Here is a 72,089-nt window from a genome sequence, read left to right on the forward strand (position 1 = left end):
AATGCCTTTATTTATATCTAGAAACAAAATCATCTTCAGTTCTATCCATTTTGTCCTGAAAGACACAATACCATCTTTTTGATTGCTGAGTAGTATTCCACTGAATATATATCCCATAACTTCTTTAGCCAGTCTTCTGATGATGGGCATTTAGGCTGCTTCCACTCTTTCACTATTGTGAATAATGCAGCTATGAACATTAGAGTGTCTATGTCCCTTCACATTAGTGTTTGAGTGTACTTTGGATACATGCCTGTATGGAGTTATGGGATACATGTATTGCATGGAATATTACTGTGCATTCAACAATATGATTACATACAAAACTTTTAGACAATTTGTTCAATTTTCTTGAAATATGCCACTGAGTCTTGATAGGGGTTGCATTGTAATTGTAGATTAGTTTTGGTAGAAAGACCATTTAATATTGTTTATTCTTCCAATCCAGGGACAAGGAATGTTTTTCAATTCTTGTGTGTCTTTCTCTATTTCTTTTAACAGTGCCCTATAGTTTTCCTTTATGTGTTTGTGTGGTTTATTTTTTTAACCTCCTTTGTGAGACCATCTCAAGGAATTTTATGTTTTTGGTTTTGATTGTAAATGTACTTGAGTCTTTTATTTTACTCTCTTCTAACTTTTTTGTATACAGAAATGCCACAGACTTATGAGTATTGACTTTATATCCTGTTACTTTATGAAATTTATTAAATACTTCAGTAGTTTGTCCGTAGAGCCTTGAGGTTCTCCAGATATGTTATCAGTCATTAGCAAATAGTGCTAGTTTGATTTTTCTTTCTAATTTGCATATATTTGATATTTCTTTCTTATCTGGTTGCAGTGATGAGGACCTCAGTGACTGTAGTGAATAACAGTGGAGGTAGTGGACATCCTTATATGGTTTTCCCCATTGAGAATGATGTTAACTGTGGGTTTGTCTTAATGGTGTTTACTAGGTTGAGTAAATGTCCTTCTTTTCTCAATTTCTGGAGTGTCTTTATTATAAATGGCTAATGGGTCATGTCAAATTATTTTTCACCATTAGTTGATATGACAGTGTGATTTTTTTCTTTTCCTTCTCTCTTCTCTCTCTCTCTTTCTGGTATGATAGATTTTATTGATTGGCTTTCAGATATTGTTCCATTCCTGTTTCTCAGGGATGAATCCCACTTGTACTTGGTGAATTATTTTCTTGACATGTTAGACTCGTTTTTCAGTGTTTTTTTAAAAAACAAATTGATTGTAATTTCTTTTTTATTATTATTTCAATGCATTTATTTATAAAATCGAAACACTGTTACAAACACTGGTATATTTATGGAATGGAGGAAATGATTTTCTAAGGAGAATAAAAAAGAACTGCACCAGGAAAGGCAAAATTACCGAGTAACACATCAAATTCATGCATTTCCTTTTAAGTTGCACATCACCTGTTGCCTATTTGGCTGTTGGCCAAGACTAAGGTTGTTCAGTTTAGGAATTTTTTCCCCCCATTGCTAAGAGAGGAGCTGCCGCTGGAGGGCACTTAGCACTTTTTAAATTGTTTGACCATTAAAAAAATACCAGAGCCTAGTTTCCTTGCCTTTCTTTTAGAGAGAAGACTTTTTCCTCCTCCAGGGTTATTGCTGGGCTCAGTGCCTGCACCATGAATCCAACGCTCCTGGAGGCCATTTTTTCCCCCTATAGGCTTCCCACACCTTGGAACACCCTTCAAAGAGCAGGGAAAGATTTTGTCAGAACAGAGGAGGTAAAAATGAACTCCCAGCCTCCACACCTGCAGAAAGTCAGGAAGCCCTGACCCATGACACCCAGATGCGAAACTGGTCAGAGTTACCAAGCACCCAATCTGAAAGTATGGGGCGTATTGGGGAGTAAAAGAGATAAAACCCTGTCCTGGAAAACTAAACAGAGGAGGAAGAATTGATTCAAAGGTATTTAAAGATAGAGCATGAGAGAAGTGTGTACATGCAAGAACTGGTCCTCAAGAAAAGGAGGTGGCTCAGTGATAGAGCACAGGACTTGCCTGGGTAAAGTCCAGAGTTTGATCCTTAAATCTGTCATATAACTGAGTAATTATTTTTAAAGTCCAGGTGGTGGAGCACATGTTATAATTCACAAGGACCCAGGTTCAAGCCCCCAGTCTCCACCTGCAGAGGGGAAGTTGCATGAGCATTGAAGTAGGTGTGCAGGTATCTTCTGTCTCTCTCCTTCTCTGTCTCCCCACTACCTCCCCAATTTTCTTTTTTTTTTCTCACCTGACCGCACCTGGCCTGGCAGCCCCGCGCAGGGCCACGACAACCTGTCCAGGTCCCCCCGCCACAGCGCCCCTTCCCCGGGAGCCGGTGCCACCCATCGCAGCCTGGCCAGCGCGGCTGCCGCCCCCACGCCCCACCCTGGTGCCTCAGGCCCGCTCACCTCGACCCGGCCCTACCTCCCCATTTTTCTTTGTCCTGTCAAAAAAATAAATGAAATCAAAACCCAAAAACGAAATCTTAAAAAAAAGTACAAATAAGCCTTTAAAGCAGGAGGAGGAGAAGGAGAAGGAGAAGAAAAGAACTGTGGGGCCCTGGAAGTGGCACAGTGGCTAGTAAGGTGCTAGGCTCTGAATCAGGAGATCCCAGGCTCGGTCTCCAACATTGCTTGTGAGAGAGTGATGTTCTGGCTCTCTCTGCCCCATCCCTCTCATTAATAAATAAATGTTTAAAAAGAATAAAAGCAAGAACTGGGCCTGAGCTCACTTCTGCTGACAAAACAGAGGGTGGGGGATTTTTTTAAATTTCTTAATTGGGTGATTAATTTTTACATTCAACAGAACAAAACGATAAGGGGATTCAATTTGGGGCTAAAAGGAGGTCCTTAGTCATCTGTGCTTGCTCATGAGCTTTACCTAAAGGCAATGGGCCCATTCTTATATCTTTGAGACAGGAGGCAATTTCTTATATCTTTGAGACAGTTTAGGGGAAGGGGCCCACAGCTGTAGGCTCCCTCCTTCCTGGGGAGACTGCAAGATAGGGTTGCTGTCTCTTCTGATGCTTACATTTAAAAGTGGTCCTTGTGTAAGATGTTTCCTGGGTTGTAAGCTGACAAGAGAATTTAATTCTGTAAATGCTTGTGTGTTTGTGTGTGTGGGTGTGTGTGTGAGAGAGAGAGACAGAGAGAGAGAGAGAGAGAGAAAGAGCGAGAGAGAGAGATACAGCAAAGCACCACTGTAGCCTTTGTGATGCTTGAGATCAAACTCGGGCAGGACCCCATGCTTGAGAGTCAGCTCTCTACCCACTGAATCACATCCCTAGCCAAAAATAATAAGAAATCTTTTAAAAAATAAAGAAAACTGGGGTTACAGTAAAATACTTTCTGCAAAATACTTTCATGCCAGAAACTCTGAGGTATTATGCTTAATCCCCAGCACCATTATCAGACAGAGCTGAGTAGTGCTCTGTTCTATATGTGTATATCATTCTGCATCTCTCTCATTAAAATAAATAAAATATCTTAGAAAGAAAGAGGAAAAAGAAAGTAGAATTTCCCTTTTGTAGAATTGCCCTTGTTGTTTATCATTGTTATAATTGTTGTTGTCAGTGCTGTCATTGTTGTTGTTGGATAGGACAGAGAAATCTTGAGAGTAGGGGAAGACAGAGAGGGGGAGAGAAAGACAGACACCTGCAGACCTGCGTAACTGCCTGTGATGCGACTCCCCTGCAGGTGGGGAGCCAGGGGCTCGAACCCAGATCCCTGCAGCGGGATCCTTGAGCTTCGTGCCATATGGGCTTAACCTGCTGCATGACTGCACGGCCCCCTATATTTTCAGTCTTTCTGTCCTGTGTTGTGGCCCACTCACAAATGCATCACAGCCAGATTATAAGCACAAACTACAAGCAGTGCAGGGGCTAAAATCTGGATATTCCCCATTGGTGACTGTGGTGACTGCGAGGCCGACCTCAGCCTCTGTGGCCAACTTCAGGGTCCTTAATGGCCCCCAGCTGAGGCCAGACCTTCAGCTTTTGCACAGGACCGGCCTGCAGCTCCTGACATCACCTTGTGCTTCCTGGCTTCCGGCAGGTTCAAAGCTCCTGGGCTTCCTGAAATAAATCCCTTTAGAGAAAATCCTGTAGACTTTGCACTAAAATATCATTATTCCTACTATGCGGGAAGAACTCACTTGATAAAATGCAGGGCGCTGGGTGGAGCTGGGCCCTTCTGCTAGTGAGGGTGATGGAGGACAAAAGCCCTCACCCTTGGACTGCTCCTTGGGCCCAGAGCAGAGTCCCCAATGCCCTTCCTGTGGGTCACACACCCAACTCTTGTTCATCCTCACCCTGTGACAACCTTTCCCTCCATTCACAGCCCGGAGTGACTGCGCCAGCAGGGCCTGGGACAGAAGTGCAGAGGCAGCTAGGCCTGCACAGCGCTGGGAGATGCGAGCCCAGAGAAGAGGCTGCAGACAGGTAGGCGGACATGGTTCTCCTGCCCGGGAGAGCCCACCTGGCTCTGTCCAGTTTGCTGATGTGGCGGTGCTCCTTCACGCACTTGATATGCATTTTCCTAGTACTCCGCCTGTGGCCGACCAGACCAGTGAGGTCAGTGAACCTGCTGGAAGCCTGCGGTATCTGGTGTTTTCCCAGATGTGACCCCAGGAAGGCATGGCCTCAGTCTGCTGGGGGAGGAAGCCACTTGGTCAAGTGGCAGATGTTGTGGAAAGCAGAAAGCTTAGTACTTGAGGAGAAAAGCTTCTGGCAGCGGGTTCCTTTTTGGCGGCAGGAGCACTGAGCTGGATGGTTAAGGACTGAGGTGGATTTGGGCAGTTGGGCGAGAACTATCTTTGAGAATTGCAGGCAGCAGATGCAGAGGCAGCACAGCATGAAACTGGAGGGTGTGAGAAGAAACAACTGACATCCCCAGGGCAGTGTGAAGGGGTTGGCTGAAAGGGGGTTTGTCCTTGTTTCTGGGCGGTGGCTCAGCAGGAAGAGCCCCGGGCTTGCCTTTGTGACACTGAACTTGGATGTGCCAGGTCTTGGCTTCTGTGCCAGCACTGCTTGTGTGAGAGATGGGTGTTGTTTGCTGGTGCCTTTCTCCTTAAGTGCATGTCTTTTTCTAAGTTTCCTTTTCTTGCACCTTCTATTATTTGCCCATAAGAGAAACCATTTCAAAGTCCTGGTAGAATCATTGGGACCACTTAGAAACAAGTCATTTTTCAGGAATCAAAGAGATACTTCCAGATGTTGAGTTCAACTATGGGTCACCAACTCCAATTTGATCACTGTACTCTCCCAGCGTGCATACACACTCTCACTCTCATGCCTTCCCTCCCTCCCTTACTCCCTCTCTCCTTTCTTTCTTTCTCTCTCTCTCTCTCAAACACACCCATATACTCTCTCTCAAACACACACATACTCTCTCTGTTTCTCTCTCTCTCTCTCTCTCTCTCTCTCTCACACACACACACACACACACACACACACACACACACACACACACACACACACACACTTGTCTGTTGCTTATTTAGCTTGCTCTGCTTTCTTCCCATGTATGGAGGAGTATGAACTCCAAGCGTGACTAAGAATAACCTTGGTCAGGAGTTAGGCGGTAGTGCAGCGGGTTAAGCGCAGGTAGCGCAAAAGGCAAAGAGGAGTGTAAGGATCCCGGTTTGAGCCTCCAGCACCTCACCTGCAGGGGGTCACTTCACAGGCGATGAAGCAGGTCTGCAAGTGTCTATCTTTCTCTCCCCTTCTCTGTCTTCCCCTCCTATCTCCATTTCTCTGTGTCCTATCCAACAACGACGACATCAATAACAACAATAATAACTACAACAATAAACAAGGGCATCAAAACGGAATAAATAAATAAATATCTTTTAAAAAAGAGTAACCTTGGTCCTTGGTCTCACACCATCTTATGAACTTCAGATGTACCTACCCTGTAACTCAGCATTTCCTCCCTAGAAACTTAACTGTTCCAGTGCCACTTGAACTTCTGGTATCATATAAGCATATAATATCCTATGTTTGCATCTTTGACCTGTTGTAATGTGTTCTTTATGTTCAGTATCTGGAGAAAATTAGTTATCGTCTACATCAGTAAATACTCTGACCTTTCATACATTAAAAACATACTGATGTGTTTTGCCTTTAGTTTAATGGCTTAACATCAGTTTAAAATACTATAAAACTTCAGATATTTTGTATGTTGAAAACTCATTTACCTGTATATCACTTTGTAGCATCATGCTTTGGTAATTTGGAAACTATTAGATCATTGAGTTATATAGGTTTTGAAAATGTTGATACACCTTCTACAGTACCTAGAAATCTCACTAGTTAACATTACCACCAATTTAATCAGAAAGTTTTAAATAATATTTTGAAAAGCTGTGAAGGTCACAGGAGTGGATACAAAATTTTCAAAATTCTGATTTCTCTTAAAAGCTCCAATTTGATTATTAGTACCAAGCACTGTGAGTTGTTTAACTGAAAGTTACAGGCTTTTTAATGAATTTATTTTGAGAAAATGTCTTATGTACAAATAACCATACTCTGTTAGTCTCAAGCAGAAATAGAGCTCCATGGGAAAAAGTGACCCACTTACCAAAAAAAATCAGGGATTTTAGTTTTTATTCATATATTTTTAAACCAGCACACTGCTCTGCTCTAGCTTATGGTGGTTGTAAGGGGAACTTTAGATTGTAACATAGCAAATGTAGCTTCATGTACTTTCCACTTGGTCTGTCACTTAGAATAGTAAAAAGATGTACTCATGGGTTGAGATTTAATGAAATTAATAGTTTCAGTTGTGAATGTTTATCAAAGACTTTTTAGTGTGACCTTCATTGAGAGGACACCCTGGGTTTGCTCATAATCACTTCTGCACTCTTGCACTGCCAGAGCAATGCCAAGGAGTGAAAAGCCAATTGTCTGACCACTACTATGAAACTGATTTGATCTTTGCATCTCTGAAAGGTGAAGGTGATTCCTAAGGGAATCCACATTTTGTAAACGGGCTCCCTGGTTCTGATGTTCATCTCTTTTCGTCACATGGGGACCCTCACAGACTTCAGCTGCTTTGAGGGCTGTTAGCAGGACCACATTCAGAAGACCAGTTCTCACTCACTGTGAGCATGCTGGTGGAACAGACTGAGAGCAGGACTGAGGATAATTCAGGCCCAACATATACCTGGTTTAGAGATTGCAAGGAACTTAGATGGGCCACGCAGGTGCGACAGGTGTCCCTTTCCTGGTGGCTTCAGCAGCTGGAAGATTCAGTACACATGTGTCTATAGCCAGAATGCTTGGAAACCCAGATGTGTCTCCACAGAGCATTTAATTAACGGGTACACAATGACATTCTAGTGTAGGGGTAGATAGCATAATGGTTATGCCAAGAGGCTCTCATACCGGAAGCTCCGAAGTCCCAGGTTCAATCACCCTCACCACCATAACCTAGGGCTGAGCAGTGCTCTGGTTAAAAAAAAAAAAAAAAGACATCCTTGACTATCATGGGGTAATATGTGTGCTCAACCTGCCAGGCACTCTTGACTATCATGGGGAATACTTTGAGGAGGGCACTGGGACCATTCCAAGTTCAGGACATCTCAACATCTGCCTACCCTCTGCCTTCTCCTGGCTTGAGCTGCATGTTCCCAGAGTTATAAGCACCAGGAAGAAGACGATCTTCCTTAAAGCTGATATTTCAATCTCAGATGCTTTTTATTTTGTACACATACATTCCATTTACCACCGCGTAATGTACGAATGCAAGTATAACAGGATGTGTAGTGACACAGGAAGGAAAAGCTCTTCCCAAACTCTCCTTTGAGACAAAGCTACTACTAATGGTTAATTTTAGTTTTCTTGATGTTTTTAGTGCACATTTATCCTTGCCTATATGGGAATGGGAATAATTTTTTCATGGTTATTCTTCCATTCTGTTTTGTTACTTCTCTCCCTTTTTGTGAGAATGGGGGATTGTAAGGATTTTACATGTCCCACTGCATTCTGTTCATTAAAGCTGTCTGTACCCAACTCTCTGAGGACATGAAAATATTAGCTGTTATCTGTTCTAGATTCTGATTTCAAACATGGAGCTGGTATATCAACCTAACAGTTTTCTGGAGATGCAGAGGAAGGAGCAAGTCTGTGGTACTTTTCCATAGGGTGTGGGTTCTGTGAGGAGAGCATCTGACAGGCCACAGTGGTCCTAATTCACTTTCCCAATGGATTTTTCAGTGTCATTTTTGTAGTCAAAGGGCTATCCTTGCCTTTTACAAGTAGGGCTAGCATTTGAATAAGTGATTCCCTTTATCTTGTAATTTTGTAAACCAATATTAAATAACTAATAAAAAAAGAAAATTATTATGATCTATATCACTAACAGTAGAGAAGAAAAGTCACACCATCATATAAGTAGACACAGAAACACCATTTGATAAAATTCATCAGAATGTCTGATCTCCGACAGGAATCTTTATTTTTCGACCACTTTTCTCCTATTTTCCCTTGCCCTGTCTCTGGTACCAATAATTTTTTATCTATTTTTCTTTCATTTCCATCACCTCTGGAGCTTTAACACTCTGGGATGACTTTTTCAGATAGAAAGAGCAAGTTGGTGGCCACATACTGAAGTTTCCTTTAATTCAGTGGGGCTGAGCTCAAACCTGGGTGTCACACATGACAAACAGCACAATATACAAGTGAGCTACTGCCAACCAAATCTGATCTCTTCTCCTAAGAGTCTGGTGGTGGGTGGTGGTAGTGGGGTGTGTGTGTCTTAGATTCTAAATATAAATCAGATCATGCAATCACATAGAAACCTGCTTTTATATCTAAAGCTCTGGAAGGAACTGGTATCAGAGCCAGTTTTCATTTTTGTCATCTTCAGAGGACTAGGTTGTTCCATCTGTCTTCTCCACTAAATCCCCTAGGCCCTCTGTGTCACAGTGATCCGTATTCTTGCCACAGTCCTCCAGAAGCACCACTCACCCAATTGCAGTCAGGCTTGGGTACTTCGTGCACTCCTCTGCTTCCTCTCTCCCTTTATAACCCAGCCAGAAAAAAAATAATAATACCATGTGTTTTACTTGCAACACTTCTCACTTCCAGTTTCTTTTTAAAAATTAATTTTATAAAATTATATGTCAACAGTGGTTTAAATCCACACCATGCCTACCACCAGAGTTCTGAATCTTCAGTCTCTTCACTGCAATCCACTATAGTTCCCCTAAGGTTGTAGAAACGCGCTAACCATCATCTCTACAACTATCTGTCTCCATTTATACATGATTTCCCCCATTTTCTCCTGATTCAAATCTCTGTTCCTCTCCAAGCCATTCATGGCAAAATAACTACCTCCATATGCCCCTCTCCTTTTCCTTATTTCTCTCTGGGTGCTGATGGAGATGGAGTTCAGAATCCTCTTATCTTCATCTTACCACTTCTTCCCCACTGGGAGTACAGATCAGGCTTGTTTTTGGGGTGCAGAAGGTAGGGGTTCTGGCTTCTGTAATTGCTTCTCTGCTGAACACAGTCACTGACAGGTCGATCCGTACTCCCAGCCTGTACCTATCTTTCCATAGTGGACCAGAGCTCTGGAGGTGGGAGCATCCAGGACACATTGGTGAGGTCGTCTGCCCAGAGAAGTCAGGATGAAGTCATGGTAGCATCTGTAACTTGGTATCTGGAAGGTGGCGTGACCTAAATTGAGACAAACTAGTTATTGAACAGGAACCAAAAAGGTAGGATTAGAGCAGATGAGATTAGGGATTTTAGGGTAGAATAAAGCTAGGAAAACCATTTTAGGCATGTTCTGGGGGCACACAACTACGGTAGTTTTGCTTGAGTTTGATAGCTAGCCTGAAGTTAGAATGAATATTGTCTGAAAGAATGGTGTCAGGTTCCGGATGACAGCATGATGTCGACCAGACTTCCCTGGACTGAAGGAAGACCCCACCAATGTGTCCTGGAGCCCGCTTCCCCAGAGACCCACCCTACTAGGGAAAGAGAGAGGCAGACTGGGAGTATGGATCCACTAGTCAATGCCCATGTTCAGCAGGGAAGCAGTTACAGAAGCCAGACCTTCCACCTTCTGCACCCCATAGTGACCCTGAGTCCATATTCCCAGAGGGATAGAGAATGGGAAAGCTATCAGGGGAGGGAATGAGATATGGAGATTGGGTGGTGGGAATTGTGTGGAGTTGTACCCCTCCTATCCTAAGATTTTGTTTATGTCTCCCTTTCTTAAATTAAAAAAAAGCAAATAAAAAAGAAGAAATCCCAGAAAAAAATGGTGTCAGAGTAGAGAAAAGGGGTAAAAAGTTGGATTAAGGCAAATGATGGATAAAATGAACTATCTCCATCCATCTGACTGAGGGCCCATACATATTTGTACTTATACTTTATATTTACATTTATACTTATATTTATAATATAATTATATTTATATTTAGCACCAGAACCTGTGTAACCTCTAAGTCCCTATTGGTCTGAGCTCACAGCTCATGGTCACAGCTGGGAACATTGCAGGCTGCACTCACCTCAGGACACAGTGTTTTTTGAGTGGCAGGGCAGGATACCCCAGCCTCCCTTCAGAGACTGGGGCTATCCCTACAGTCACTGCTTTATGGTGAAGACAAGGTCATAGGAGGGCCGACAAGATGCCCTTCTTGATGGATTTTTTCCAGGGGCTGGGCTCCAGTGCACTGTGGTGGAGGCCGCAACCCCCGAGGGACTTGCTCCCGGGGCCCTCCCTGGTCCCCATGTCCCCACTTGCCCCGCGGGTCCCAGCGCAGCAGTTGTCTGTTTGGAGGGACTGGGGGGGTGGGGTGAAAGAGGGCGGGCCAGGGGCCTGGGCTGGGGCGCGTGGTGTGACACAACAGGGGCTGAGCGCCCCCCTAGGCGTGCAGGGGGCTGCCCCTCCGGGTGGAGCAAGCACTGGCCGCCCCCCAGTGCGCAGGTGCCTCCCTGGGCGCTGAGTGCGTAGGCGCCAACCGATGGCAGGACTGAAACCTGGCTAGAGCCGGGTCAGAGTGTGCGGCGGCAGCAGTAGAGGCAGCCCTGGACGAACAGGAACCCTGACTGACTGACCAACGGAGGCTCGAGGCAATGGGACTACGGCGCCCGCCTAGGGGCCCGCTTGCCATGTGGCCTGGCACCTGCTAAGTGCCCGGAGCCAGTGACGCTCTCTGGGACCCACCGGAAAGGAGAGGTGTGGGGTCGCTGGTGCGGGGTGGCCTTGGCTGTGGCGACCAGGGTGTGGGGAAGGCGTGCGCCAGCAGGGGGTGGCCGACGCCCTGCTCTCCAAGAGTGAGTGAGCACGCTGGGCTTTTTTAGGGGTGGTTGCTAAGCAAGGCGCTACCTAGCGCAGGATTTTGTAACCAAGCCTCCCCTGGCAGCTGCTGTCACCGCTCGCGCCCCTTTGCTCTCTTGCTGGAGAAATAATGATGTGATGAGCACAGCCCTGCGTGCCTAGGCCAGGGTGCAGCGGGTGCGGCCAGGTGGGCTGGCTGGGGTGTGTGTGTAGGGGGGCCGCTGCCCACCGCCTCGCCCCACCCACCCGCGCTGCTCCAGGGGTGTCGGGACGAATTAGACTTGGGGAGCCTAAAGGAGAGAAGAGTTGCAAGAGGTGGGGAGGGGGTGGCGAGCTCTGGCAAGGTGGCAAGCAGAAGGGACCTGCCTGCAGTGGCCCAGGAAACTCTGGGCTAGTCCTGGATGGGGGACCCCACCAGCCTGTCGCTCTCTGTGAAGGTCTTGGGATTTGGAATCCATGATTTATCAGCGGTGGCAATCTTGTATGGATTAATAGGGCCATTGCCAGCAGAACCCCATGTCCCACCTTGCCCCGCGGGTCCCTGCGCAGCAGTTGTCTGTTTGGAGGGACTGGGGGGGGTGAAGAAGGGCGGGCCAGGGGCCTGGGCTGGGGCGCGTGGTGCGAGGCACTAGGGGCTGAGCGCCACCCTAGGCGTGCAGGGGGCTGGCCCCTCCGGGTGGAGCCCGAACCAGCCGCCCCCCAGTGCGCAGGTGCCTCCCTGGGCGCTGAGTGCGCAGGCGCCAACTGCTGGCAGGAAGGAAACCGGGCTAGAGCCAGTCAGAGTGCGCGGCGGCAGAGGCTGAGGCAGCGCTGGACCTACAGGAACCCTGACTGACTGACTGACCAACAGAGCCTTGAGTCTTGGAGGCAACGGGACTACGGCGGCCAACTAGGGGCCCGCTAGCCATGTGGCCCGGCACCTGCTGAGCTTGGAGCACTCCGCGCTGAGGAAGGTGCGACTGTGGGGCCGGGTTGGTCGGGCTCGGGCGCCATCGGGGGGGAGGGGGGTGTCGGGTGGCGGGGTAGGGTCCCCGCGGAGCGCGCGGGTGTGGGCGGGGGACCCTGCGCGAGACTGCGTGGGGGCGGGAGCACGTAGGTCCTTGCTCCCCAGCCAGAGCGAGGTCCCCCGGCACCTGTGCGTGGGACCCCGAGTTGGCAGCGTGGCCCCGCGCCCCAGCGGCACTGAGTGCCCGGAGCCAGCGCGCGCGTCCTGCACTGTTGCTGGTCCCTGGGTCCCGGGCTCTGGGGTGCAAGGCGGGCGCCGCGGAGGTGCGACGGTCCCTCTTCAGCCCTGTGAGCCCAGTAGCTGGGAGACCCATGGAGGGGCTGACCAGCGAGAGGGCTACATGCTGACTGGGACTCCGGTTCTGGCGCCTGAGGGGCAGCCACCGTGGTGGTGGTGGGGCAGGCGGCACATCGCACCCCCCCCACACCTCCTTGGTCAATTCCATGTGGTGACGCTCTCTGGGACCCGCGGGAAAGGAGAGGTGTGGGGTCGCTGGTGCGGGTTGGCCTTGGCTGTGGCGACTGGGGTGGAGGGGGAAGGCTTGCGCCAGCAGGGGTGGCCAAAGCCCTGCCCTCCAAGAGCAAGTGAGCCCGCTGGGCTTTTTTAGGGGTGGTTGCTAAGTGAAGACCTACCTGGCACAGGATTTTGTAACCAAGCCTCCCCTGGCAGCTGCTGTCACCTCTCGCGCCCCTTTGCTCTCTTGTGGGAGAAATAATGATGTGATGAGCACAGCCCTGCGTGCAGAGGCCAGGGGGCGGCGGGTGGGGCCAAGTGGGTTGGCTGGGGTGTGTGTGTAGGGGGGCCGCTGCCCACCGCCTCGCCCTACCCACCCGCGCTGCGCCAGGGGTGTCAGGACGAATTAGACTTGGGAAGCCTAAAGGAGAGAAGAGTTGCAAGAGGTGGGGAGGGGGTGGCGAGCTCTGGCGAGGTGGCAAGCAGAGGGGACCTGCCTGCAGTGGCCCAGGAAACTCTGGGCTCCTCCTGGATGGGGGACCCCACCAGCCTGTCGCTCTCGGTGAAGGTGTTGGGATTCGGAATCCATGATTTATCAGCGGTGGCAATCTTGTATGGATTAACAATACGGCCATTGCCTGCAGAACCGTCTTCAGTGTTGATTGATTCTGCCTGGGCTGCCTTAGGGAGATTGAAGTGCTATAGCCTCTCCATCACCTTTGGCTGGAGTGCTTGGGGGAGGCCACCTCACCTGCCACTGGACTGGGGGTGGGAGGGGTTGCCGGCTGGGGGACTTATCTGTTCTCACCCAGTCATCAATTTGGGGGCGGGGAGGCCTGTGCCTCTGATTGACACTCAGGGACTTTAGTCTCCTAAGTCTTGAAGACTCCTCTCAGCACAATCTGAGAGTGTCCCTGTGGCACATTCAGAGATTCCAAAGCCCAGTTAGCAACAAACCCCCTTTTAGCTCCACTTTCACCCCTGGGAGTGACACGTTTAGATTTGAGGTTGAGTTGCATTACAACACAATTTTCAGTTTACCTGCTTTATTTTCCTGGTGAAAGAAAGGTAATAGGTAACCAAGGCATATAAAAAGGTAAAATAATAAAAAACATGCTAATTTTTGGCAGGTCAAGTTGTTACTCTGGGTTTTCAAAAAATGTCATTAATCAGAATTTTCCAGTAGCCAAATTGTCTTGTACAGGTGACTCAGATTTTGACTCTAATAATACTTGTAGAGTGTGCACCATTTCCTTTAGATGGGGTGACTTTTTCATTGCCTGCAAGAGAACAAATGAGAATTATTTTGTACTCCACATCTGGCATTATGGCTAGTAGGATTCAGGGTGTATGGTGTACGTGGGTACATTTGGACTGAGAGGTAGGGCCTTGCAGGCCTGCAGGGACAGGAACAGGAACTACACACACCAAAGACACTATCTTCTCCACCAACATTTAGAGTCAATTTATCCCCTGTCAATTTGTCCCCAGTAGTTCAGCAGACCTGAGGGTTCTTCTCAGTAAAAGTTGTTCAAGGGAACTGGACTTTATACATGCAAATCGCTCAGTTCCCTTTATTAACTCTTTCCTCCATGTTTCTCTGTTCTTGGTTAAGAGTTCATATAAGCCACAGATGTCATCGATGTCACTTGTCATGTCAAACTTGTGTATTGCACTTGAGACTAAATGGTAACTTGAGTGAGCAAAATGAGTACTATGTCCAGTAACCCAAGCAGATGAAATAAAGGTTCTCAGTTCAGCATTCTAAGTCATTGTTTCAAACTCTTAATCATTTATTCCTCCTTCTTCGAAAGAACTTTGCACTTATAGTATAATTATCCTAAGTGGTACTCTTTGAGACAAAAATAAACATGTATTCTACTTTCCAATATTTCTGAATGTTATAGGTTACTTGTGGTGGAAATGAAATTTAACATGTAAAACCCTTCTATAGAAGTCGGATTACATTGGTATTTCTCCCCTTTGACATATATATCCTGTAGCTCTCTGTTTTAAAATGGTATAAGTTACAAAATAAATAATAGCAATTAATAATAATACTCAATATAAAAAGTCCTTTGGGGGGCCGGCAGTAGTGCTTCAGGTTAAGCATACATAGTACGAAGTGCAAGGACCTGTGAGAAAGTATCCCAGTTCATGCCCCAGCTCCCTACCTACAGAGGAGTTGCTTCACAGGTAGTGAACCAGGTCTGCAGTCATCTCTTTCTCTTCCCCTATCTTCCCTTCCTCTCTCAGTTTCACTCTGTCCTGGGACCAGATGGTGGCACACCTGGTTGAGTGCACATGTCACAATGTGCAAGGACCCAGGTTCGAGCCTGGTCTCCACCTGCAGGGGGAAAGCTTCACAAGTGTTGAAGCAGGGCTGCAGGTATCTCTCTGTCTCTCTCCCTCCCTGTCACCCTCTTCCCTCTTGATTTCTGGCTGTCTATATCCAATAAATAAATCAATAAAGATCAAAAAGGGAGTTGGGTGGTAGCGCAGCGTGTTAAGCACATGTGGCGCAAAGTGCAAGGACTGGCATAAGAATCCCGGTTCGAGTCCCTGGCTCCTAACCTGAAGAGGAGTCACTTCACAAGTGGTGAAGCAGGTCTGCAGGTGTCTCTTTTTCTCTTCCCCCTCTCTGTCTTCCCCTTCTCTCACCATATTTGTCTGTCCTATCTAACAACGATGACATCAATAACAACAATAATAAAAACCAACAAGGGCAACAAAAAGGAAAAATAAATATTAAAAAAAGAAAAAAATTCACTCTGTCCTATCCTATAAAAAAAGTGCTTTGCAGAATTTAAATACATTGTATTCCAGGTACTTAGAACCTGACCAGTTTTGAAAGTAAAGTATTATAATGGGGCTTTTCATTTATTGTTAGAGGATCTGTTATTGCTCTTAACAGAGTATCTTTCATGAAATGCACATAGGGTGCAGAGATGCCTTGATGCTTTTGTTATTTAAAACAACATATTGAGGTGACAACTAGGAGATAGCTCACTTAGTAGAGCACACACTTTGCCATGCTAAGTATTCATAGGAGCACAATGCAGTGGGGAAACTCCATGAGTGGTAAAGTAGTGCTGTGGTGTTTCTCCTCACTCTCTCCCCCTCTCTCTTTCTGTCTCTTTTCTCACTCACTCTCTCTACCCCTTTCTATATTCCATCCTCTGTATGAAAAAAAAAGAGAAAATAGTCTACTTGGAGTGGTTGATTGTTGCAGACACTGGTGGCAAAAAAGTAAGTATATAATAATGATTTAAGAAAACATGGAAGTCATAGTTTCTCAGTTGCCCAAGTTATTGAATAATAGGCACTTTGACTACAGATTTTAAAGGAGTGTTAATTAAGTATATTATATTGACACACAGAATAGATATGCCCTGGTCTTTCACTGGACACAATAAAAATAACTATGCCTTTGTGCCTTGGGCAGAAGGGAGTCTTGTGTCAGCACTGCCAGTACATTGGTTATGAAGAGTTGTATTCAGGAAGTCAGTCGTAAGGACAAGATGAGTCAGTGAGCAGCACATATACCTTACCATGAGTTTTAGTCTTGGCACCACATGGGAGTCCCATGGATAGCACTGGGGTAGCTCCCCTGATGAGGCAGAATGATGATGTGATACTCCTCTTCTCTCCTGTCCCCCAGATAGTGAAGAAAGAAAAAGGGCCAAAGAGGTCTCTCAGTAGTGTTATCTGCCACGCATGAAGCCATAAATTGATGTTGCATATGTACAAGGCTCAGAGCTCATTTCTGGCACTACATTAAAACAAACAAATAAGCAGGAAATCAGCAAGCAGAGTGTTCTTGTGCAGTTAAATCACTTGTAAGGACTGACAAAGTTGCTCACTTGAATAATGCAGAGCTTTCCCACATGTGTGACCCAAGTATGAGCCCGGCCCCCATAGCATTGAAGAAAGCCTCAGTTCTCCGGTCTCTCTCACTCTTTCTACTTCTGCCCATTAAAAAGAAAAGTTATTCTTCATCCACCATAGTTTTACTTAATGCTGTTTTTATCAAACAGTCCATTCCAGAAGACTGGCATTTTCTTTGTCTGGGCTCCGGAGTGTATAAGATGGTGTGTGTGTGTGTGTGTGTGTGTGTGTGTGTGTGTGTGTGTGTGTGTGTGTGTGGTGTCAGGGCTCTCCTTTTGAAAGGCCAAGTCTCAGCTCTGTCTTGTGGTGTGCCAGACACAGATAAGTGCACTTACCCTGCCTTCTAGCCTGAACAGTAGTGACAAGGAATGGACTGAGCTGTCCATGGCAGCTGAAGTTCAGTAACCACTGATCTGCTTTTTCAGCCATTACTTTCTGTCCCTATGCTGTGGAGATGCTTCTCAGTCAGCAGCTCCTGGTCCTCACATTCAGTCCCTTGGAGTGACAGTCCTCTTGGGCTGATCTGCCATTTCTCAGAGAGAATATTATAGGGCTCACTCTTGAGAAAATGTGCATCTCCTGAATTATTCCCAGTCATTTTTCCATGATGGATGCCTCCAGCTTTTATTCTTTTTTTTTTTGTTTGTTTTTTTTTTTGTTTTTTTTTTTTTTCCTCCAGGGTTATTGCTGGGCTCGGTGCCTGCACCATGAATCCACCGCTTCTGGAGGCCATTTTTCCCCCTTTTTGTTGCCCTAGTTGTTGCAGCCTCGTTGCAGTTATTATTGCCATTGTTGACGTTGCTTTTGTTGTTGGATAGGACAGAGAGAAATGGAGAGAGGAGGGGAAGACAGAGAGAGAGGGGAGAGAAAGATAGACACCTGCAGACCTGCTTCACCGCCTGTGAAGCGACTCCCCTGCAGGTGGGGAGCCGGGGGCTCGAACCGGGATCCTTACGCCGGTCCCTGCGCTTTGCGCCACGTGCGCTTAACCCACTGCGCCACCGCCCGACTCCAGCTTTTATTCTTAAACTCTCTTTCCTGCTAGAAGAAGTTGTCCTGCACTCTTGCCCTTGTGATTGGACCTCCATAGACATTTGCATGTAAATTTCCTTGGACTATTATATTTGCCTTTCTGAGAGTCTTGCTATTTTCAAAATGGGTTCTGCTTTTTCTAATGAGAACCATTCCTGTTTGAGAATTTTGGTATCCAGGGATAAGATAACATGACATTTATTTATTTATTTTTGAGCCGAGACAGAAACATGCCTTTTGAGCAGATGGAATCCTTGGGAGGAAGGCTGAAAGGAAGTGGGGCCTAGAATTGTTGCTTGGTGCCAACAGCTTAGGTGGTGACTGTCTGTACACAGAGCAACATGGCCACTTTAATGTGAATTCAGGCAAGAATCTGGTTGTCTGTCCATGGCAACCACAGTAAAGTATGAGTTTTTCTAAAAATAATAATAATAATTACATGAAAATTACTGAAGAGCAAGATTTTCAGTCTTCAGCGGATATTCTCATCTGGTGTAGTCATAGAATAACAAAAAAGAAAACTTTTAATGAGTCATTGCTAAAAAGGAACATTTGCAACAAGACTTTCCTTAAAATCATAGAAAATATGTTAACAGTAACTTTGTAAGTTTAGGTAGGCATTACCTTTAAAATGATGTACTATACTCTGCACAAAAGAAAAAAAGTACTGAACTAATCCACCAGAACCTGTAAGTATATATGTTAAGCCAGCCAAGATGTCATTATCCCCTTGTCTGTCATGAAAAGTTGTCCTGCTCTCCTGCATGAGGATGAATTGGAGCCCCTCTGGGGTGACAGTTCAAGTGGTATCACTGAGTTCTGATCCTAATACTCAAAAGGGGACAGAATCAATGCTGATTTGATAGGATTGTCACAAGGATGAAGTGAAACTGTGGCTGTACAGCATACAGCATTTAGAGAAGCTCCAGAGGTGACTCAGCAGGTAGAACACAGAGCCTGTGTGTGTGAGAGTCCCAAGTTCAATCCCTGGTATGTACATGCTAGAGTTGTTACTGATTCTCTCTTTCTCCTAAATAATTACATACATACACAATGAACTTTTCCCCTTTTTATTTGATAGGACAGAGAGAAATTGAGAGGAGGGTGAGGAGACAGCCAAAGAGAAAGAGGAAACACTTGCAGTACTGTGTCACTGCACATGAAGCATTCCTCCTGCAGATGGGGACCTGGGACTTCAACACCAGTTCCACTACAACATGTGTGCTAAACTGGGTGCACCACTGCCCAGTCTCCATATTTTAAAAATAAAGCATTTAGCATAGTGCTCACAGTCATGCTCAATGAAGCTGGTTCATTGGGACCCATTTGCAGCCATCTTGCATAGTTTGTGACCAGGCCATCTTCATATTACCATCCACCCAGAAAATAATGATTTACAGGACAGTTCTTACATGGGTTACTTGTTCATCCTTCCATGATAGGTATCTACACACCATTCCCACCATCAATTTTGCTCCACCACTGTGCATTGGATCCCTGATAGCCACTCAACTCCCTTCCGTGGGCTTTCTGCAATGGAGAACATCTAGTCTGGTTTTCACCCAGTGTTTTATCTTTCTTTCTTTTTAAAAAAATTTATTTATTCCCTTTTGTTGCTCTTTTTTAATTGTTGTAGTTACTACTGTTGTTGTTGTATAGGGCAGAGAGAAATGGAGAAAGGAGGGGAAGAAAGAGAGGTGGGAGAGAAAGACAGACACCTGCAGACCTGCTTCACTGCCTGTGAAGCGACTCCCCTGCAGGTGGGAAGCTGGGGACTCAAACAGGGATCCTTACACCAGTCCTTGCGCTTTGTGCCACGTGCACTTAACCCACTGTGCTACCGCCTGACTCCCTGTGTTTTATCTTTCTTAAGTTCCACTTATTAGTGAGGTCATATAGTGTTCATTCTTCTCCTTTTGATTGATCTCACTTAACATGATTTCTTCAAGTTCCATTCAAGATGGGGCAAAAGAGATTGTTACATCATTTTAAATAACTGAATAGTATTCCATTATGAATATAGACCACAATTACCTTTCTCTTCTATTCCCTTCTTCTTCCTCCTCCTCCTTCTCTTCTCTTCTCTTCTCTTCTCTTCTCTTCTCTTCTCTTCTCTTCTCCCCTCCCAACACCTCCCCTCCCCTCCTCTCTCTCTCCCCCCCTCTCCGAACAGGGGCTTAAATCCAGGTCTTTAACATGGTAATATGTGTGTTTAATTGGATGCACCACTGCCTACCCCTAGACGCTAAATTTCTTAACCACCTGTCTGTTGTTGGGCATTTAGCATGGTCTGTTGTTGAGCTATTTTCCCAGAGAATTATGGCTGCTGTTCTGAATGTGAAACCATGTGGGTGAAGTCTTAAGCTTTTGTCTCCAAATCCAAGCTACTTTTCTGTGCCTCCCCAACACTTGGGAAGCAGGGTGAGTGTCCCAATGAGAACTTAGATGTGATATCAGTACCACTTTCTGATCCACAGGGTGGGCCAAGTAACACTCTGCACCTTCTATGGAATAGCATCTCACCATCAAAATCTCCCCATCCCCCCAGACCCCCTGCCCCTGCCACCTTTCTTCTGGAGAGACAGCTCTTAAAAAACATTGCCCAGGGAGTTGGGCGGTGGCGCAGTGGGTTAAGTGCATGTGGCACAAAGCACAAGGACAGGCTTAAGGATCTCTGTTTGAGCCTCCAGCTCTCCACATGCAGGGGAGTCACTTCACAAGTGTTGAAGCAGGTCTGCAGGTGTCTGTCTTTCTCTCCACCTCTCTGTCTTCCCCTCCTCTCTCCATTTCTCTCTATCCAATCCAACAACAATGACATCTTAGGACAAAAGAATGGAAAATAATGACCTCTAGGAGCAGTGGACTGTAGTGAACGCACCAAGCCACAGCTGTAACCCTGGAGGAAAAAAAAAAGAAATCTTTGGTCCATTCTGACAGAGGGATAAAGATTAGGGAACCTTCCAGTGGAGGGGAGGGTATAGGGAACTCTGGTGACTGGAATTGTATGTGATTGTGCTTCTCTTATCCCACAATCTTGTTAATCATTATTAAATCACTGATTTAAAAAAAAGATAAAATAATCTATAAAAACAAAGAAGCACACTATCTGCTAGCTACCTTCTTACTAACCTTCTGAAGCACCACATCCATTCTATAGTATTTTAGAAAAGAGTTTATTGTAGCTAGCTTAACACAAATACTAAAGAAAACATGTTCTTTATACACTTGTTGCTGGAGGAACATTGCTTGGGTTTTTTTTTTCCTATTTTTATTAGTGATTTAATAATGGGCTTAATTGTTTTGTTGTTATTGTTGAGTCATATGATTGATTGTCATTTGTGATCAGTCTCTTGTCAGTTTTGTGACTTCCAATTATCTTCTCCCAATTTCCACGTTACCTTTGTGTGTGTGTGTGTGTCTGTATGAAATTTTCTTTTAATGTGAAGAAGCTGTTAAATTTGATGTAGTCCCAGTAATTTAACCTTGTTTTAGTTTTGCCTACCCATAGTGTGACGAGTCTCCAAATATAGCCTGATGTTAAATTGTGGACATGTTTCACCAGTGTTTTCTTCTCTATAATTTTTAGTCTCAGTTCCAATAACCAGATCTTTGATCCATCTTGAGTTATTTGGCATATGGTGTTAAGGGCTGGTGCAGTTTCATTTTTCATTGACTACCCAGCATCAGCTATTGAAGAGGTCTTTTTCCCTCCCACCCCCCACTGAAAAGGTTTTAGTCCTTTATTATGTACACATGGGTTTATTTATGAAATTTCAATTTTGTTTTGTTGGTCTATAAATTGTTTTTTTCCAGTACAGTATGTAACATTAATTACTATTGCTTTGTAGCATCAATGGAAGTCAGGAATGTTATGTATGCATTGTTTGGTTTTTGCTACACTGCTATGGTGCTGACTCCCCTCTGGACATCTTTAATAAAATATTTTCAATAAATGTGAAAATGCATACCTTGGGATTCATAGTGTGATTATTAATACATGATTGTTAGTTTCTATAATTAGCATATTTAATAAATATTAAAGTAGACTTTTAAATTAACTCATCTCTATATAATTAAATTATATGGCAAAGTTAGTAAAAATGTAAAACCAAGGTCTCTTTTGCAATCTTCTCCTTGGGCAACAGAAGATGACTTGTCATTTATAAGCCAGGTTCTAGTAGGAATGAACATGTCTGGCTCCACTCTGAAACATTTATTTTTAATATTTACTATGGCTTTCAATTTCCCATCGTTTCCCATCCAAGTTCAGCTCATTAGCAAATCCAGTAGCAAATCTAGAATGAAATTTTCAAGAGAAAATGATCTTGTCTTTTACTTCCAAAAGCCTGAAGATTCTGTGAAAAGATAGAGGTATTTATTTCTTCTAGTGTAGGTGATTATTTTTCTTATGATTAATGAAGAAATAGCTACAATTCAAGGCCAGAGGGTAAGCTGTTGCCCAGGGGTTCTTTTCAACCTTTTGTTAATTAGGAAATTCCTGAGCCCAATTATTCAAGTAATGCTTTGACTACTTTCTTTTTTTATTATCTTTATTTTCAATATTTATTTATTATTCCCTTTTTGTTGCCCTTGTTTTTGTTATTGTAATTGTTGTTATTGATGCCATCTTTGTTGGATAGGACAGAGGGAAATGGAGAGAGGAGGGGAAGACAGAGAGGCAGAGAGAAAGATAGACACCTGCAGACCTGCTTCACCTCCTGTCAAGCGACTCCCCTGCAGGTGGGGAGCCAGGGGCTTGAACCGGGATCCTTACACTGGTCTTTGAGCTTTGCGCCACCTGTGCTTAATCCGTTGTGCTACCACCTGACTCGCTATTTGACTACTTTCTTTGTAAATAGATTTAGGTAAATTAGTTCTCCTCCAGGACCATATTTAAAGCTGACTCTCCATCAAAATCCAAAGGCACACACCTGTGAAAAATGGCAAAAAGGCACTGAAGTTCCAGGTTCAATCTGCCATACCACCATAAGCCACAGTTGAGCAGTGTTATGGTAAAATAAAAATAAAATAAAACAGTCTTCAGTGCATATAATTTAACTCTGATCTAAATTGCATAGAGTAGAAATAAGAAGATGTGAAGTCTAATCATTTAGTAATCACAATGGCAATTTTGGTGCAGAGGAATAGGGAGTGGTGTCAGGAAATACTAGCACCACGCAAGCACTAAGGATTGCCAACTGACTACCCTGATACACAGCGTGCTCTCTGCTGGTCTTTTAGGCTCATATTCTTCTTTTTATTTTATATTTTAAATAAATATTTATTTGTTCCCTTTTGTTGCCCTTTTTGTTTTATTGTTGTCCTTATTGATGCCGTTTGTTGTTGGATAGGACAGAGTGAAATGGCGACAGAAGCAGAAGACAGAGGGGGAGAGAAAAGATAGACACCTGCAGACCTGCTTCACCTCTTTTGAAGCGACTCCCAGGATCCTTACACTGGTTCTTGTACTTTGCGCCATGTGTGCTTAACCTGCTGTGCCACTGCCCAGTTCCCTTAGGCTCATATTCTAATAGAACAGGTACATTGACTTGATCCACCTCAGGGATCCTGAAACACTCTAGTCAACTTTAAAAAGAGTCCAATTTTGTTTTGTGGGCTGGGTGTTGTGCAGTGGTAGAGTACAGGACTTGTGAGTATGAGATTCTAAATTAGATTCTAACACCATATGAATCAGATTAATGCACTGATCCTCTTTTCTTAAATGAATTAAAAATACAATTATTAATTAGAAATTGAGTTTATCTGTTTGTAGGAATAATTATACCCATCAAAAGTGCTAAATTGTCATATTCCTCTGTTTTAAGCTCCCTTATTTATGACAGTACATGAAAAATCAGATATTTATTAAATTGCATGCCTAAGCTAGAAATTGACTTGTGAGAATTTCCCTATAAGCTTAATGGCATTGGGTTCAGTCTTCATGGGTTAAAAAGGCAGTATGGTGAAACTAGGTATCTGCATCAGCATCTTAATGTGTTCTTACTCCTGGAAACAGCTAGAGAACTAGAAAGTTTGTGCTGCTTTCACCACCAAACCTACTCAAACCTGCCCTTTGTGTGTGTTCAGGTTTAATGTATTTCACATGCATTAACCTCTTTACATATTAGTGCCACATTGTAGTATAGTAACAACCTCTTTCTTTTTTTGTTTGTTTCTTTTTTTAATATTTATTTTTATTATTCCCTTTTGTTGCCCTTGTTGTTTTATTGTTGTAGTTATTATTGATGTTGTTGTTGTTGGATAGGAAAGAGAGAAATGGAGAGAGAAGGAGAGAAAGATAGACACTTGCAGACCTGCTTCACCGCTTGTGAAGCTATTCCTCTGCAGGTGGGGAGCTGGGGGCTCAAGCCAGGATCCTTACACAGGTCCTTGCGCTTTGCGCCAAGTGCGCTTAACCCGCTGCGCTACTGGCCGACTCCCAACAACCCCTTTCTTTGTCTGAAAGTTATTTTATCTACAAAATCTTACTTCTTTACTTAATAACTGTCTATCCATCTAGCTGGTGTTATAAAGTAACTTGAACATGTGGAGTGTTTTATTATGTCACTTCTTTATCAGTAATGCTACTACTAAGACAAAGTAAGTGTGGATCACTTGTTAAAAATATCCCCCTGGAAGTTGGGCAGTAGCACAGAGGGTTAAGCTCAGGTGGCACAAGGCACAAATACCAGTGTAAGGATCCTGGTTCAAGCCCTGGGCTTCCCACCTGCAGGGGAGTAGCTTCACAGGCAGTGAAGCAGGTTTGCAGGTGTCTCTTTCTCTCTCCTCCTCTCTGTCTTCCCCTCCTATCTCCATTTCTATCCAGCAATGGCTACAACAATAACTATTAAAAAAACATCTAGGGCAACAAAGGAATAAATAAATAAGTAAATAAATAAATAAAATATCCCTCTGAGCTTTCCTATAGAGGTTGCTTAGAGACAGAACAGAAGCTTTTGCCAAAGGCTACTTCTAGGTGGGATCTTCCTGGGCGGAGGTCTACCCCTAGACACCTCGGCATTATAGTGGACTAAGCTGTTTGAAGTGCTGTGTCCAGGTGTGTCATGTTCTGAAAGGGAAGGTCTGTCACCTCTCAGTGTGGATAAATCCTCTCAGTTTTCTTCTATTGTGATAGTAAGATTTTTTTGGAAATATTGAGGTGAAAACATAATAAAACCAACCTATGACAAACCCACAGTTAGTATGGTGGAAGTTACACACTCACCATTTGCAGATAATATGATAGTATTCATAGAAAAACCTAAAGAATCCAGCAGTAAGCTCTTGGAAATTATCAAGTAATATAGTAAGATGTCAGGCTACAAAATTAACATATAAAAGTCAGTGGCATACCTCTATGGAAACACTAAATTAACAGAAGAAGAAATCAATCCCTTTTACTATAGCAATAAGAACAATAGAATATGTAGGAATAAACCTAACAAAGGAAGTGAAAGATTTGTATACTTAAAATTATGAGTCACTATTCAAGGAAGTAGAAAAATAATAGGAAGAATTAGCATCATCAAAATGAATATGTTATCCAGGACCAAGTACAATTTATTTTTATTTTTAAAAGTTTTTTATAATCTTTATTACTGCATAGAGACAGAGAGAAATTGAGAGGGGAGGGGGATGTAGAGAGGGAGACAGAGACAGAGAGACACCCTCAGCCATGTTTCACCACCTGTGAAGCTTGCCCCCTGCAGGTGGGGGCCAGGAGCTTGAACCTGTGTCCTTGTGCACTGTAATGTGTGCTCTCAACTGGCTGTGCCATCACCCTGCCGTTCATTTTTAATACTTTGAGGAACTTCCATTTGCTTTATCTAGAGCCTGGACCAGTTTACATATCTCTGCATAAGGGATCCTTTTTTTTCATACCCTCACCAATAACTGCTGTTTCTGGTCTTTTTGATGTTGGGGATTTGGTAGTGTGATTTTACTTATTTATTAAATTTATTTTAATAAATAAGTGGAGATATGAAGAGAAAGATATGAAGAGAGAAAGACTGCTCAGGTCTGGCTTATGAAGGTGATAAGGACATGAAACTTAGACCTTGAATCCTAAAAATATCAAATATCAGTCTTTTTTACAACCATTATGCCCTCTCCCCTATTCAAGATTTTTAAAAATAGTAATTAAATGAAAAAAGTGATCTATTTCTGATTTTATTTTACATGTGTTAAGGATCAGAATAATGAAGCTATAGAAATTTCCTTAGGTGATCTTAATTATTTTAAATGAAAAATATCATTTGACCTAAAAAATAATTGAGATGTAGTTGTAGTCTTACTTTGTTTGATTTATAGTACCCTTCATTCTCATTATTTGCCCGAGATAGCTCAAATTCAAAATGAAGTATCTTATGCCTTATAAGTTACATACAGACATGCACAACAACCCACAGTTACCTATAAGATGTATGTAAATTTTCTACCATAAGAAAAATCAAAATAATTGTGGAGTTTGGGGCTGTTGGGTTGGGTTATCTTCTGCCTTATAAGTTACATACACACATGCACAAAAATCCATAGATAGCTATAAGATGTATGTGAATTTATCACCTTATGAAAAATCAAAATAATTGTGGAATTTGGGGCTGTTGGCTATTTGGCTGTTGGCCAAGACTAAGGTTGTTCAGTTTAGGAATTTTTTCCCCCAGTGCTAAGAGAGGAGCTGCCCTGGAAGGCACTTAGCACTTTTTTTTTTTTTGTTTGACAATTAAAAAAATATCAGAGTCTAGTTTCCTTGCCTTTCTTTTAAAGAGAAGACATTTTTTCCCCCTCCTCCAGAGTTATTGCTGGGCTTGGTGCCTGCACCATGAATCCACCACTCCTGGAGGCCATTTTTTTCCCACTTTTTTTGTTGTCCTTGTTGTTGTAGCCTCATTGTGGTTAATATTATTACCATTGTTGATGTTGTTCATTGTTGGACAGGAAAGAGAGAAATGGAGAGAGGAGGGGAAGACAGAAAGGGGGACTCCCCTGCAGATGGGGAGCCGGGGGCTCGAACTGGGATCTTTATGCTGGTCCTTGCACTTTGCGCCACCTGTGCTTAACCCACTGCACCACCACCCGACCCCCAGAGAGAAGACATTTTACCAACAGTACAGATACAGTTATCTTCTCATTCTCAGGTTATTTACCACTTTTGTCTCTAGTCTTTGCAGTCCATAGAACTCAGCTCTTCTAAACACCCCCCACCCCCGGGAGCCCCAGTGATTTCACCTACAGGTTATTTAGGAAACCGGAGTCTATGTATCTGCTGCTTTCTGACTTGAACTGCCTTGTCTTCAGCACTCAGATAATTAATAAAGGAATGCTGCCTCAGGTGTTACTGTGAGTCTGATTTTGAGAGGCTTCCTTGTGCCCGTATGAATGAGATACTCTTTCTAGAGAGCTTACACAACAAGATTTCTTTCACTGCCCACGATGACATCTTTGGATTGCTCCCAAATCTTTCCTGCATCCTAAAATTGTCTATTTCTCCCACCTTGAATATATGTGGATATATATATCCAGGGTTATTGCTGGGGCTCGGTGCCTGCGCTATGAATCCACTGCTTCTGGAAACCATTTCCCCCATTTTTGCTGCCTTTGTTGATGCCCTTGTTGTTGGTATTTTTATTGTTGTCATTGCTATTGTTGTTGCTGCTGCACAGGACAGAGAGAAATCAAGAAAGGAGGGGAAGATAGGGGGAGAGAAAGACAGATACCTGAAGACCTACTTCTCTGACTGTGAAGCAACTCCCCTATAAGTGGGGAGCTGGGGGCTTGAACTGGGGTCCTTACGCAGGTCCTTGCGTTTCATACCATGTGTGCTTAACCCACTGCACTGCTACCGCCTAGCTCTCTATTTTCTAGTTTTAAGGTCTTCCTTGCAAGTATATGGGTATGCTTACATGCTGTTTTTACAATGAGTGGTAATTTTAGGAATATACAATGTCTCATCTTAAAATACATTTTCAATTTAAAACTCATCCCTGGAGATGATTAATACGTGTATTTATATACTATTTGCATTTATGTTTCGTTTGTCTCTTACTTTTTTTTTTGCCTCCAGTGTTGTTGCTGGGGCTCAGTGCCTGCACCATGGATCCACTGCTCCTGCAGGCATTTTTTCTGTTATTAGACAGGACAGAGAGAAATTGAGAGAGCAGGGGGAGATAGGAAGAGAGAAAGATAGACACCTGCAGACTAGCTTTGCTGATTGTGAAGTGCAGTGACCCCCCCCTGCAGGAGGGGAGCCAGGGGCTTGAACTGGGAACCTTGTGCAGGTCCTTGCACTTTGTACTATGTGCGCTTAACCTGGTGAAGCACCGCCTGGCCTGGCCTTTACTCTTTAACTAATATTAAAGTATGGTTTTCATTATGATTGCCACTGTCCAGTCAGTAAGGTGGTCCTGACTTTAATCTTGTGATACAGCTATTATCACTATCATTCAAATTAACAGTTGAAATTGCAGCTAGAGATATGTTTTTAACCAATCAGACACTGAAGAAATGTGACCACTAGCTAATTACAGATTGTGTTCATGTAATTGGCAGAGCTGCTCTTGCTGACACTGAAGTTGATTTCACTCAACTCTTAGACTTTCTGTAGATTCTGACTTAGAAAGGTACATCAAAACTCTGGTGACTGGTATGTTCCAAATAGGTATTCATAGGCTTATTAATATTTTCTCAGTAGTGTAAAGCCACCTGTATTCTAAGGCTCATTGGATCAGTCAGTCAGATGTGTACCATACTGGTAGGACCTGAAGGTTCACAAATGAGTAGGAGCACAGCACAGCGTCTGCTTGATGACTTAGCTTCCTACCCACCGCAGCATGTCCTGCTTAAGAAAGGCAACTCCCCAACCTGCAACATCCTGCTGACCAGGCAGAAGGGAAGATAACCAAAAGTCGCAACCCCTACCCCCCTGCTTCCTCCTGCTATGGCTTGGGAACACTTTTTTTTAACTAAACTAACACGATGCTTGTCACGTAGCCCCCCTGCCCTAAACCCTATATAATCTCAATAGAAACTATAGAGGGGGTCAAGCATTTCTGACCACCACTGCGTGGTGGCTCAGTGTGTTCGTCCCTGGCGCCAGCTAATAAAGACTCTGTTGATTTTACATCGCTCTGGTCTCTTGGTAATTTCTGTGGATTACCGGACCCTAACACACAGAGGGCGCCTAGTGGGGTGCCGCGGAGGTGCGATGGTCCCTCCTCGGCACTGTGAGCCCAGTAGCCGGGAGACCCATGGAGGGGCTGACCAGCAAGAGGGCTACATGCTGACTGGGACTCGGGTTCTGGCGCCGGAGGGGCAGCCGAGGTGGTGGTGGCGGTGGTGGTGGCGGTGGTGGTGGCGGTGGCAGCACATTGCATCACCCCAACCTCCCTGGTCAATTCCCTGTGGTGACGCTCTCTGGGACCTGCGGGAAAGGAGAGGTGTGGGGTCGCTGGTGTAGGGTGGCCTCGGCTGTAGCTGCTGGGGTGGGGGGAAGGCGTGCGCCAACAGGGGGTGGCTGATGCCCTGCTCTCCAAGTGCCAGCTAGCGGACCAGGCTTTCTTAGGGGTGGTTGCTAATCGATGCGCTACCAGGCGCAGGATTTTATAACCAAGCCTTTTGTAACAAAAGCAAATTAATATGTAAAATATGATAGATTCCTTGTGCAGGCACCAATACCCAGAAATAACCCTGGTGAGGAAAACAAAACACAGAACGTAAAAATAAATAAATAAATAAATAAACAATGATGTTGAGAGAAAAAAGTTAAAAGAATCTGGAGGAGCTGGGCGGTAGTGCAGCAGGTTAAACGCAGGTGGCACTAAGCACAAGGACCGGCCTAAGGATCCCTGTTCGAGCCCCAGGTTACCCACCTGCAGGGGAGTCCTTCACAGATGGTGAAGCAGGTCTGCAGGTGTCTATCTTTATCCCCACCCCCGCTGTCTTCCCCTCCTCTGTCCATTTCTCTCTGTCCTTTATAACAATGACGACATCAATAATTACAGTAATAACTGCAACAATAAAAATGAACCAGGGCAAAAAAGGGAAAATAAAAAACATATATATTTTTAAAAAGCACATTTAAAGAATCTTGGAGTTGGGCGGTAGCCCAGTGGGTTTATCACACATGGCACAAAGCACAAGGACTGGCCTAAGGATCCCGGTTTGAGCCCCCAACTCCCCACCTACAGTGGAGTTGCTTCACGGGCTGTGAAATAGGTCTGCAGATGTCTATCTTTTCTCCCCTCTCTGTCTTTCCCTCCTCTCTCTATTTCTCTGTCATATCCAACAAGGGCAACAATAACAACAACAATAGTAACTACAACAATTAAACAAGGGCAACAAAAGGGAATAAATATTTTTTAAAAAGAAGTTAAAAGAATCTTTAAATCTGTAGCAAAAAGGTAAACAGTAACAATTCAGTATACATATCCTTGTAGACACTATATGGAAGCCAATGTGCAGACATCAGAGGAAACAACACTGCTGTTTGGGGATGGTCTAGATGTGAATTGATATAGTCCCAGAATGAAAAAAATGTTTCTGGACTGAGGTTAGTAGTCTTTCTTAGTTACGTAGCCTTTCCTCTCTTTGTACACATTTGAGAATATTAATAATAGGGTCAGTTATTATTAAGAACTTGAAACAACAAGGGCAACAAAAGGATAAATGAATAAATAAAAATTTAATAGAAGAATTTGAAGGCATCTTGTAAATAATTAACAAGTGTTATACATATATGTATATATATATAAGATTTATATAAATATAAAGCAAATTCAGGGCCTGGCGGTAGTGCAATGGATTATGTGTACACAGTACAAGGCGCAAAGACTGGCCTAAGGATCCTGGTTGGAACCCCTGGATCCCCACCTGTGGGGGGGGGTCACTTCACAAGTGGTGAAGCAGGACTGTAGGTGTTGCTCTCCTTTTCAGTCTCTGTCTTCCTGTCCTCTCTGTTTCTCTCTGTCCTATCCAACAGCAATAGCAATGGCAACAATAACCACAGCAGTAACAACTAGGACAAAAGAATGGGAAATAATGACCTCCAGGAGTAGTGGACTGTAGTGCAGGCACCAAGCCCCAGCTATAAGCCTGGAGGCAAAAAGAAGAAATCTTTTGTCCATTCTCCCAGAGGGATAAGGATTAGGGGACCTTCCAGTGGAGGGGAGTGTATAGGGAACTCTGGTGACTGGAATTGTATGGGATTGTACTCCTCTTATCCCACAATCTTCTTAATCATTATTAAATCACTAATTAAAGAAAGCAAGAGAAAAAATCTATAAAAACACAGAAGCACACTATCTGCTAGCTACCTTCTTAGTAACTTTCTGAAGCTCCACATTCATTCTGTAGTATATTTAGAAAAGAGTTTAGCTTAGCTAGCTTAACAAAAATACTAAAGAAAACATGTTCTCTATACACTTGGTGAGGGAGGAACATTGCTTGTTTTTTTCCTATTTTTATTAGTGATTTAATAATGGGTTTAATTGTTTTGTTGTTATTGTTGAGTCATATGATTGATTTATTGTCATTTGTGATCAGTCTCTTGTCAGTTTTGTGACATCCAGGTATCTTCTCCCAATTTCCGGGTTACCTTTGTGTGTGTGTATGTGTGTGTGTATGTGTGTATGTGTGTGTGAAGTTTTCTTTTAATGTGTAGAAGCTGTTAAATTTGATATAGTCCCAGTAATTTAACCTTATTTTAGTTTTGCTTACCCATAGTGTGATGAGTCTCCATATAGAGCCTGATGTTAAATTGTGGATGTGTTTCACCAATGCTTTCTTCTCTATATTTTTTAGTCTTAGTCTAACAACAAGGTCTTTGGTCCATTTTGAGTTAATTTGGCATATGGTGTTAAAGGCTGGTGCAGATTCATTTTTCTGCAATTGACTACCCAGTATCAGCTATTGAAGAGGCCTTCTTTTCCCCCACTGAAAAGGTTTTAGTCCTTTATTAGTACACACATAGGGGTTTATTTATGGAATTTCAATTTTGTTTTGTTGGTCTATAAATTGGTTTTGTTACGGTGCTATAACTTTTTAATTGCTATTGTTTCGTAGCATCAATGGAAGTCAGGAATGTTATGTGTGCATTGTTTGGTTTTTGCTAGACTGCTATGGTGCTGACTCCCCTCTGGACATCTTTAATAAAATATTTTCAATAAATGTGAAAACACATACTTTGGGATTCATAGTGTGATTATTAATACATGATTTTTAGTTTCTATACTTAGCATATTTAAGATTAAAGTAGATTTTTAAATTAATTCATCTATATATAATTAAATGTTTATATGGCAAAGTTAGGAAAAATGTAAAACCAAGGTCTCTTTTGCAGTCTTCTCCTTGGGAAACAGAAGATGGCTTGTCATTTTTTAATTTTTTTATTTAAGACCTTTATTAACAGATGCTTGCAGCTTGTTGCCTTTTTATTTTGAAAAAAAATCAAGTTGTAAACTTTTATTACAAATTCAAAATGAGGTTCTTAAAAATCTCAACTTGACCAGATATGAAACAATTTAAAAACCTTTAAAGGTGTATTGAGAAAAACCAAGCCTTTTAAAAAAAAAAAAAAAAACATGTTTGACATTACCAAAAAGAGACATCTTTAGGTAAAAATAATAAAAACCCCCTTGCTGCATAGATAATGCAGATAGTTCTGGTTATCTGGTCAAGGGGCAAAAAGCAAGCACTTAAGGTCTTCAGCTCATTCCTGTTGTTGAAACCATATCTGCTCCTTACATTGACCATTTTACTGTTCCCATAACCTTTGTTTCCTTGATCTTCTTGTCCCTGCCAGCAGGCGCCACCGATATGAGGCTGCCTGGGCAGCCGCTCCCTGTGCCACTACCCGTGGCACCAGGATTGGTGTCGGTGGTGCTGAGGGCGGGGGCGGCCTGCGGCTGCTGGGTCTAGGCCACTCTGCTCATGGTTGCCATGATGGTGACTGGGGCCAGCTGCTGCAGCTGCAGCTCCTCCCAGGGTGTGATGGTAACTAGGAGGCGGTGGCGCTGGGGCTGCTCAGGGCTCTCTGGGGTCCGCTCTCAGCTTGTCATTTTTAAACCAGGTTCTAGTAGGAATGAACATGTCTGGCTCCACTCAGAAACATTTCTTTTTAATATTTACTATGGTTTTCAATTTCCCATCCTTTCCCATCCAAGTTCAGCTCATTAGCAAATCTTAGCAAAGATCTTGTTTAATATTTTGGCATCTATGTTCATCAGAGATATTGGTCTGTAGTTTTCCTTTTTTGTTCTGTCCCTATCAGCTTTTGGTATCAGGGTGATGTTGGCTTCATAGAAGGTGGAAGGGACTATACCTGTTTCTTCAATCTTATGGAAAAGCTTAAGAAGTATGGGTACTAACTGTTTCCTGAAAGTTTTAAGGAGAATGTTGTTTAGTTTCCAACTTCTGTGACTTTTAATAATCTTCGGTTTGTTGTTAAAGGTTAGTTTTACTCCACTGTGGTCTGAAAGATACATGGCATGATTTTGATGCTCTTGAATTTATTGATGCTGTCTTTGTGGCCTAATATGTGGTCTATCCTTGAGTATGTATTATGTGGATTTGAAAAGAAGGTGTATGCCAGTTTTTTTGGGTGAAGGACTCTGAAAATGTCCAAGAGGTCTAGTCTGTCTATCTCTTCATTCAATTCTCTTGTATCTTTGTTGGTTCACTGCTTTGTTGATCTAAGTGTGAGAGTGGGGTATTGAAGTCTCCCACTATTACTGTATTATTATTGATGTATTATTGAAATTCTTTCAGTAAGCGCTTGACGTATTAAGATGGCCCCTCACTGGGTGCATAGATGTTAATAATTGTTATGTCTTCTTGGCTGATTGATCCTCTAATCATTATGTAATGTCCTTGCCTATCTTTTCTTACTTTTTTAACCTAAAATCTATAGTGTCTGAGATGAGAATGGCTGTTCCTGCCCTTTTTTGCGGTCCGTTAGCCTGTATGATAGTTTTCCATCCTTTCACTTTAAGTCTGTGTTTATCTTGTTGTGACAGATGCGATTCTTGCAAGCAGCATATGGTTGGGTTATTTTTTCTGATCCATCCCCCCACTCTGTGCCTTTTGATGGGTGAGTTTAAACCATTGACATTTATTGATATTATGGATTTAATGTATTGTAGTGCCATTGTTCAAATAAAAATTTTTGTTTGCCCTGATATATTGCAAGTATTTATAGTGATGTTCTTGTTTATAAGAGGTCTTTTAGAACCTCTTTCAGGGCCGGCTTGGTGATGGTTGCCTCCTTTAACTGTTGTTTGTCTAAGAAGGTTTAGATCCCTCCATCTAGTTTGAATGAAAGTCTAGCAGGATATATTATCCTTGGTTGAAACCCTTTTTCATTCAGGGCTCGATAGATATCTTGCCATTCTCTTCTGGCTTTTAGAGTTTGATTGGAGAAGTCTGCAGATAATCTTATGGCATTTCCCCTGTATGTGACTTTTTGTTTCTCTCTTGCAGCCTTTAGGATCCTTTGTTTATCCTTACTTATTCTCATAGTGACTATGATGTGTCTTAGTGTCTTCAGGTCTGGGTTGTATCTGTTTGGAACTCTCTGGGCCTCTTGAATCTCGATGTCCTTTCTGTTATTCAGGTCTGGGAAGTTTTCTTCTATTATTTCCTCTAGAATGTTTGCTTCCCCTTCCTCTCTTTCTTCCTCTGGCAGGCCAATTAAATGAATGTTACTTCTTTTGAGATCATCCCATATGTCTCCGTTGTTGTTTCCAGTGTCTCTCAGTCTCTTTTTGAGCTATTTCACCTCTTTCTTAGTTTTCTCTAACTTATCCTCTGTCTGACTAATTCTGTTTTCTGCTTCTGTTAGTCTGCTTTCCCTTGCCTCAGCTTCTTTCTTCATTAGAGCTATTTGAGGTTTCAGTTCTCTAATTTCCTCAAGAGTATCAGTATTTTCCTTGGGGGTCTCAACTTGTTTTCCTAATAGTGCCATTCCTTTCCTCCAAAGTTGTTTTCATTTCTGTCATTAATAAGTTTATTATTGCTTGTATCCTTTTCTTATCTATGGTTACTTCTGGCTGATTTGTAGTTTCTTCTGGGCTCTTGTCTTCACTCATTGGAGTAGCAGTTTTATTTGTTTTTGATCTACCCATTTTTAATGTGTTTCTTTTTTTATGCTCTGTTATTCCTCTTCTGTTGTGTCTTCAGTACAATTAACACTGTACTAAATACCTTTATGACAGTTGCACTCACCAACCTCAGGAATTACAATAGCAACTGTAGCAAGTATTGAAGCAGTTTAATCACTACCAGTTAGCCAAACAATATCTCTAGTCTGTGAAAAAATAGTAACCAAATCCCAGTGAAGAAGAAAGAGTAAAAAAAAAAGGGATAGCAAGAATAGACAGTTATGCAAATCTACTATCCACTGTATATTCTAGGGGTAACAAGAGGGGAAAGGGAACTAGAGCAGAGATAGACACATAGAGAGTCCACTCTGAGTCAGAATTCTTCCCCAAAATAATTCACAAATTCATAAAGGCAAAGAAGAAGGAAGGAAGAAGTGTATGACAAGATAAAAAAAGAAATGAGAGAGAAAAGATAAAAAAAGAGCTGTAATTAAAGAGCAGTGAAAGGAAAGTTTTTTTTAATTAATTTTTAATTTAATTTTTTTAATTAGCTAGGAGGAGGAAGGCGAGAGTCTGTAGAGGAGGTAGGAGTAATGAGACAAGTTCCTCCCACAATAGATAAGATGCCCACTACCCTAGAAATGAAAGATACCCTAAGAGTTAATTCTGATCAACCTAAAGGGGGGGAAGATATATGCCTTTACATGATATTAATAATAAAATAGAGCAGGGTAAAAAAACACCCTGTCCCAGATTACCTCAAACCTCGTGAGCAGAGGTAGCTGATTGTTAAGAAAGAAGAAGAAAAAAAAATAAAAAAAACCTTAGGACTAGACAAGGATAGCTGGGATAGACAATTATACAAATCTATTATCCACTGTATATTCTAGGGGTAGCTAAAGGAGGAAGGGAAGTTGATCAGAGATACTCGTAGTGAGAGTCCACTCTGAGTCAGATTTCATCCCAAAAATAATTCCCAAACGTGTATCAGTGAATTCAGTGAAAGCACACTGTTTGGTGATGTGGGGGATGGGGCCTGTGGCTTTGGAAGCCACAAAAAAAAAGAGAGAGAGAGAGAAAAGAAAAAGACAAGAAAAAGAACAGTAATAAAAGAGCAGTTAAAGGAAATAGTTTTTTATTTGTTTATTTTTTATTATTTAATTAGCTATGTGGGGGGGGGTGGCTACTTAGAAAGAAAAAAGGCCAGAGGTTTCAGAAGGGAATAGACTTAGAATGAATGGTACTTCCTGGTGGGACAGGAATATTGGTAAAGAAAGAAGCTCAGCAGAGGAGCCTGCTAGGAGGTGGTCCCCTGGGATTGGTTATGGGGGGGGTGAGGGGGAGGAGGTTCGCTTTGGGAATAATAATTTAAAAGAAATTTTTTTTCCATTTTTTCTACTCTATGTTTAACCCAAATTAAGTTATAGTCACCTCCTTGGTGTCACCGCTAGGATCCCTTATTGACTGGCGTACTGAAGGCAGAAAATCCTACCATTTCCAGACAATGTGGTCAGAGCTCAAGCCACTAGCAGCTTCTCAGTCCACCATGTTCCGGGAACCCCGCTATTCTTTTTTAAAGTTTTATTTATAAAATGGAAACATTGACAAGGCCATAGGATAAGAGGGGTACAATTCCCACCACCAGAACTCTGCATGCCATCCCCTCCTGAAAGCTTTCTTATTCTTTATCCCTCTGGGTGTATGGACTTAGGGACATTATGGTGTGCAGAATGTAGAAGGTCTGGCTTCTGTAACTGCTTCCATGCTGAACATGGGTGTTTACAGGTGGATCCATACTCTCAGCCTGTCTTTCTCTTTCCCTAGTTGGGCAGAGCTCTGGGAAAGTGGGGCTCCAGGACACATTGGTGGAGTCGTCCGACCAGGGAAGTCCGCTAGGCATCTTGGTAGCATCTGAAACCTGGTGGCTGAAAAAAGAGTTAATATATAAAGCCAAACAAATTGTTGACCCATCATGAACCTAAAGGCTGGAATATTGCAGATGAAGATTTGGGGTCTCCATTTTGAAGATAGCTAGTAGGCCTATTTTAGTTGTATTCCAAAGGGATATATATTCCAATGGGATATTATATTCCAAAGGGATATATATTCCAAAGGGATATTATATTCCAAGGGATATATATTCGAAAGGGACATTATATTCCTACTGCTTTGTCCTCCTCTCACGCAGTCTCATCCTACAGGTAGCAGGGATAGGTCTGGGCAAAGCCCTATTTCTTTTTCTGGCTCTGAGATTTTGAACTTTACATCCTGTCTCTAGATTTTATTCAAAATTAAGTCTGTCTCTAAACCCTAACACCATCAACACAAAATGAGTTGAGTTAGATTCTTAAAATTTATTTTGGATTTGAGTCCCCACCACACCTGCAGAGGAAAAGATTTCTGAATGGTGAAGCAGTGCTGCAGGTTTCTCTCTCTCTCTCTCTCTCTCTTTCTGTCTCTCTCTTCTCCCTCTTTACTTCCTATTTCCTTTTTGATTTCTTCTGTTACTATCCAATAAACAAAGATAATAAAAATATTTTTATTTTTTAATTTTTAAAATATTTATTTTCCCTTTTGTTACCCTTGTTGTTTTATTGTTGTAGTTATTATTGTTCTTATTGATGTCCTTGTAGTTGGATAGGACAGAGAGAAATGGAGAGAGGAGGGGAAGACAGAGGGGGAGAGAAAGATAGGCAGTGAAGCAGGTTCGCAGGTGTCTATCTTTCTCTCACCCTGTCTTCCATTCTTCTCTTCTTCCCTTTGTCCCAGCTGCATCCACAGCAGCACCATGGAGCCCTGAGGCCTGCGCCCTGAGACCCTGTCGCCCCCTGTCACATTGAGTAGCATAGCATCACATCACCCCCAGGCAGCATTGAGCGATGTGGCGTTGTGTCGCACCCATAGGCCCCAGCGCTGGGGCCTGGGCCCTGCGCCCTGAGCGCCCAGCAAGAACTGTGCGGAGTCCCCGTGTGGAAGTACTGCTGGGGACTCCTCAAGGTGCTCTGCCAGACAGCAGCCAGTGGCCAGGTCCATAATGCTGGAGCCCATCTAGTGAGATTCCTCCAATTCCAAGTAAGTGGCCCCTGGTTCCTGTGCCCTTGAAGGCTGGGTTGTTTTGCCCGCTTGGGAACGTGCTGGGTGGGGTGAGGGGCGAAGTCAGGGTACAGCCGCAGAGGGGCCAGCGCCCCCGGACCCAGTACCCCGGGACAGGCGCACCCCTTAGAGGTGGCTGCGCACCCCCCCCAAACCTCCAGCACCTAGCGGCCTTGAGCAGGGCGCTACCCGAGATGGAGCCATGCACACCCCCGGCAGGGCCGCACCCAGGGGAGGTGTCCGCTAGCCCCCAGACCCCGCACCCCTGGCAGGGACAACCTGGAAGTGTGGCTGCACGCCCCCAGATCTGCTGCTTTTGGCTTCCGTGAGTGCGAGCGTAGGGACCCCGCCGGAGAGTCTGGGCAGCAGGCCTTCCCTTTCCTTCCTGTCGAGAGAGGAGTCCTAGGTCCCTGGGCCTCACCCAGCGTGTCAGTGCTGGTGGCTCCAAGTGCCCCGAGGGTGAGGACCCACCAGCGCAGCTGGAGTCCAGGCAGTGCGCCTCCTGCCCACCCCAAACGCCCTGACAGGAGGGGACCACGGAACCCACCGACCTGGCTTCAGGAGCAGCCAGGCCCAGAAAACTTTCCGTGTGTCCGCCCACCTGAAATGTGCACCCGCTGTCCTTCTTGGTGTGGCCCACAACGAGGTCCTCGGGGACGGCTGTTTGGAATCCTGAACTTCGAGTTTGGTCTGGGGCAACATGGCGAGTCATGCTCCCAAATTAGGGTGAAGGAGGCTGGGGCACGAGGTGTGGGTCCAGGTTGGAGGTCTCCTCGCACTACTAGAACTGGAGTGTTTTCTCTGCCTCTGCCTCTCTCAGAAGAGACATGAATTTCAGAGGGGTGCCCCAAGCCAGCTGGCTCCAACCCTTGTTGAGCCCTGGGCCTGGGCTGTGGATTGGGTCTGGGCTGAAGGTCTGGCACTTTGCAACCTGCTGGTCCTTGAGGGCACTGCCAACACCCACCCCCAACCCCCCTCGTCCTGGTGGCCTGGGCCTGGCAGGGCTCCGTGTGTGGTGGGGGGTGGGCAGGGGTCGCCTGGGGTTCTTGTGTCTGTGGGGACAGTCCTGGGGAGACTGCAGTCTGCCTACTCACACAATGGGGCAGCCAGGATGCTGGCAGGTGGGAGCTGCACTAGGAGCCCCACAGAGCCAGGCAGCAGCCGATCTTGGAGCTGGGTAGGAACCGGGCAGGAACCGCGGTTTTTTTTTTTTAAAAGGAAATTAAAAAAAGGAAAAATGTTATTTATTAATACAAAAAAGAGAAGCAGAGCATGACTATGGCACATGCAATGCTGGGGATTGAATTCAGGACTTAATTCTTACAGAGCCATTGCCCTAGCCATTCTGCAATTCTAAAGTATAAATAGGTTATTTTATTTTTGTTGTTGTTGTTGTTGTCACCAAGGTCTCATTGTCTCCCTTTCTTTTTTTCTTGTCAATTCTTTTCCACTCTTTTTTATTTTTATTTTTATTTATTTTTCCATTTTGTTGCCCTTGTTGCTTAACATTGTGTGGTGATTAATGTCGTTGTTGTTGGATAGGACAGAGAGAAATGGAGAGAAGAGGGGAAGACATAGAGGGGGAGAGAAAGACAGACACCTGCAGACCTGCTTCACCACCTGTGAAGGGACTCCCGGGCAGGTGGGGAGCCAGGGGCTAGAACCGCGATCTTTCCTCCGGTCCTTGAGCTTTGCGCCATGTGCCCTTAACCCGCTGTGCCACTGCCTGACTCCAACTGTCTCCACCTCTTAACACTTTTTAAATAAGATTATAATATAGTCCTAGCTTCCGTAGTACATATACTAAAATTGGCATGATACATAAAAGATTAGCATGGCCCCTGCTCAAGGATTACACACAGATTCATGAGGCATACCATATTTTTTCAAAAAAAGGATTATAAAATATATGTACACACATATAAATAATTATAATCTTTTAAAGAGCCAGTTAATGCAACCTGGGAGGCGGTTCAGTGGCAAGAGATCTGGATTTGTATGTGTGGGATCCCAGGTCTGTCTGAACTCTGGTTCTACATATGCTGAAGCTCTTTTAAAAGATTTATTAATCAGTGAGGGAGAAAGGGAGGAGAGAGAGAGAGAGAGAGAGAGAGAGAGAGAGGAAAAACACTATAGCATCAGTCTGGAACATGTGATGCTGGAGGTAGAATTCAGGACCTCATGCTTGAGTCCAAAACTCCAACCACTCTGCCAGCCTCCAGGACTGCAGATTGGCTTTTTTGAATAAAATCATGGTAATTTTGTTCTCTTAACTGTAAATCTTTTAAATAATACAAAGTCTTTTTAAAATTTTTTCTCAAATAGTGTGCCTGGGGATCAATCCCACCCAGAACCTTGCACCTGCATGGGACAGCTGAGAGGCCTCCCTGCCAGTCTCCATTCTGTATCCTTTAAGAGAGGGAGACATGCAAAGCACTGCTCCTCTATGCAAGGAGTCCCGCCCATTGCCTGCCTGTGTTTTCACTTGCAGTGTGGAGGATCAGACCCCCAGCCACATGCTATGCTATGTTTTCTTTTTAAGAAACAGACAACTTGCGCCTAGATTTAGGCGGGTAACTGGACTCAAAAGTAGGCCAGGCCCATTTAAAATCCAAATTCAACAAATTTAGAATCAAGGCAAAGGAAAGAACAGTCACTATAATTTTTTTAAGACACTGGGTAGCTTCTTTGCATTGGTCTCTCTATATAAACATGTTATTTTCAACATCTCTGTATTGATGATTGAAGTGGGTCAAGCTGACTTAGTTCTCCTTGAGACAGACAACGTGTGTATCTACATTTGGGTCACAATACCCTGCTGTATGTTGATCTTTCAAAGTAAATGAATGTGCTGGGGTGGGATTGGGAGGCAGAACTTGGAGAAAGAATCATCCTCATCAATAGGTGTTGCTACATTCAGCCTTCATATAGGAAACACCTCAAGATATCAGTATCAGAGCAACCATTTACAAGTATTTTTTCAAGATTTATTTTACTTTACTTGTTTATTGAATAAAGACAGAGAAACTGAGATCGTAGGGGGAGGTAGAGAGAAAGACACCAACAGCACTGCTTAACCACCTGTGAAGCTTCCTTCTTTACAGGTGAGTCAACAGTTATTACATCTTAAGCTAGGTATCATTTCTTCCTTTCTTTCTCTCTTTTTCTTTTTAATTTCTTTATTGGGGAATTAATGTTTTACATTCCACATTAAATACAATAGTTTGTATTTGCAGAACAATTTCCAGTTTTCCATATAGCAATCTATGTATCATTTCTTTTCTTTCTTTCTTTTTTTTGTTGTTATTGGATAGCGAAAAAGAGAAATTGAGAGAGAAGGGGGAGATAGAGAGGAATAGAGACAGAGAGACACCTGCAGACCTGCTTTACTACCTGTGAAGTGACTCCACTGCAGGTGGGGAGCAGGGGGCTTGAACCAGGATCCTAAACGGTCCTTGCTCTTTGTGCCATGTGGGCTTAGCCCACTGTGCTACCTTCTGGCTCCCTTAGGTATCATTTCTAAAGCCTGTTAAATCTAAAATGTTCTTAACCTTTTGTAGTAATTTCCTGATTCATGTTTGATTGTCTTAAATATCTTGGTTCTGTTTTAGTTTGCCTTGTGGGAACTCCCATCTGTCTTTGGTCTTGGTAATTTTCCAGGGCTTGTAGTTGAATGCCAGCAAGGACGCTCCCAGATAAAAAAACAAAGAAATCGCTCTGCATGTGGTTCGAGATAGGCTTTACCAGAAGATTATAGAGAAAGACGTGTCGACAGCAAAATACCAGAAGAATGCAGGTAAATAAAAGAAATAATAAATAAAAATAAAAGAAATAAAAGAAAAGAAAAAAAGAAAGGTGGGGGTCAGGTGGTAGTGCAGGAGGTTGAGTGCAGGTGATGCAAATCACAAGGATTGGTGCAAGGAACCTGGGTTGAGTTCCTGGATCCCCACCTGCAGGTTGTCTCTTCATAAGTGGTGAATCAGGTTTGCAGATGTCTTATCTTTCTCTCACCCTCTATCTTCCCCTCCTCTCTCGATTTCTGTCTGTCCTATCCACAATGACATCAATAACAATAATAATCACCATAATAATGATAAAACAACAAGTGCAACAAAATGGAAAGGAAAAAAATGATTTATTTATTAATGAGAAGGTGTGAGGGAAGAACTAGAGTGTCACTGTGACCTATGGAATGCCAGAGATTAAACTCAGAACTTCATGCTTGAGAGTCCAATGTCTTATTCACTGCACCACCTGTCAGGACACTGCAGATAAGATTTATTTAGTAGAATCACTTAACAACTGTTCGAAGAGTCATTCTGCACATGCCTTACATATGGGAGTCCCTCGGATTGATTCCTGGCACCACTGAACAGTAACACAGACACCACTGAACAGTAACACAGACACAGCCAAGTTCAGTGGATGGTAGATCTATGCTTAGGTCTCTATCTCAAAATCATAAGCATTGAACTGAGAGGTAGCTTATTGGTAAATTGCATACTGCACATGCATAAGGCCCCAAGATTGATCCCCAGCATACAGAAGTTCTGAGTGGTGCTCTATCCATAAAAATAAATAAACGAAGGGGTCCAGAGCTTGCTCCCCCAGTAGAGTGCACATCACATCACCATGCTTGCAGACCTGGTGTTGAGCCCTAACACAACATGGGAGCACCAGGCATGATGGCAGGTACTGTGATGTTTCTCACATGCTCTTTCTCCCACTTTTTCTATTTCATTTAAAAAAAAATTTAAAGTCAATTTTAATTTATATATGTTAATATATTTATTTATTATTGGACAGAGACAGAGAAATAGGGAGGGGAGGGGGAGATAGAACAGGAGAGAGACAGAGAACCACCTACAGCCTTGCTTTACCACTTGTGAAGCTTCCCCTACCCCCTGCAGCTTAGGACCAAGGGCTTGAACCTGGTTCCTTATGCACTGTAATTTGTGTGCTTAACCAGATGCACCACTGCTGGCCCCCTGTATATTTTATTCATTTATTATTTCCTGGATAGAAATTGAGAGGGAACAGAAGATCTAGAAGGGGAGACAAAGAGAGACACCTGCAGTGCTACCTCACCACTTGTGAAGCTTCTCCTCAGCTGGTTGTATCTTGGGCTTGAACCTTAGTCCTTGTGCATTGTAACATGTGCACTGCACTGGTTACACCACCTCCTGGACCCCATTTTTTCATTTTTAAATTTAAAAGGAGAAAACAACTGTTGACAACAGTAGAATTATGTAAGTATGAAACTCTGGTGTAAGTATGAAACTCTGGCGTACTAAAATACATCAATATATTCATCTTTTTGTAAAGGTCACTTTGTGAGTGCACATGTTATAGTGTGAGAGGACCAAGGTTCAAGCCCCTGATCCCCACTTGCAGGTGGAAGCTTCACAAGCAGTGAAACAGTATCTTAATGTGTCTCACTTTCTTTTTCTACTCTATCTCCCCTTTCCATCTCCATTTCTTTCTTTCTTACCAAGCAAAAAGAAAAAAAACTTTTTAAAAGGTTTCTTTATATTAAAAATGTTTTTTCATTATTCTTGTCCAAGTAAAAATCTCAGGACATATAGAAAATATACTCCGCTGTGAATAAGAAATAACTTGAATGTTTAGGCTCTCTGTGTGTGTGCCAGAAGGGGTTTGCTAAGAAGTAGTGGTTTTTAAATGCAAATTCCTATCTTCAAGTCTACCTACTGATGCTCCTCTGCAATCTGAGACCATCACAGGCAAGGGATAAATATATTATTTGCACTGTCACTTACACTACTGCAGGCTAAAACAAGCGTAGGGAAAGTGGAAAGGCCAAAAGTAGGGAAAACTAAGATATCTAAATCAAAGTGACTTGTGACAGTTATTATAATGCTTACTGTTATGCAGCCCACTTTTTCTAAAATGCTACAAGGTTTACTGCAAATAACTCAAAAACATGGCTATTTTGGGCTTCCAACTCCAAAATTCTCTTTCAACCCCATTCAGGTTTTACTTTTGTTTGTAAAGATTTATTTATTAATGAGAGAGATAGGGGAGAGGAAGAAGGAGAACCGCAGCATCACTCTGACACATCTGATGCCGGAGATCAATCTTGAGACCTCACACCTAAGAACCCCAAAGCTTTATCCACTGCACAACCTAGCAGACAGTGGCAGCCTTTATTTTTATTTTTTATGTTTATTTTATTTATTTATTCCCTTTTGTTGCCATTGTTGTTTTATTGTTGTAGTTATTACTGTTGTTGTCATTGTTGGATAGGACAGAGAGAAATGGAGAGAGGAGGGGAAGACAGAGAGGAGGAGAGATAGACACCTGCAGATCTGCTTCACCGCCTGTGAAGAGACTCCCCTGCAGGTGGGGAGGCGGGGTTCGAACCGGGATCCTTATGCCGGTCCTTGTGCTTTGCGCCACCTGCGCTTAACCTGCTGCGCTACAGCCCGACTCACGGCAGCCTTTACTTTTTTATAATTTAAAATAATATGATACTTTGCTTACTTAAGAGGCAAAAGATTTATACAATCTGAAGAGAACAAGAGTATACATACTTTGCTTATTTAAATGATACATACACTTTAGTAGAACTTATACATTTGAATAAAACTACATACATATGTAATTCAAAATCTAGGAAATAGAGAAAAATGAAGTGGGGGGAAAACCCTTTCCTGACCCTCGACCTTAGACTCTATCAGTAGAGAATATTACAGTATGGTGTTTTTAAATGAATTAATTTATTTTCCCTTTTTAGTTGCCCTTGTTTAACATTGTTGTAGTTATTGATGTTGTTGTTGTTGGATAGGACAGAGAGAAATTGAGATAGCAGGGGAAGACAGAGGGGGAGAGAAAGACAGATACCTGCAGACCTGCTTCACTGCTTGTGAAGTACCTTTCCTGCAGGTCCGGGGAGCTGGGGCCAGAACCAGGATCCTTCCACTGGTCCTTGCACTTTGCAGTATGGTTTTGACAGAGATATTTATTTCTGAACCCATAGGGATTTGTAATAAATTTTTGTAATAATATATTTCATTTTAAAACTTGGAAGTATCTTAATTTCCATAAAAAATTTCATAAAAATGACCTTTAAACCAATTTTCTCTTTAGACAGTTATGATACAAATCCTGAATAGAAATAGCTTGAGGAATAAATTTGAGTTAACACATTAGTAAACTTGCTGGAGAACGGACTGATGAGGATAAAATATAGTTTTTTAATTATTTTAATTTCATGAATTACAGAAGGTGGTAAAGGGGCCCAGAAGCAGCACTCTAGCATATGCAGTGCTTGGGATTGGACTCAGGACCTAAAATTTAGAAGCTCTAATTTCTTCCATGGTGCACCCTACCCATCTTCAGAGATATTTTTCTTTTGTTTTGTTCTAAAGATCTTATTTATTCATTAATGACAGATAGAGGAGCAGGGAGGATCTGCACGTTACTCTGGTATATGTGGCACCAGGAATTGAACTTGGGACCTCATGCCTGAGAATCCTATACTTTATCCACTCTACCTCTTCCTCCCAGTACCACTGATAATTTGGCTTTGATTGGAATTGGAACTACTGAAGAAGCACTATTGGGTGCTGGGTGGTAGTGCAGCGAGCGGGTTAAGCACACATGGCACAAAGCTCAAGGATAGGGGTTGGGATCCCAGTTTGAGCTCCCCACCTGCAGGGATGTCACTTCACAAGTGGTGAAGCAGGTCTGCAGGTGTCTGTCTTTCTCTCCCACTCATTGTCTCCGCCCCACCCTCAATTTCTCTGTCCTATCCAGCAACAATGATAAACAAAAAGAACAACAAAAGGCGGCAGGGGGGGTTGATGGCCTGCAGGAACAGTGGATTTGTAGTTCAGGAAGAAAAAAAAAAGAAAAAGAAACACTCTTACTCCATAAGTAAACCTGAGATAACAAGAGTCTTAAACAATTAAATTCCTTCCACTCTTGTTCTTTGTCAATTGTATGTGCCTGACGTTCAGAAATAGAAATCCTTAGAAAAGAATTTGTGGTGCCTTTTCCATTGTAGTAAAGTTAGTAATTATATTAAAATGTGAATTCCTTTCTATCTCTGCACAGTTGGAACAAGAACCTAGTCAGAAAGAATCCAGACCTACAATTTCACCCAGAATAGTGTCACTGACCACAGGGTAGGATATGAAGTCCATGATATTAAGGTAATATTACTGAATGTGCTTACTGTATCTTTGATTTATTAAGGAATCAAATTTTGGGGCCTGGTTTATTAAGGAATCAAATTTGGGGGCTCTAGCCGGTATCCTTAGGCTGATCCTTGTGCTTTGCACCACCTGTGCTTAACCCACTGTGCTACAGCCCAACCCCTGCTAATATTCTATTATCTTCCTTTCCTTCTTGGCTTGGTCCCTTTATCTTGCTTGTAAATCTGTCATCTGAACTGAGAAGGTTGAAAGAGGAGGGGAAGGGGCCCACTGAGGTGGAAGGATCCAGGGCCACATGTATGCCCTGCCCACTTCACTCCCAGGTCAGACTGGCTTCCTCTGCCCCCTGGAGCCTGTCTGTGCATGTGTGTGTGGGGGTGTGGGGTGTTTACAAGTGTTTCCTGATGCTAGAACAGTCTCCTTGGAGTGTGACTGCTAACTGCTTTTTGGCAAGATACTATTTTAAATAGTCCTGGGGTCCTGATTGTGGTACACCTGGTTGAGCACACATGTTACAGTGCACAAGGATCCAAGTTCAAGCCCCTGGCCCCCATCTGCAAGGGGAAAACTTTTTGAGTGGTGAAGCCGTGTTGCAGGTGTCTCTGTCTCTCTCCCTATCACCTACCTTCCCTCTGAATTTATGGCTGTTTCTATCCATTAAATAAATAAATATAATAATAGAAAAATTAATTTACATGACAGAAGTCTACATCAAATTGGCATTTGAAATAAGAAAGCTCTTTTTTGAGGTCCCCTGTTACAGAGCACATGAGTGGAAACAAACTGCTTCTGGAAAGCCTGTTTTTAGTAGCTTAACTTTTTCCTTTCTTTAATTTTCTTTTCTTTTTAAACTATCTTTATTTATTGGATAGAGACAGCCATAACTTGAGATGTGATGGAAGGGGGAGAGAGAGGGAGGGAGAGACAGAGACACTTGCAGCCCTGCTTAGTCACTTTTGAAGCTTTCCTCCTGCAGTGAGGATCAGGGGCTTGAATCCATGTCCCTGTGCATTGTTGTGTGTTTAACCAAGTATACCACTGCCTGACTCCCCCCTTTTTTCTCTTGGCTTTTCTTTCTTTGTTTATTTTTCTTTCTTTCTTTCTTACTTGCTTTTGGGCTTATCACCAGGTTTCAGGGCCAGCACTATGAATCCACTGGTGCTGGCAGCCATATATTTATTGATTCATTTATTTATTTATTTTGGCTAAGACAGAGAGAAACTGAGAGGGGAGGGGGTATATAGAGAGGGATAGTGACCTGTTTCTCTGCTTGTGAAGTATCCCTCTGCAGGTGAGGAGCCAGGGCCTCCAACCAAGATCCTTGCATGGGTCTTTGTGCTTTTATACTATGTGCACTAAACCCAGTGCACCCCCACCTACCCCATCCTCCCATTTGCATTCCTTTATAGGTGAGAGGAAATACAAAATAAGAGGCAAAATCTTCACCCAGCACTTTGTTTAGGGCAGAAGAAACTCTGCAAATGTCTCCCCTCAGCTTAGAGGGAGAGGGGAGTTTCTCTGCATGTGATGCCTCTTTTTTTTAATTATCTATGTCTGGATTGACTGATTGATTAGATAGAAAGAGAAATTGATAAGGGAGGAGCATATAGAAAGGGAAAGAGATACAGACACCTGTAGCTATATTTCACCACTTGTGAAGTTTTCCCCCTGCAGGTAGGGGGCCAGGGGCTTGAACCCAGGTCCTTGTGCACTATGATGTATGCACTTAACCAGGTGCACCACCACCTGCCCCCATTTTTTTGCTTTTAAAGAAGCTTCCACTGATTTTTTGCATACAACTCTCTATATATGCTATTCTTTTTTAAAGGTTTATTTATAAAATGGAAACATTGACAAGGCCATAGGATAAGAGGGGTATAATTCCCACCACCAGAACTCAGTATCCCATCCCCTCCCAATGGCTTTTCTATTCTTTAACCCTCTGGGAGTATGGACTCAGGGACATTATGGTGTGCAGAGGTAGAAGGTCTGGCTTCTGTAACTGCTTCCATGCTGAACATGGGTGTTTACAGGTGGATCCATACTCTCAGTCTGTCTTTCTCTTTCCCTAGTGGGGCAGAGCTCTGGGGAAGTGGGGCTCCAGGACACATTGGTGGAGTCTTCTGTCCAGGGAAGTCCAGTAGGCATCTTGGTAGCATCTGAAACCTGGTGGCTAAAAAAAGAGTTTACATATAAAGCCAAACAAATTGTTGACCAATCATGAACCTAAAGGCTGGAATATTGCAGATGAAGATTTGGGGTCTCTGTTTTGAAGATAGCTAGTAGGCCTATTTTTAAAATGTTATATTCCAAAGGGATATATATTCCAAAGGGATATTATATTCCAAGGGATATATATTCCAAAGGTATATTATATTACTACTGCTTTGTTCTTCTTTCAGCCAGTCTCATCGTGCAGGTAGCAGGGATGGGTCTGCGCAAAGCCCTATTTCTTTTTCTGGCTCTGAGATTTTGAACTTTACATCCTGTCTCTAAATTTTATTCAAACTTAAGTCTGTCTCTAAACCCTAACACCATCAACACAAAATGAGTTGAGTTAGATTCTTAAAATTTATTTTGGATTTGAGTCCCCACCACACCTGCAGAGGAAAAGCTTTGTGAATGGTGAAGCAGTGCTGCAGGTCTCTCTCTCTCTTCTCCCTCTTTACTTCCCCTTTCCCTTTTGATTTCTGCTGTTACTATCCAATAAATAAAGATAAAAATATTTTTAAATTTTTAAAATATTTATTTTCCCTTTTGTTGCCCTTGTTATTTTATTGTTGTAGTTATTATTGTTCTTATTGATGTCCTTATAGTTGGATAGGACAGAGAGAAATGGAGAGAGGAGGAGAAAACAGAGAGGGGGAGAGAAAGATAGACACCTGCAGACCTGCTTCACTGCCTGTGAAGGAAACCCTCTGCAGTTTGAGAGCTGGTGTACTTAACCCACTGTGCTACCTCCTGACTTCGCTTAGATTATTTTTAAGGAATTTGTATTTACAATTAAATTTTGATTTGATAGGACAAGGCAATTCATACAAGGAAGGGAGATAATGGAGAGAAAGACACGTACAGCTCTGCTTGCTTGTCAAACTTAACCCCACCCCCTAGCAGGTAGGCACTGGGGCCTTGAACCTGGGTTCTTAGTCATGGTTATGTGCATGCTCAACTGAGATCACCACCACCTGTGCCTAAATTATTAAAGAATTTCTTAAGAATCCCCTCAAAACTTTATCTGTACTATTCCAGCTTAGGTCCATGATTGGTCAACAATTTGTTTGGCTTTGTATGTTAACTCTTTTCAACCACCAGGTTCCAGATGCTAGCATAATGCTGACCAGACTTCCCTGGACAGACAACACCACCAATGTGTCCTGGAGCTCTGCTTCCCCAGAGCCCTTGCCCACTAGGACAAGGGAGAGACAGGCTGGGAGTATGGATCAACCAGTCAACGCCCATGTTCAGCGGGGAAGCAATTGCAGAAGCCAGACCTTCCGTCTTCTGCATCCCACAATGACCTTGGGTCCATACTCCCAGAGTTAAAAAACAAGAAAGCTATCAGGGGAGGGGATGGGATACAGAGTTCTGGTGGTGGTAATTGTGTGGAGTTGTACCCCTCTTTTTTAAAAAAATATTTTATTTTATTTATTTATTCCCTTTTGTTGCCCTTGTTGATTTATTGTTGTAGTTATTATTGTTGTTGTCGTTGTTGGAAGTTGTACCCCTCTTATCCTATGGTTTACTCAATGTTTCCTTTTTATAAATAAAACATTAAAAAAAAAAAGGGAGTTCGGAGGTAGCGCAGCGGGTTTATCGCAGGTCGCACAGCCTAAGGATCCTGGTTCGAGCCCCCAGCTCCCCACCTGCAGGGGCCTGGCCTCACAGTAGGTGAAGCAGGTCTGCAGGTGTCTATCTTTCTCTCCCCATCTTCCCTTCTTCTCTTTTTCCCAGCTGAGTCCAGCTCAGCGCCATGGAGCCCTGCAGCCCGCGCCCTGATTCCCCGTCGCCCCCACGCCGCATTGCTTAGCGTCGTGTCACGTCACGTCGCCCCCACGCGCATTGCGTTGCGTCACGTCACGACACCCCACGCCGCTTTGCGTCGCGTCACGTCACCCCCACGCCACATTGCGTTGAGTTGCGTCGCACCCATAGACCCCAGCACTGGGGCCAGGGTCTGAGACTTGAGCGCCAGGCCACGACTGTGTGGAGGCTCCCGGCATGGAAGTACTGCTGGGGAGTCACGACGGTGCTGTGCTGGACAGCAGCGGCCATGTCCATCGTGCTCGGCCCATCTACTGCCATTCCTCCAATTCCAAGTAAGTGGCCCCCGGTGCCACCCGTCCTGGAAGGCTAGGGTGTAGCGCCCGCCCAGAAAGGTGCTGGGTGGGGGGAGGGGCGAAGTCGGGGTACAGCCACAGAGGCGCCAGCGCCGCTGGACCCCTTACCCCGGGTCAGGCGCACCCCGAAGAGGTGGCTGCGCGCCCCCCTCCGCAACCACCAGGACCCAGCGGCCTTGAGCGGGGCAGTCCCCGGATAAGGGCCATGCGCACCCCTGGCAGGGGCGCACCCGGGGGAGGTGTGCGCGAGCCCCCAGACCCCACACCCCGGGCAGGGACACCCTGGAAGGGTGGCTGCACGCCCCAGATCCCGCTGTTTTCGGCTTTCAGGAGCGCAAGCACAGGGACCCCGTCTGAGAGTCTGGGCAGCCGGCCTTCCCTTTCCTTCCAGCCAGGAGAGGGGTCCTGGGGTCCCAGGGCCTTGCCCAGCATGTCCATGTCTGCGGCTCCGAGCGCCCTGAGGGTGAGGACCCGCCCGGGCAGCTCGAGGCCGGGCAGTGCGCCTCCCGCCCACCCCAACCGCCCAGGCAGGAGGGGACCCCGGTGGAACCCACCAGCCTGCCTTGGCTTCGGGAGTGGCCAGGCCCAGAGAACTTTCCACACGCCCGCCCATCGAAATGTGCGCCCGCTGTCCTTCCTTGGTGTGGCCCACGACGAGGTCCTCGGGGGGACTGCTGTTTGGAATCCTGAACCTGGAGTTTGGCCTGGGGCAACATGGCGAGCCGGGCTCCCAGACTAAGGTGAAGGCCTGGGCACAGGGTGTGGGTCCAGGTTGGGGGGTCTCCTCACACTTCTAGAACTGGAGTGTTTTTTCTGCCTCTGTCTCTCTCGAAGAGACATGCATTTCAGAGCTGTGCCCCATGCTGGCTGGCTGGAACCCCTGTTGAGCTGTTTGCCAGGCTGCTGGTTGGGTCTGGGCTGAGGGTCTGGCACTTTGCAAACTGCTGGTCCAGGGAGGCCACTCCCAGTGCCCCCCCCACCTCTTTCAGGAGGCCTGGGCCTGGCTGGGCTCCTTGTGCCATGGGGGATGGGCGGGGGGCGCCTGGGGCTCTTGTGTCTGCGAGGACAGTCCTGGGGGGACTGCAGTCCGCCTGCGCACAACAGGGCGGTCAGGGCACTGGCAGGTGGGAGCTGCAATAGGAGCTGGGCAGAGCCAGGCAGGAGCCAATCTTGGAGCTGGGTAGGAACCGGACAGGAACTGTGGTTTTAAAAAAAAAGGAAATTAAAAAAAAAGAAAAAAATGTTACTTATTAATACAAAAAAGAGAAGCAGAGCATGACTATGGCACATGCAATGCTGGGGATTGAATTCAGGACTTAATGCCTACAGATCCACTGCCCTAGCCATTTTTTCAATTCTAGAGTATAAATAGGTTATTTTATTTTTTTGTTGTTGTTGTCACCAAGGTCTCATTGTCTACCTTTCTTTTTTTTCTTTTCTATTCTTTTACACTCTTTTTAAATTTTTATTTATTTTTCCTTTTGGTTTCCCTTGTTGCTTAACATTGTTGTGGTTATTAATGTCGTTGTTGTTGGATAGGACAGAGAGAAATGGAGAGAGGAGGGGAAGACAGAGAGGGGGAGAGAAAGACAGACACCTGCAGACCTGCTTCACCACCTGTAAAGGGACTCCCCTGCAGGTGGGGAGCCAGGAGCTCGAACCACGAACCGCGATCTTTCCTCCGGTCCTTGAGCTTTGCGCCATGTGCGCTTAACCCGCTGTGCCACCACCCGACTCCAACTGTCTCCGTCTCTTAACACTTTATAAATAAGATTATAATATAGTCCTAGCTTTGGTAGTACATATACTGAAATTGGCATGATACAGAGAAGATTAGCATGGCCCCTGCTCAAGGATTACACACAAATTCATGAAGTGTACCATATTTTTTCAAAAAAGTTTGTAAAATATATGTACACATATAAATAATTAAAATCTTTTAAAGATCCAGTTAATGCAAGCTGGGAGGTGGTTCAGTGGTAAGAGGTCTGGATTTGCATGTGCGCGATCCTAGGTCTGTCTGAACCCTGTTTCTACATATGCTGGAGCTCTTTTAAAAGATTTATTAATTAGTGAGGGAGAAAGGGAGGAGAAAGAGAGAGAGATAGAGAGAGAGAAAACACTGTAGCATCAGTCTGTAACATGTGATGCTGGTGGTAGAATTCAGGACCTCATGCTTGAGTCCAAAACTCCAACCATTGTGCCAGCCTCCAGGGCTGCAGATTGGCTTTTTTGAAAAAAATCATGGTAATATTGTTCTCTTAACTGTACATCTTTTAAGTAACACGAAGACTTTTTAAAAATTTTTCTCAAATATTGTGCTGTGCCTGGGGATCAATCCCACCCAGAACCTTGCACCTGCATGGGACAGCTGAGAAGCCTCCCCGCCAGTCTCCATTCTGTATCCTTTAAGAGAGGGAGACATGCAAAGCACTGCTCCTCTATGCACGGAGTCCCTCCCATTGCCTGCCTGTGGTGTGCACTTGCAGTGTGGAGGATCAGACCCCCAGCCACATGCTACGTAAAGCATGTGCTTTACCCCCTGAGCCGCCTTCTGGTCCTGAGTTTGATTCCTGGCATTGCATGTACCATAATGATGCTCTCATTCTCTTTTATGAATAAAAAAGTTATGTATGTACTTGCATAACAATTCCCAGTTTTCCATAAAGCAATCTATGTATTTTTTTTGTTTGTTATAGGATAGCGACAGAGAGAAATTGAGAGAGAAGGGGGAGATAGAGAGGAATCGAGACAGAGAGACACCTGCAGACCTGCTTTACTACCTGTAAATCGACTCCTCTGCAGGTGGGGAGCAGGGGGCTTGAACCAGGATCCTAAACGGTCCTTGCTCTTTGTGCCATGTGGGCTTAGCCCACTGTGCTACCGTCTGACTCCCTTAGGTATCATTTCTAAAGCCTGTTAAATCTAAAATGTTCTTAATCTTTTGTAGTAATTTCCTGATTCATGTTTTCTTGTCTTAAACATCTTAGTTCTGTTTAAGTTTGCCTTGTGGGAAGTCCCATCTGTCTTTGGTCTTGGTAATTTTCCAGGGCTTGTAGTTGAATGCCAGCAACAATGCTCCCAGATAAAAAACAAAGAAATTGCTCTGCATGTGCTTCGAGGTAGGCTTTACCAGAAGATTATAGAGAAAGACAGGTGTCAACAGCAAAATGACAAAAGACTGCAGGTAATATATATATACATTTAAATGAAAGAAAGAAAGAAAGAGAGAAAGAAAGACAGACAGACAGACAGACAGAAAGAAAGAAAGAAAGAAAGAAAGAAAGAAAGAAAGAAAGAAAGAAAGGTGGGGGTCAGGTGGTAGTGCAGGAGGTTGAGTGCAGGTGGTGCAAATCACAAGGACTGGTGTAGGGAACCTGGGTTGAGCCCCTGGCTCCCCACCTGCATGGGGTCGATTCATAAGTGCTGAAGCAGGTCTGCAGATGTCTTATCTTTCTCTCCCTCTCTCTATCTTCCCCTCCTCTCTCGATTTCTGTCTGTCCTGTCCACAATGACAGCAATAACAACAATAATAATAACCACAATAATTATAAAACAACAAGGGCAACAAAATGGAAAGGAAAAAAAAAGATTTATTTATTAATGAGAAGGAGTAAGGGAAGAACCAGAGCATCACTGTGACCTATGCAATGCCAGAGATTAAACTGAGAACTTCATGCTTTAGAGTCCAATGTCTTATTCACTGTACCACCTCTCAGGACACTGCAGATAAGATTTATTTAGTAGAATCACTTAACAACTGTTCGAAGAGTCACTCTGCACATGCCTTACATATGGGAGTCCCTGGGCTTGATTCCTGGCACCACTGAACAGCAACACAGATACAGCAAGCCAAGTTCAGTGGATAGTAGATCTGTGCTTAGGTCTCTATCTCAAAATTGTAAGCATTGAACTGAGAGATAGCTTATTGGTAAATTGCATACTGCACATGCAGGAGGCCCCAAGTTTGATCCCCAGCATACAGAAGTTCTGAGTGGTGCTCTATCCATAAAAATAAATAAACGAAGGGGTCCAGAGCTTGCTCCCCCAGTAGAGTGCACATCACATCACCATGCTTGCAGACTTGGTGTTGAGCCCTAACACAACATGGGAGCACCAGGCATGATGGCAGGTACTGTGATGTTTCTCACATGCTCTTTCTCCCACTTTTTCTATTTCATTTAAAAAAATTTTTAAAGTCAATTTTCTTTTATATATATTAATATATTTATTTATTATTGGACCGAGACAGAGAAATTGGGAGGAGAGGAGGAGTTAGAAAAGGAGAGAGACAGAGAAACACCTGCAGCCTTGCTTTACCACTTGTGAAGCTTCCCCTACCCCCTGCAGCTGGGGACCAGGGACTTGAACCTGACTCCTTATGCACTGAAATTTCTGTGCTTAAACAGATGCACCACTGCTGGCCCCCTGTATATTTTATTCATTTATTATTTCCTGGATAGAAATTGAGAGGGAACAGAAGATGTAGAGGGGGAGACACAGAGAGACATCTGCAGTGCTACCTCACCACTTGTGAAGCTTCTCCTCAGCTGGTTGTATCTTGGGCTTGAACCTTAGTCCTTGCGAATTGTTACATGTTCACTCCACTGGTTACACCACCTCCTGGACTCCATTTTTTTCATTTTAAAGTTAAAAGGAGAAAACATCTGTTGGCAATAGTAGAATTATGTAGTATAATACTGTTGTACTAAAATACATCGATATATTCATCTTTTTTTAAAGGTCATTTTGTGAGTGCACATGTATAGTGTGAGAGGACCAATGTTCAAGCCCTTGATCCCCACTTGCAGGCAGAAGCTTCACAAGCAGTGAAACACTATCTTAATGTGTCTCACTTTCTTTTTCCACTCTATCTCCCCTTTCCATCTCTATTTCTTTCTCTCTTACCAAAAAAAAGAAAAAAGACTTTTTAAAGATTACTTTATATTAAAAATGTTATTTCATTATTCTTGACCAAGTAAAAATATTTCAGGACATATAGAAAATATACTCCATTGAGAATAAGAAATAACTTGAATGTTTAGGCTCTCTTTGTCTGTGCCAGGAGGGGTTTGCTAAGAAGTAATGGTTTGGAAATCCGAATTCCTAGCTTCAAGTCTACCTACTGATGCTCCTCTGCAATCTAAGACCACCGCAGGCAAGGGATTAATATATCATTTGCACTGTCACTTACACTACTGCAGGCTAAAACAAGGGTAGGGAAAGTGGAAAGGACAAAAGTAGGAAAAACTAAGATATCTAAATCTAAGTGACTAGCGACAGTTATTATAATGCTTACTGTTATGCAACCCACTTTTCCTAAAATGCTACAAGGTTTATTGCAAATAACTAAAAAATCTGGGTATTTTGGGCTTCCGCATTCTCTTTCAACATCATTCAGGTTTTACTTTTGTTTCTAAAGATTTATTTATGAGAGAAATAGGGGAGAGGAAGAAGGAGACAGCATCACTCTGACACATCTGATTCCGGAGACCAAACTTGAGACCTCACACCTAAGAACTCCAAAGCTTTATCCACTGCACAACCTCCCAGACAGTGGCAGCCTTTATTTTTTTATAATTTAAAATATTCTGATACTTTGCTTACTTAAGAGGCAAAATATTTATACAATCTGAAGAGAACAAGAGTATACATACTTTGCTTATTTAAATGATACATACACTTTAGTAGAACTTACACATTTGAATAAAACTACATACATATGTAATTCAAAATCTGGGAAATATCGAAAAATGTAGTAGAGGAAAAACCCTTTCTTGCCCCTTGACCTTAGACTCTATAAGTAGAAAATTTTAAAGTATGGTTTTTTTAATGAATTAATTTATTTTCCCTTTTTTGTTGCCCTTGTTTAACATTGTTGTAGTTATTGATGTTGTTGTTGTTGGATAGGACAGATAGAAATGGAGGGGAAGACAGGGGGAGAGAAAGACAGATACCTGCAGACCTGCTTCAGTGCTTGTGAAGTACCTTTCCTGCAGGTGGGGAGCTGGGGTCCAGAACCAGGATCCTTCTGCTGGTCCTTGCGCTTTGCAGTATGGTCTTGGTAGAGCTATTTATTTCTGAACCCACAGGGAGTTGTAATAAATCTATGTAATAATATGTTTTATTTTACAACTTGAAAGTATCTTAATTTCCATAAAAATTTTCATTAAAATGACCTTTAAACCAATTTTCTCTTTAGAGAGTTATGATACAAATCCTGAATAGAAACAGCTTGAGAAAGAAGTTTGAGTTAACACATTAGTAAACTTGCTGGAGAACGGACTGATGTGGGTAAAATATAGCTTTTTAATTATTTTTAATTTCATGAACTACAGAAAGGGGTAGAGGGCCACAGAAGCAGCACTCTAGCATATGCAGTGCTTGGGATTGGACTCAGGACCTACAATTTAGAAATTTAGAAACTCTAATTTCTTCCATGGTGCAACCTACCCATCTTCAGAGATATTTTTCTTTTGTTCTAAAGATCTTATTTATTCATTAATGAGAGAGAGGAGCAGGGAGAATCTGCACGTTACTCTGGTATATGTGGCACTGGGGATTGAACTTGGGACCTCATGCCTGAGAATCCTGTACTTTATCCACTCTGCCTCCTTCTCCCAGACCACTCATAATTTGGCTTTGATTGGAACTGGAACTACTGAAGAAGCACTCTTGGGGGCTGGGTGGTAGTGCAGCGGTTAAGCACCCATGGCACAAAGCTTAAAGTTAGGGTTTGGGATCCTGGTTTGAGCTCCCCACCTGCAGGGATGTAACTCCACAAGAAGTGAAGCAGGTCTGCAGGTGTCTGTATTTCTCTCCTACTCCTTGTCTCCCCCCCACCCTTAATTTCTCTGTCCTATCCAGCAACAATGATAAACAAAAAGAACAACAAAGGGCGGGGGGGATGGCCTCCAGGAGCAGTGGATTTGTAGTGCAGGAGGCAAAAGAAAAAGAAACACTCTTACTCCATAAGTAAACCTGAGATAACAAGAGTCTTAAACAATTAAGTTCCTTCTGCTCTTGCTCTTGTCAATTGTATGTGTCTGACCTTCAGAAATAGAAATCCTTAGAAGAAAATTTACAAGTGCCTTTTCCATTCTAGTAAAGATAGTGATTGTGTTAAAATTTGAATTCCTTTCTATCTCTCCACAGGTTGGAACAGGAACCCAGTCAGAAAGAATTCGGACCTACAATTTTACCCAGAAGAGAGTCACTGAACACAGGGTAGGATATGAAGTCCAAGATATTAAGGTAATATTACTGAATGTGCTTACTGTATCTTTGATTTATTACGGAATCAAATTTCAGGGCCTGGTGGTAGCACAACAGGTTAAGCATACATGGTGCAAAGAAGCCACCTGGCAGCGGTCCCAGTTCATGCAGATGCATGTGGTCCTGGTGATACTGCGGGCCCCATCCATGCTGGCTCTGGGCACAGCTCAGTGCCCCCCATCTGTGCAGTACTTAGGGGCCGGGGAGCCCACAGTGGACCACAGGACAGCAGCAAGGCCCCTGTGTCGCCCTAGTTACAACATCTTCACTGGAGTGACTGTCAGTATCACCTAGAGATGCCTGCTAGCCATATGTTGCTGGGCATTTCAGTGTTTGTTTTACCTTTTTTTTATTATTTTTTATATATTCTCTTTTGTTGCCCTTTTTATTGTTGTTGTATTTATTAGTATTGATGTCATCCTTGTTAGACAGGACAGAGAAAAATTGAGAAAGGAGGGGAAGACAGACGGGGAGAGAAAGACAACTGTAGATCTGCCTCACTGCCTGTGAAGCAACTCCCCTACAAGCAGGGAGCTGGGGGCTCGAACTGTGATCCTTCAGAAGACCTTGCGTTTTTGCCCCACTTGGCTTAATTGGCTGCGCTACTGCTCAGTTCCCTTTTTCCCCGAGTTTAAAAAAAAATTATTTATTTATTCCCTTTTGTTGCCCTTGTTTTATTGTTGTTATTGTTTTATTTTTAAATATCTATTTATTCGGTTTTGTTGCCCTTTGGTTTTTGTTGTTGTTGTTGTAGTTATTGTTGTTTTGTTGGGTGGGACAGAGAGAAATGGAGAGAGGAGGGGAAGACAGAGAGGGGGAGAGAAAGACAGACACCTGCAGACCTGCTTCACTGCCTGTGAAGCGACTCCCCTGCAGGTGGGGAGCCGGGGGCTGAAACCGGGATCCACATGGTGATCCTTCTGCTTGCGCACTTGTGCTTAAAGTTCTGCACTACCAACCAAATCCCCTGTTGTAGTTGTTGTCATTACTGATGTCATCATTGTTGGATAGGACAGACAGAAATGAGGAGAGGAGGGGGTCGGGCGGTGGCGCAGTGGGTTAAGCGCACGTGGCACAAAGCGCAGGGACTGGCGTAAGGATCCTGGTTCGAGCCACTGGCCCCCCACCTGCAGGGGAGTCGCTTCATGGGCGGTGTTGTAGGTCTGCAGGTGTCTATCTTTCTCTCCCCCTCTCTCTGTCTTCCCCTTCTCTCTCCATTTCTCTCTGTCCTATCCAAGAACAAAGCAATGTCAACAATGGCAATAATAACCGCAACTAGGCTGCAACAACTAGGGCAACAAAAAGGGGGAAAAATGGCCTCCAGGAGCAGTGGATTCATGGTGCAGGCACTGAGCACAGCGATAACCATGGAGGAAAAGAAAAAGAAATGAGGAGAGGAGGGGAAGACAGAGAGGGGAGAGAAACATAGACACCTACAGACCTGCTTCACTGCTTGTGAAGCAACTCCACTACAGGTGGGAAGCCAGGGGTTCCAACCTGGATCATTACCCCCATCCTTGCACTTTGAGCCATGGGCGCATAATCAGCTGCACTACCACCCAAGTCTCCTCTTTTCCCTTTGTATATGCACTGAGTATGTGCTTGTCTCTGAAGGTCATGTATACCCTCTGAGTTTTAGTCTTTTTTTTTTTGCCTCCATAGTTATCATTGGGCTTGGTGGCAGCACTAGGAATCCACTGCTCCTGGAGGCTATTTTTACCATTTCATTGCCCTTGTTGTTGTTGTTGTTGTTGTTGCTCTACCTGTTGTTGTTGGACAGGACAGAGAGAAACTGAGAGAGGACAGGAAGACAGAGGGGGAGAGAAAGACAGACACCTGCAGACCTACTTCACTGCTAGTGAAGCGACCTTCCCCACACACATAAGGAAGTGGGGGCTCAAACTGGGATCTTTATGCCCATCCTAGTGCTTTGAGCCATGTGTGCTTCTCCCGCTGTGTACGGCCCAGCCCCCGGTATTTGCCTTTAATGACTTTAGTGTACCTTACTAATAATGAGACTATTTCTCATATAGACTCAGAATAATACTTTGATCGGACTTTTCAGGAAGCATTTCTTTAGATTATGTTCAGAGTTATATTTCTCTTTTTAAATATTTTTCATGACATGCCCGATTTTATATATATGGAGACAGAGATAGAGGCAAAGGCAGGGACTGAGAGACAGACAAACAGCGTCCCAGCATATACAGAACCTATCTGGCTGGAATGATCACCTAATCTGGCACTCTCTCCGTCTCAGGGGATGTTCTCATCCCTACTCCCAGCCTGTCCTGGGACCCTCTTCCTAGTAATTGCTACCTCTGCATTTTTCCTAGTTAACATTAATTTTTGATCATTTGAGAGTTGGTCTCTATTCTTGAAAGTTACTCACACTTTCAAAGTGTTTCCATACTCCCCCCTACATTAAGGAGCACTTTAACTGCTATGTGGATACAATATATTTCCTTGCAAGGGAGTATTTGAAACTATGATCTGTATTTAAAGTTGATTTACAAAGTGCTGAGTTTGCTAGAATATGTATCTGTCATTTACAAGGAAACAGTCACTGTGCAAGAAGCAATACAGTGTTGACAGTAGTGTTTCAAATATATAGTGTTCTTATGCACTCTGTCCAAGAGTTACTGAAATCAACAATGTTTACTCTCAAACTGTAGTCAAGTCTGTGGAGCTAAGAGAATTTACATTTTTACTTGATTCATTTTTTGTGAACCTTTGGGAAGCTAAAGACAAGTTTTCTTCAAGTAGATCCTGTGAAACGTGGGTTGTAACCCCAGTTTTTTAAAAATTATTATTCAAGGTTGCACAGCATCAGATGTGTCTGACTTCTAAGGAAAATGAGACCCCAGACACATTGATGGGTGAGTGTCAAAATATTTAAGTTGGGATGGTTGGATTTAAAATAGCAGTTCAAAACTCTCTCAATAGCAGCTGTTTAGTATTAAGCTTAATTGTCTTCACAGATTTCATCCATCCTGACCAGCCCTTACTGTGGCACAAAACTCAGACCTGCCTTGCTAAAAGTTTTCTTTAGTACACTAAAGAATATACTGATTTGTACATCTGGAGAACAATATAGTTGCTGGGTCTTTCTATTTGTTTTGTCATCTCAGTGTAATTTGTTTTAGGTAAAATAATGGAAATAGAAAACAGGCATTGTACAATGTAAAGGCATCAATACCCCTGTCCCAAACTCACCTGTTCCCAGTGTCTTTTTCATCCCATTTTCCATGTTTTCAGCTACATGTTCTCAGGAAAAAAAAACAAAGCTCAGACCTGCTCCTCTGCACCTCTAACCACACTTGATGGTGTTGTTAGCCAGAGAGGTGAAGTCTCCTATTTTTTTCACCAAGAAGTGCTGTCTTGAAAAAAATATTTTGAGGGAGAGGCTGGGTGGTGGCTCACCTAGTTGAGAGCACATGTTACAGTGCTAAAGGACTCAGGTTCAAGCCCCTGTTCCCCACCTGCAGGGGGAAAGCTTCATGAGTGGTGAAGCTGTGCTGCTGGTGTCTCCCTCCATATCACCCCCATTCCTTCTCAATTTTAGGCTGTCTATCCCATCAATAAATATATAAAGATAATAAAATATTTTAAAATATGTATATTGAAGCGGCTGGCAGTGTACCTGGTTAAGCACACATAGTACTCAGAACAAGGACCCATGCAAGGATCAAGTTTCAAACCCCACTCCCCACCTTCAGGGGGGTCGCTTCACAAGAGTCGAAGCAGGTCTGCTAGTGTGTCCTTCGTTCTCCCTCCTCTCACCTCTCAATTTCTTTTTTTTTAATTTTTTTTATATTTACTTATTTATTCCCTTTTGTTGCCCTTGGTGTTTTATTGTTGTAGTTATTATCAGTGACGTTGTTGGATAGGACAGAGAGAAATGGAGAGAGGAGGGAAAGACAGAGAAGAGGAGAGAAAGATAGACACCTGCAGACCTGCTTCACCACCTGTGAAGCAAGTCCCCTGCAGGTGGGGAGCCGGGGCTCAAACCTGGATCCTTTCGCCGGTCCTTGCATTTGGAGCCACATGCGCTTAACCCGCTGTGCTACCACCCGACTCCCACCTCTCAATTTCTGTATTATCCAATAAAATGAAAAAATAGGCCACCAGGAAAAGTGGATTCTTATTGAGCCCCAGCAATAAGTAACCCTGGAGGCAAAAAAAGGAAAAATCTGTTAATTGATATATTCATTTACTTCACTAATCATATCTTTCTCTCCCCCCTCTGTCTTCCCCTCCTCTCAATTTCTCTCTGTCCTGTCCAACAACAATGACAGAAATAAAAATCAATAATAACTACAACAAAGATAAAAAAACAAGGTCAAAAAAAGGAAAAAATACCCTCCAGGAGCATTGGATTTGTAGCATAGGCACTGAGCCACAGCAATTACACGGGGGGGGGGGGGTTAAAGAAAAAAAGAAAAAAAAGAGAGAGGGGGACTTTTAAACCTACTTCACCACTCATTAAAAATCCTTCCTGCTGGTGGGGAGTTGGGGCTCAAACACAGGTCCCTGTGTATGGTAAGAGCAGTCTCAGCTATGTGCATCACCAGCCATGCCCCATTCTAAGATAGTTGTCCAGTTGTCTGTGTTTAGGTTGCTTCTATATTTTGACTTACCAACTATATAGCTATATAAACATAGCTGTGCATATGTCTTGGGACTAGCATACAATTAAATATTAGAAATTAAAGTACATATATATGTTTTTTAACGGACTATTATTATTGGAAAGGGCAGAGAGAAATTTAGAAGGGAGGAGGAGGTGGATAAGGCGAGAGACAGATATGCACCTGCAGCCCTGCTTCACCACTCTTGAAGCTTTCTCCAACTCAGGCAGAGATCAGAGGCCTGAACCTGGTTCAATGTGCACTGTAACATGTGGGCTCAACCAGATGTGTCACTGCCCGGACCCTAAATATATATATATATTCTTTATATATTTTAAAAATATTTTTATTAATATTTCTTTATTCCCTTTTGCTGCCCTTGTTTTATTGCTGTAGTTATTACTGTTGTAGCCCTTGTTGGAAAGAACAAAGCGAAATTGGGAGAAGAGGGGAATACAGGGGAGAGAAAGATAGACACCTGCAGATGTGCTTCACACCTGTGAAGCAAACCCCCTGCAGGTGGGGAGCCTGAGGCTCTAACTGGGATCCTGATGCCTGTCTTTGTGCTTTGCACCACGTACACTTAACCAGATGCACTACCAGCGAACTCCCGATTCTTTATATTTTGATGAGAGAGATACAAAAAGAGAAAGATCAGAGCACTGCTCAGCTCTGGGTTATGGTGGAGCTGAAAATTGATCCTGGGACTTCAGAGCCTCAGGCATGGAAGCCTTTGACATACAGAACCATTATGCTGGCTCCCCAGCAGGGTCAGTGGAAAATAAGGAAGTTAGATGAGTGACATGCCTGGAGACAATCTGAGTATTCAAGACTATGGGAAGTTCTCAAAAATTGAGAAAAGTGGGCAGTTAGTGTGTCACCCAGTAGAGCACTTAAGTTGCCATGTTGGTGACCCGGGTTCCAGCTCCAGTCCCCACTCGCTAGGTGGGGATGGCAGAAAGTTTTAGAAATAGTAGAACAGTTCCGCACCTCGGTTCTTCATCTTTGTCTCTACATACATTCAAAATGAATAAATAAAATAAAGACAGCTGATGATGATGTTAGAGTCCTGTAGGTAATAATAAAAATAAGATAAATGATATATTTATTATATATGAATAAAATAAATGAAGACAGCTGATAATGATGATAGAGTCCTATAGCTAATGAGCAGGAGCCGTAGCATTAGCAACAACAATGAAACATCAAAAAGAAAACGACACATGGGCCTTTAGAGTTTTTCAAATATTATGAATAGGGTACAGAAAAAGTACAGGTAGTCAATAAATACATAAAAAGTACAGGTAGTCAATAAATACATAAAAAGTACAGGTAGTCAATAAATACATAAAAATATTTAGTCAATAAATACATAAAAAGTACAGGTAGTCAATAAATACATAAAAAGTACAGGTAGTCAATAAATACATAAAAATATTACACTTGTTATTAGGGAGGTGCAAAAGAAACTATAATGTTGATTGTATTTATAAGTAGCTTAAAAGAAGTGGGTCACTATTGAAAAATAGTTACTGTTTTTATTGTTGTTGCAATTATTGTTGTCTTCGTTATTAGATAGAATAGAGAGAAAAGGAGAGAGGAGGGGAAGACGGGTGGAGAGAAAGATAGACACCTGCAGACTTGCTTCACCGCCTGTGAAGTGACTCCCCTGCATGTGGGTAGCTGGGGATCCTTAAGCCACTCCTTGCATTTCACGCCATGTGCCCTTAACCCTTGCGCTATTGCCCAACTCCCTGTTTCTATCTTTTTTATTTCCTTTCAGAGAGTTTAATCTTTTAAAAATTTATTTATTCCCATTATTGCACTTTTAAATTTTTTATAGTTATTGTTGTTGTTGACCTTGTCAGATAGGATAGAGAGAAATGGAGAGAGGAGGGGAAGACAGAGACGTGAAGGGAAAGATAGACACCTGCAGACCTGCTTCACCAATTGTGAATCAACTCCCCTGCAGGTGGGGAGCTGGCAGGTCTAACCGGGATCCTTACCCCGGTCCTTCTGCTTTGTGCCACCTGTGCTTTACCAGCTGTGCTACTGCCCAACTCCTGACCTTAAACTTTTATAATTATCAGGTGTGGTCCTAGTGTACACAGGTTTTCATTTTTTTAATTTTGACAAAAGCATACTCTGATATTTTAGAAAATGTGTGCTTTTTATTTTGGAAATGCGTACTTGCTTGTTTAAAAATGTTACTTCTCTTGAAAGAATGTTGGGTGTTATATTTTCTAAAGTTCTTAGTAGGCAGTGTAGTATTAAGTTTTCCTAAAAAGAGAAAGGGCAGTCAGGTTGAACAGTGACCTTTGTTTCCCCAGGATGCCAGTTTTGACCTGTGACCTTCTGATCTACATGTGGTGTACAGATGCCAGTGTCAGCATAATGAGTGGCTATTCCATGACCATTTGTCCCCACAATTGGTGACTGTCTGGGAAGTGCTGGGCTAAGGAGTCTTTAAAAGGCTAGTAGCTGAGGGCCTATGGCAGTAGAGGTGTCACTTTGCAGTGAAATGTGTTGATCACAGTAACAGCCATCCAGAAGCCCGAAGTGCGCCATCTTTAGTCTCTGCTACTGTCTCCTCCTGGGCTGACTGTAGACTCAGCCATGTCCTTGCTCTGGCACATGGAACATGAACAAATGGGAAGCAGGCAGAGACCTCAGTGGCTGTCTGGCTATGGTATGGGAGCCCTTCTTCTGGCACTGAAGAAGCTAGGTGCCACCCTGTGGAGATTTGGGGAACAGGCAACACACAGAAAATAGATCCAGTTGAGCTATGAGCTGCCTGCAGACACATGGGACGTCAGCTAATGCAGAGCTGCCCAGAGGAGCCCACCAAGGTTTCATCTGAGCCCTGAGCAAAGAGAGGGGCCATATAAGGTACAGAGCCAGGGAGTGATATTTATTATAGTAATACAATCAACAAGAAAATACAATAAAAGACTCTATAACTACATACATACAGTGAAAGGAATAAGAGAGAGATTTCTGTGAAAAGACCTTCAAAGCAGGATGTAAGAAGGGATCAAGGAGGATGCCTCAAATGAAATGAGCTGGATGTGAGATGTTGACATTTTTCATTGTGACCCCACTAGACAAAAAGTTTAAAAGAACTGCCTTAGTCAGAGGGCTTCATGTCTTCCACCAGGAAGTTTACACATAGATGGCAGGACTGAGAACTAACTCAAAATCCTGCAAAGGATTAAGAAAATAATTGTTCTCAGTTGGATATCATAAAGTAACAGGGAAAAGAAAGGGTCAGTTCTAGAAAGGGGAAGCTGTCTGTTGGCATTTCAGCAGACACCCAGGTGGCCTCACTGATTGTAGATTTGCCAGGGGAGCCCTGAGCCATTATCAGCTGAGTAGGTTGTAGGTAGGGGCTCTCTGAATCCCATTTGGAGAGACCTGAGATGTTCCATCACTGAGCCTTTCTGGAGGCATCACTCTCCCGGATTGGAATTAGCAGTCTGTCTTACTGTCATGCCTGAAATGAAAAACAGAGAGCTGTCTTAGTTAAATCACATTGTCATATACTAGCTTCTTCTTGATTCCTGAAGAAATAAGTTAAGCCAAAGAGAGTATTTCTCCATGGAGATAAATATATGAAAGGGCTAAGTGGTGCCCACCTGGTGAGCACACATGCCACAGTGAACAAGGACCTAGGTTTTTTCCCCTATCCCCACCTGCAGGGGGAAGCTTCAGGAGCCGAAAAGCAAAGCTGTAGGTATCTCTCAATTTCTCCCCCACTGTCTCTCCCTCCCATCTGAATTTCTATCGCTAGCAATTAGGTAAATTGAATTATTATCAGAAGAGTTAAATATATTAAAACCTAGTCAGCATTTCCTCTCAACACAGCAAGATTCTGCAGCCTCCACCCAGAATGTGCTGTCACCAGGAGAATGAGTCAGGTCCTGCCATTGTTGGGATGTGATTCTCTTGTCCTGTTGTAATCAGCCAGAAACCTTTGTCTCACACAGACTAGTTGCTCGAATTAATCTCACATGGCATAAGCTCACCCAGACTCATGGTGTAGATGAGGTGTGTCCAGGAGCCTGGTCACCTTTGTACCACTGGCATCAGTCAGGAAGGAGGTGCCTACCTCTAGCAGGATCAGGGGACTTGGATGGAGGGCCTCACTCCTCCCTGTCTTCCTTGTTAAGCTCTGTGTGGCTGCTGGTGCACAACATGGACATGATGCAGGAGAACTGAGTGATGGTGGCCTTTTCCTTCTGGTGTAGCAGATAGACACAGTCCATGATGTCCTCCACTGCCAGATTCACGGGGATGATGGGGTGGCTCAGGGCATAGCTGTAGAGTGACAGCTTGTGGGTGGCCCTGTCTCCACAGCCCATCAGGTATTCAGTACTGAGCTCAGAGGCAGTGAGCTCTAGCAGAGGCAGCCATGAGGGGGCACTGTGCAGAAGGTTGAACACAGAGCTCTGCCTGATGCTTTCCACATCATGGAGGGTGGCGTCAGAGTCATCCCTCTGGTCCACAGCCACCAAGATGCTCTTGTGGTGGCCTCTGTAAACAGAGCTGCCCAGGTCCACGTAGAGTCACCCCCAGTGCAGAGACCTGTGATCATAGCAGTGGGATTAGCAATGGACAAAGTAGGGGCCCTAGGGAGCAGAGCAGAGGCAGTGAGAGCATGAAGGACGTGGAAAACCAAGGGGTCGAGCGTCCACTTTCTAACTGAAACCTTTGTAGAGGGACAGATGGAGGTAGCAAACCCAGTTATAAGAGTATGACATGATTCCTGCACATTAGCAGGAAAATCTTTGAGGATTTGAGAAAGGAGACCTGGACTCCCTACTTTTGATTGAATTTGAAGGTGTATATAACTGGCCTTGGCTTTTTATTGGGGAACTTAAGAGGTTTCTAGAAACTTGGAAGTAGAAGTTATCATGCTGGGTCACTATTAGTTCTGGTGTATATTCTGATCCCATTTCCATAGTGAGGCTGGTTTTCAGTATCATGAGCTTGATTTCAAGAGGGGAGAAATGTCCAGAGAGGTGGCACTGGCAGCAAAGTGTTCAATTTCCCTCTCCTCTGCTGGCCCTGACCTGAGGTCTGGGCTTGTGGAGGAACTAACCTGGGGTGTCCTCAAATAGCTGCTCCAAAAGGAAGGACTCCTGGTGGCTGGAAGCCAAGCCAGAGATTTCCTGATCCTGTGACTGGTCGTCAGTCACCTGTAGTGGAGCCATTCCATTTTCATAGTGATATTCTCTGTCTGTATGGAGAGGAATCCAAAATAGGTTCAGGCTGAAGTGGTCGTGATGAGCCCATCGTGACCACAGGATGTAGCTAGAGCATGGCAAGGGAGCTGTGTCTTCCTTGGAGATGTGCATGTTTTACTGTGGGACTACTGGGTCCCTGCCAATCTCCCCACCCCCTTGGGATTGATTTTCAGTGTCATGAGCTTGTTTCAAAAAGGAGGTATGACTCGGCAGGAGGCGTGTACAGGAACCCAGCTGGTCTCCACATGTGAGGCTGTGGGAGTCATCTGCTTCTAGTGGAAGCCCCTCAGTGGCTGGCGTTTGACCCCCTTCATGTTTATGCAGATGTTTGACACCTACATGTAGAGAAATCTGAATCTAGATCCAGGCTGACCATAAAGAGACTCATTTCACTGTAGAAGATGACACATGGGCCTTCTTTGGACCTTCTTTGCAAAGAAGGCTGTGTCTCTGTGTCTCTGTGTCCAAGAGTCTGACAGGAAACCCTGCCCTAGCATGTGCCCAAGAAAAGAGTTGACAAAGTAAAGAGGAAGATGCTCTTATACATCCCTGTGCCTGGAATGCAATGAATTCCTCATGAGGAAGAGCTTTATATAGCAGTCCTGTCTGCCACAGAGAAGTAGAGAAGCAAGGACTGTCATTAGAGCCTGTTACAGAGTAGTAGTTGGTCAGTGTCTGTTGAATTCATGGAGGCCTACTGCTTGCACTTTTCCCTGTCAGAAGGTATTGAAGCTAAGCTGGAACCCATTTTCCCTGAGCCTTTGTAGTTAATGTCTCACTCCAGTCAGCCTCTTTGTAGATTGCCCTGACACTCACCTGCAGGTGGCTCTGTGGTTTCTTCCATCCTAGAACTCACAGACCCCTGACCAGTTTCTGCAGAGTCCTGGGAGAGAAAGAAGTTAGGGTCACAATAAGCTTTTGGAGTGAGCAGTGGAAGAACACATTTCCCAGCAGCTCTGTTTCCCCCAGAGAGAGAGAGAGCGAGAGAGAGAGAGAGAGAGAGAGAGAGAACCCTGTGTCCAGTATCAAACTACTTGACCCCTGGGGGTGACTGTGGTTTAGAATCGCCACTGTAGATTTACATGAATACTTGGATTTTCAGTGCATGTTTAGAAGTGTGATGACAAGGGTATTTGGATTTGTTCCTGCATGCTCTCTAGTCTCAGGATACGCACACAGGTAACTCTCAGTTGAGAGTAATTTGTAATTTAAAATGTCAGCTATCTAATCAAATACTTTTAAAAATATATATCTTCCCCCCACTAGAGGAGAAGAATTTCCTGGTGTTTGAAGAGGCAGGAAACTGGCATCAATGCTGCAGAGTGAAGGCCAACCCTGACATGATGCAGATTTCAAATTATGCAAAAGAAGAAATAAAAAAAGAGAGAGGGCTAGGCGGTGTTGCAGCTGTTTTGGCACACACCTTACCAAGTGCAAGAACCAAGGATTGGGTGCCACTACCCTGCCAGAAAGCCTTATTATTGACATACTAAGCTGATAATGAAGATGAAAATTAAGGAGGAATTGGTTTGAGATAGGTCATTAAAAATGATCCCATTCTAATGCAGTAAAGAATTGTAAAAAGAGCACACAGAGTGCAAGTGAAATGCAGACAGTATCCATAGATTAAGTATATATGTAAGTGGATCTTATGAGAATATCATAGTGGGATCTCCTAGCATAATGGTCATGCAAAGAGACTGTCATGCCTGAGGCTCCAAAATCCCAGGTACAACACCCTGGATGACCATAAGCATTAAGCCAAAGCTGAGCAGTGCTCTGGGAAAAAAAAAAAGAGAAAGAAAGAAAGAATGAATGAATCCTCCTCAGGGCCAGGCAAGGCAGTACACCTAGTTAAGTACACACATTACTATGGACAAGGACTCATGTTCTAACCCTGGGCCCCACCTGTAGGGTGGCAGCTTCATGAGTAGTTAAGCAGTGCTGTAGGTGACTCTGTCTCTTTCCTTCTCTATCTCCCCTCCCCTCTCAGTTTCTTTCTGTATCTATCCATAGTAAAACAAAGAAACAAAAAAACTCCAAGGGAAGAATATGGTGTCCCATATCTGAAAATGGGGAAAGATTTAAGATGGGAAAGAAAAGATATCCGAGGTCACATGATGGAAAGACTCTAACTGAATGAAAAGTGCATTTACAAATTTGAGAAGATACTCAGAATTACTTTGTTCAAATTCACATGACTCAGTTCTTTAGCCCTCACCTCCTCAATTCATTAAGCATAATCAGCTCCAGGCCCTGCCCCCAAATGGAAGTTCCAATGTATCTCAAGGTTTGTGAGAACTATGAAGTTATCTCTTATGGGAGACACAGGGATTTGGAGTGGGGTGAGCATGGAACTCTACCCGTATACTTGGATAAGCCTATTAACCATTATTCAGTCACTGCTGAAAATGTGGTTAAGAGAATGTCTTAGTTCGCCATAGTAAATGTCTTAGCTATTGTACTGCAATTCCAGAAACCAAATGATACGCAGAGCTCCTGGCTGTCATTCTCTTCTTTTTCGTTTTCTTTGATAGCGGGGAAACAGGGGAGAAAGGGGCAAAGAAAGCGAGAGAAACCTGAAGTACTGCCTCACCACTCATGAAGCTCCCCTGCCACAAGTAGGTCTCAGGGACTTGAACCCAGGTCCTCTTGCATGGTAATGTGCACTCTACCGGGTACACCACTGCCTGGTCCCTCCTAGCATGCTTTTGGTCCAGTAGCATAAAGAAAAGTGAGGTTGTTATTTTTTCTTTAATTAGTAGAGTCACCCATTCCAGGAGGAAAACATCCACAGGGAGCAATGCAGACCACTCTGTATATGCAAGGCAGGGTTGTATTCAGTCTAAGCTCCCTTTTTTGTGTCTATAGAGAAGTGTGTGTAAATAGGAAAATACATCCTTCTGGGTGGTATGTGCTGAATTCTTCCCTCATCTCTAGACCACTTTCTGTGTAACGCAGGAACTTGGAATTTAAGTTCTAGTCTTAGAAACACTCACACAGGTGCGTTCTGCCTCCTTTTGGTTGATATCCAGGTAGTCCAGAATGGCGGTATAAATTTTGCTAATAGATTCCACAGTGACCCAAAAGAGAGAAGGAGAAATGAGCTGTTAGACTATTATCAAATGAACTTGTGTTTTGGCTAATCATTTCAGCATTTTTCAATGGTTTTTCAAGATATCAAGTTTTTAAAGATACGTGCAAGACTTAATGAGAATAACAGTATGCAAATGTATTTCTGGAGAATGAGACAGATCCCAGAAAACATGTCTGTGGTGTCAGGTCTCTGAGACCAGGGCTGAACACCCAATCCAGAGTCCAGGCCAGACCCTCCCTGGGCTGTAGCTCTGGCAGGTTCATTTGCTTTGAGAACCAGCCCATGGAGAAACCTGCCCTTAAGTCAGGGCCATTTAATACATGGTGCAGGGTGATGTTAGCTCCCATCACAGCATGAAGAGAAGGGGGACAAGAGGGAGGGGCATTGACTGCTTGGACTCTGCATTCTGAGAACTTGAAAATTTGAAATACATGAAATAAGGACATACTCAGAAAGCTCGTTATACCATTGCTCCATCTTCTCAACTGATCTGAAATCCAAGAGAAGGGGAGAAAAACAGTTAAAATGCACATTCACACAAACATATTATGAGTGTTGGCCAGTGTAAACAGCATCATTGATTGTTATTGGTGGGACTGTGTGATCCAGGAGTCCTGTCCTGGTCACGGTGCTGAGGGGCCCTGCTCTTTGACAGTTTGCTGGGTTGGCAAGGAAATCTTCTAAATGGAGGAGAAATTGGGTTTAGGGCCCTTTGGTGGTGCTGGTGGTTAACTGCACATGCTACCATGCACAAGGACCTGGGTTCAAGCCCCTGGCCCCCACCTGCAAAGGGCTTAGCAGCTACATGTGTTTGCTGGTATCAGAGCCAGTGGGAGCCAATGGAGAGCACAGATCTGTCCTTGTGGGGGTCAGAGCACCTGTGGCTAATAGACCCCCAGATGGAGCTGTGCTCCCCCTAAGAGTCATGAGGAGACAGGCAGGGCTTGGCTGCAGTCTTACTGAAAAGAGACCACGAAGCTGCGGTCAGCCCAGCCTAAGACCAGTGATGTGCGGGCTCTTGTGGCTTTCCTCATGTTGGGTTCCACCCACATGTCCATCAGGGGTGCCAAGTACTTGATTCAGAAGTGACTCTTGTACCTGGAGAGGGAATAGAGCACAGCAGTGTTAGCTTGCATCCCAGCAATCTGGGAGTATCTGGGTTTATCCTGAGGAGATGGTGGGTGTGTTTCTTTCTTTAATTTTTTATTGGGGAATTAATGTTTTACAGTTGACAATAACTACAATAGTTTGTGCATGCATAACATTTCTCAGTTTACCCTGAGATTTTTTCACATAACAATACAACCCCCACTAGGTCCTCTGTTATCCTTTTCCAGGATGTGTACTCCCCCCACTCCTCCACCCCAGAGTCTTTGACTTCGGTGCATTATACCAACTCCTTGGAGGGAGGTACATGCTTTGTGTTGGAGATGAGCAGCACATTGGAATATAGGATCAGCTGCCTT

At 43.7% G+C, this 72,089-nt stretch overlaps 2 non-coding genes across 2 annotated transcripts; both read left to right on the forward strand.

Moving 5' to 3' along the window:
• Nucleotides 1–39,639: 39,639 nt before the first annotated feature.
• LOC132536216 (U6 spliceosomal RNA) lies at nucleotides 39,640–39,746 on the forward strand. The gene has a single exon (XR_009547877.1). It is a non-coding gene; the product is annotated as a U6 spliceosomal RNA (small nuclear RNA).
• A 12,411-nt stretch (nucleotides 39,747–52,157) lies between these two features.
• On the forward strand, nucleotides 52,158–52,264 carry LOC132536214 (U6 spliceosomal RNA). The gene has a single exon (XR_009547875.1). It is a non-coding gene; the product is annotated as a U6 spliceosomal RNA (small nuclear RNA).
• The last annotated feature ends 19,825 nt before the right edge of the window (nucleotides 52,265–72,089 follow it).

Source organism: Erinaceus europaeus (assembly GCF_950295315.1).
Source record: "Erinaceus europaeus chromosome 6 unlocalized genomic scaffold, mEriEur2.1 SUPER_6_unloc_50, whole genome shotgun sequence".
In the NCBI taxonomy this organism is placed as follows: domain Eukaryota; kingdom Metazoa; phylum Chordata; class Mammalia; order Eulipotyphla; family Erinaceidae; genus Erinaceus; species Erinaceus europaeus.